General features: G+C 35.2%; 2 protein-coding genes and 1 long non-coding RNA gene across 9 annotated transcripts; all 3 read left to right on the plus strand.

The window, feature by feature from the left end:
* Positions 1 to 737: 737 nt before the first annotated feature.
* On the plus strand, positions 738 to 2318 carry LOC130472412 (uncharacterized). Its single transcript, XR_008932625.1, has 3 exons — positions 738 to 865; positions 937 to 1089; positions 2055 to 2318. It is a non-coding gene; the product is annotated as an uncharacterized lncRNA (long non-coding RNA).
* A 25687-nt stretch (positions 2319 to 28005) lies between these two features.
* Positions 28006 to 29655, plus strand: LOC110798829 (uncharacterized). Of its 2 annotated transcripts, none has more exons than XM_022004029.2 (2): positions 28006 to 28167; positions 28971 to 29655. In XM_022004029.2, the coding sequence occupies exons 1-2, from the start codon at positions 28095 to 28097 to the stop codon at positions 29282 to 29284; spliced, it is 387 nt and encodes a 128-aa protein (XP_021859721.1). In that variant the 5' UTR covers positions 28006 to 28094; the 3' UTR covers positions 29285 to 29655. The 2 variants fall into 2 exon arrangements, with proteins under 2 accessions (XP_021859721.1, XP_021859720.1); XM_022004028.2 differs by having other exon boundaries at positions 28008 to 28167; positions 28965 to 29655.
* Positions 29656 to 36849: 7194 nt separating this feature from the next.
* Positions 36850 to 39346, plus strand: LOC130459464 (vacuolar protein sorting-associated protein 35B-like). 6 transcript variants are annotated; one of them, XR_008918859.1, is made up of 7 exons: positions 36850 to 37015; positions 37113 to 37335; positions 37981 to 38070; positions 38267 to 38326; positions 38436 to 38516; positions 38625 to 38826; positions 38924 to 39346. XR_008918859.1 is itself a non-coding variant. In XM_056826837.1 (6 exons), exons 3-6 carry the CDS (start codon positions 38017 to 38019, stop codon positions 38938 to 38940), a joined length of 333 nt encoding a protein of 110 aa, XP_056682815.1. In that variant the 5' UTR covers positions 36850 to 37015; positions 37113 to 37335; positions 37981 to 38016; the 3' UTR covers positions 38941 to 39346. The 6 variants fall into 6 exon arrangements, 2 of the variants coding, with proteins under 2 accessions (XP_056682815.1, XP_056682816.1); XR_008918860.1 differs by having other exon boundaries at positions 38647 to 38826; XR_008918861.1 differs by having other exon boundaries at positions 38705 to 38826.
* The last annotated feature ends 32743 nt before the right edge of the window (positions 39347 to 72089 follow it).

Genomic DNA, 72089 nt, shown 5'->3' on the forward strand with positions numbered 1-72089 from the left:
TACCCTCCGGTGCTTATCTGAGGTAATACTGATGTTTGATTTTCTTAAGGTTTTTAAGTGTCCTCTGTATATGCTCCTATATCATTGTATATGTAGTTTAATTAATCGTACATCATAAGTGTTTTCGAAGGGGCAAGCTGCAGTTTCTAGGTTTTCGATTTCAGAATGTTGTTCTCTATCAATCGAATTGCTTTTTATTTTTTAGATGAAATTTTGTTGTTGAATTGTTTTCTGTAATCATAGTGCGCTGATTATTGCCATAGACTTTTTGCTGTTGAATTGTTGTTATTGTTGTTGTATTGTGGTCATGCACCTTTGAGACTTCCAGAAGCTTTATGTAATTGAGTTATAAGGGTTTCATTTTCAGACTTTCCAAACCATTCAAGTTTTCAATTGATTTTGTTTGTTTTTTAGATTTTTAATCGTATTTAATTTATGCAGGGGTGATTAGTAATGATAGGAGGTCCATTGTTGAAACTACTATAGAAGGAAATTCATTATCGGTTTTGACTGCCAAGAGCACTTACAGAAGGGACTCACTTAATCTTTTCAATCGTACACTGGTAATTGGAATCATCGAATAAACATTACTGGGCTGTTAGTATTGTTTGACTTTCTTCCCTTTTCTTTTTCTAGGTATTTGAAGTTGGGATTTTTAAAATTTTGTAACTTTTTGGGTTTTAAGTTGGGATTTTTGCTATTTTTTTGAGATTTTCTTGGCATTAATTTTTAACTTAGGAGGGTGGATCAATAGATCTGGTGCAAAATGGAGACATCATAGTAATTGACGGCTGAGGAGATGGAGGAGCGAAGGAGAAAGTAGACCCCACCTGCATACAAAGCTAACAGAGGAGCAATGTGCAAGGTATATATGATCTTGCATTTCCTTGCGCCCTTTTTGTAATTATGCTAATAATTGTGCTCCTTCGTTTTCAGTTTATCAAGAACGTGCAGTCGGCTTCAAGGGGTTTTGTAACTGATGAGTAGCCAAATACCCAAATGAGAAAGCATTTGATTAATCTGAAGCAAAAAAAGCTCTTCACTTTTCCAATGCATTTCAAGATTTGGGCTCTTCTCCTTCCCTCCCAGGTTTGTACACTCATGAAAAGTAAAAATCAACAATAATAAGACTATCACCAGCATATTATAGTTCATCAACAAGGTGTTGAGCCTAATGGATCTCTATCATTTTAGGATTTAATGTCTTCTTCCATTGCTTTGCTTACACAATATGATGTTTGTGCCTGAAAATACAAAAAAAAGAAAAAGAAATACACATTAGTCCTATTCCATATTAAAAAATACTCCCCGGTTTCTGAAATTACAAAAATTAATTTTAACAAAGGGTTCAAAAAAGGGGAAATTGAATAATACCTGAAAAGAGAATTTTACAGGGGATAGTGGTTGATTCTTTTGATCTGAGATGATGAGGATTTTCCTAGAAATTGACAACTCAAATCTGGAAAATTTTGGGTGGTTTTCAAGTCATGAAGAAATTGAGGATTTTGTTGTGTGGTTTTGGGTTTAACAATAGTTTTGATAAACCAGGTTTCAATGAACAAGAATAAGATGCCATATTTTGTGGCTTTTTGAAGTTTTCAAGAAAATAATTTGTGCTACTTTATGGGATTTTATGGTATTCAAGGTTAGACCCACTTGAACTTTTGGATCAAAAAGTTCAATAATGGAACAAATTAAAGCTCTCCTAATTTTTGCAACCTAAATCAAATCACGAATACTGAGCAAAGCATACAAAAAGCTCACCATTTCAGGAAAGCAAGTTAGCTGCTCCACCTTAGTAACAGACACGCCAGTGGTTAAACATCAGTGTGTATATTCCACTTTGAATATATGGTTTTCAAAACTTCAGTAAAAAGGGTACAGTCTTGCAAAGTTGGTTTTTGAGTGGCTGACATTTATATGTGCTTGAATCAGTGTGATATTTCAACTGAATGCTTTGGAAATATGTAGTTTCTTCCTTCTTATATGCTTAAATTCTATTTTACACAATTGTTTTATCACCAATATAATTCCAACTTCTTCTTTGTCTGTAGATATAGGAGCGGTTAGAGAGTTTTCTAGGAGTTAAGTATGATTTGAGAGATGTATTTTCATGGACTCTACTTCGACGGTCCGACCCTAAAGCAGATCATGTTACCTTGGAACCCCAAAAGATTAAAACAATTCAAAATTGGCGGTGACTCTCTCTGTTATGGAGGAATGTTTTTTGCCTATCATTGACCCCAGAAGTAGTGTCAATTTGATATGTCACATCATCTATAGCTGTGGGTAAGATCTTGTTCGTGCAAGATATTTACGTGTGGATTTTTTGATATGAATAATATACTATGTATGTTATATCAAAAATGGGCTTAGGTTTTTTATCTTAATCTTTATTTTAGTAGATACTTGAATGGATGGGTCAATTGATGTCAAAGTAGGAGGGATTGAGTTTGGTCAGGGTCTATGAAACAAAGTAAAACAGATGGCAGCATTTTCTCAAAGTTTGATAAAGTGTGCTGGAAGTGATGATTTATTGGATAAGGTAACAGTAATACAAGCAGATACATTAAGCATGGTGCATGGCGGTTTACTGCTGGAAGCACTACTTCTGAGTCAAGATGTGAGGATCTGCTGCAATACATTGGTTGAAATATTAACCCCTCTGAAGGAAAGTCTACAAGAGCAAATGGGATCTGTTAACCGGAGACGCTTATTTTTTAGGTAAGTACTTGTTCAAGTCCCCCAATGATATCACCAGACACACTAAAAAAATCTTCTTTTTTCCGGTTGAATATGAGTAGGGATTGTTATTACTTAGGGTCAATATTGATTAACCATTGCGATGCCTCAGAATGATCTCATTTGCCGTTTATATCTCTGATTTCATTGTTCCACTACCAATGTCTTCATTTGTTCGTCTTTTGGTAAAATCGTACAGTGATTTGAACGGTGTATTAAATTAAAATATGCAGTCTAGAAATTAGAAGTAGCATACTGGGAAGGGGTCTATATATTCTACTTATTTGGCTTTTAGAGGAACATAGAAACGGTTATACACTTATAAAGTTCCTTTTCGTTAATCTTCCTTATGAGCCCATTAATTAAGTTAAAATAGTTCAACATTATATGTTTGATAGTGATGTAGACAACTTTTTTTATGCTCACAATTTACAATATATAGAGTACGTTTAACCCCGATGCTCGGGATTTTTTGGAAACTGATTATGATGTTTTAGAATACTTGATTGTATAGTTTGATCATAAATCATAAATACTTATCTCGCGATTTTTGGTTGGTTGGCCTGATAATTTTTTTTTTCTAATTTATTTTATTGTCTTACTGCAGAAATAGTTTTTTGTTTTTGGCAAAGTGAAGAATTGCAGTGTGCAGACTTGACATGGTAGTCAAGCAGTTTGCAGACTTGATATGGTGATCAAGAAGCGCTGGTCTTTTTCTGGTTTTTTTTATCTTCTGTTTTATGTAATTTAATGTGTTATGTGAAGTTCTAATTGTAATAGATTTTTTTTAATGAAAGCTAATTGTATTGATAGTAAGATCTCGTTCGTTCTTTTGCAATGAAAGTTAAAGCTACTTGCAGTGGAACATTAATGAAGTATTTGTTGTCATCTTATTATGGATATTGTTTATGATGGTTGTATAATTCTTACTTGCAGTGGAACATTAATGAAGTGTTTGTTGTCATCTTATTATGGATATTGTTTATGATGGTTGTATAATTCTTAGTGCATTTCAATAAACAAATGGCTAAATTAGTCTGAATAACAGTTCTGAAGATAAGCACGTGACGAACCATATGCATAATAATACTCGTAAGTAAGACGCGAAGGGTGAGGAAGAGGTAGAGGAAGAGGTAGTAGTAGTTTTTAGTTTTACTCAACATCCTTCTATTTTAAGGATTGATTAAGTACTTGTTATTGAGTTCTAGCCCTTCAACAGAAAGGCTTTGCTTCTATCCGTGAAAATATAATACGGAACGTAAGTAGTGTGTTTTCCAAGAGTAGCTAACTAAAACTGGAGCTTATTGCGGCAAAGTTAATGACTATATATTTCTTAGAATTTAGTTATTATTTATATACCTCTTATGTTTGAACAATATTACTTTAACTTTATCATTTCGAATCCTCGTGAGTTAGAATTAAGTGTTGAACAAGATAACATATGCAATCTCGACAAATACAAGTGTTAGTAGTTCCTAAGCTATATGTTTTTTTCTCCAAACAAACATTTGTTAACCATATTTGAGATACTTTACTAAAATAATTACACTACTAATTTTTGACTACCTTGGGGGACGGCGCGCGATAGCGCGTCGGCCAACAACTAGTAAGTATAAGTTTTAGAACATCATGATTTTTTTCATAAAATCAGGAAATATATTTTGAAAATTTCACAAATTAATTCAAAAAAAAAATCAGAAGTTAATCACCCAAAAATTCAAAAATTCAAAAACTAATCACAGATAAATTCAGAAAACATGAATAATTAATCACAAGAATTCAGAACAAACTGATTCTGATTTCAGAAAATAATCAGAAAAACTGAGAACAAACTGATTCCAAATTCATATAAAATAAAACAACAAATACAACATCAAATAATACAATTCGAACATTCAACCAACTCAATTTCTTACGAATTTTTTTGTAGTTTTCAATTCAGAAGTAGTGTTTTCCTCTTCATTCTCGCGCACTTCATCCTCACTTCGAATATGAACCTTTTTCCTTAAAATTAAAAATAAAGAAAATTAACACAAATCAATGATTAAAAACTTGTAGTATAGTTCGTATTTTTTGTAGGAATTCTTACCTTTTTCTTATATATATATATATATGTATATGTATATGTATATGTATATGTATGTATATGTATATATATATATATATATGTATATATATATATGTATATGTATATATATATAGTATTCAAAAATCAGAATACGACCTCTTACCTACCTTGGTCATCGCTCATTTCCCCCCTTTTCTTAAAAAATCCTTATTATTTTAGTATAAAAATCTATACCTAGTAATCATCATTTCAATGACACATAAACAATCCCATCTTGAAGACACATGTCCAAACTTTATTAGTCTTTCTATTTACTTTTTGTTATAAAAAAAATAATGGTCATTCATTATTCCACTTTATTGCTATTAGTTTTCATGTAGAATACTACTAATCCCCGTCTCTTTAATTTATTAGAAATAGTCTTTGTGCCCGTGTAATGCACGGACTTTTTTGTGTGAATGGTTATTATTTTTTCGTGGTATACACAATTAAAGATAATTATAGAGTATCAAATAGCATTTTCCACCAAATTATAATTATCATTTTTTAAAGCAACCAACTAAATCAATATTATTCGTGATGCTAAAATCTGTTGCATACACACGTCACTTTCTCCGAGCATTATTTTTAGTATTTGTAAAGCTTTCTTTGCTGCTTTACCTCTTTCATTTCCTTAAGAAAAAATAATGCTTCTTTAAGGTTATCTTCCCTGCCAAAGAAGTTAATCAAAGTACGAAGTATCAAACTTTGTAAGTTAAACCGCTAGGTACAATCTAATCTTCTAAGATCATCTATTTAAAGTGATCGAGTGCTTCTTTTAGTCTTTTACTCTGACGTACTATTTTAGAAAATAGCTACAATTTCACTCTATATTCCAAAACTATATGTATACCTAAATATTATTCTGTATTTCTTAACAACCTGCCAAGTGCTTCATGTTTTTATTTCAATGTCTAATTTTTGGCAATCCAAAAAAGACCATCTAACCTGCCTTTTACAATGCCATGAAGAAGTTTATGAAGTAAATTGAGTAATATTGTGCTATTTTCCTCAAAGTTCAATTAGAAACTGTCAATCCCTCCAATTTTTCTAATCTCATGCGAAGTGTAATTAACCAATCTCAAATTTCTCAAATTTCTCAAATTTCATATAATTAACCACATTAATTGCATAAAACCCCAAATCTTCCAAAAAAAATTCGAATAATCTGGTTAAGATAATGCTTGTTTTTGTAGCAACTCCAGTTGTATGTTTTTTGTAATCGTCACTAACTAATTAATTAACCTTAAATTCAATTAAAAACACTCAATTTAAACAATTAATCAATCAGATGAATAAGATAGAAAAGGAAGTTAACATGAATTCACATAATTATAAAAGTTACAGAAACAGTGAACACGAATTCACACAATTATCATGAACTAAAGATTAAAATTTTAAAAAACAAAAAAATAGAACTTTACTGCGTACATAAAAACTCCCATAAACTCCCCATTCTAGTAGCCACACAAATCAAACAAATATATAGAGTAGCTACCTCATATTTATTTATGACGGTCATGTGATTACAAAAGAGAAACCCAAATATTTTGGATTAAATTCTCTATTAATTAATAGATTAAATGATTCATGAATAAATAAAAGGCTAACATTAATTTATTTCGTACAAAACAAATGAATACCACAATTGAAGAGGGGAGGAGTAAATTAAGGTTTTAATTTTAAGTGTAAATTAAATGGATTAAATGAGAGAGTAAAGGCTGGAGATGAATGGAAGGGGGATATGGAAAGACTAATGACTCAAACGGTTAGGGGTGAAACCGAAAAGGGAAGATAGGTAGTAAAAAGAGAAGACATGTGGCAGGTAGAAGAATAAGATAATAACAACAAAGTGACATGCGGTATATATGGTTTTAGTTTTTAAATACTAGGTATAGATTATACTCCCTATGTCCCATATTATACCCCCGTTGACTAAAGACACGAGTTTTAAGGAAAATGGAATATAGTACACGAAAAATTGGAATATAATCCATTGATAATTGATTTGTATGAGAAAGTGCAATATATTACATAGAAAAGGGAATATAGTACATAAAGAATTGAAATATATATAGTACATGGGGAAGTTTTGTTGGGTTTTCAATGCATATTAAATTAATATAGTACATGGGAAAATGGAAAAGTTAATGGCCAAAAATAGAAACATGACTATAATTTTGGGACTCTCGAAATAGAAACAAAATTATAAAATGGGACGGAGGGATCGAGTACCAAAAATTAGGATCAACACTCAACTTGATTATGCCTAATAACCGTCACCTACTTCATCTTCCCCATTCTTCGACTTCCCATTAACTCTCCAACCTTAATTATTTTCCATGTCAATTTATTTCAATCCCCAAATCTTCTACCCTTCTCCTGTGGCATTCATTCAAAAGTTAACCTCCCACTAATAGACTTTTTGACTGGTCCGTTTTAAAACGGTAGGAGATTATAGTGTGTTTTAATTCAACATTTCAATTGTTTATTTTCATGCATGCAATTCAAGTTGTAGTACCACCCCACCCCCCTCCCCCCTCCCCCCAAACCCCCCTCTCTAAGCACATTTTTCTTGATTTTTCTTAATTATGGGACACTCGAAATAGAAATAAGACTATAGAAATGAGACAGAGGGAGTACCAAAAATTAGGATCGATACTCAACTTAATTATGCCTAAACAACCGTCCCGTTCTTCATCTTCCCATTCACTCTCCAACCTAAATTAGTTTAAATGTCAATTTAATTCAATCCCCAAATCTTCTCTCTTTCTCCCGTAGAGTTCATTCAAAATTTAACCTCCCACTAATAGGACTTTGACTGATCCTTTTTGAAACGGTAGGACGTTATAGGGTGTTTTAATTCAACATTTTGATTGTTTAATTTCTTAATCATATTGGAAGTATGTTGTTTATTTTTCTTGCTTAATTAGTTGCAATTCATTTTGCAGAGAAGGAGAATCTTATACTGTATGGTTTCCATGCAAATGATTAAAGGTGGGTAAATCGTCTTCAACATTTTGAGCCTTTTAGGTGGTTTATTTGTATATGTTTGTTGTTAGGTAACTTAAATTTAGTTTTAATTCTCCTATACAAATTTTTTTGTCAATATAGTTCAATAGATAAAATTTGTTAAGCATTTCCCTTAATTGGATATCATGAGTATTTTCGTACACTGTAACAATTTTGTTTGATTTTTGTACAAATGATATGTTATTGGTGGTAATAGGTGATTGAAAGTGGATCTATTTTTTCAGGGGACATGAACATAAGTAGAAAAATGTAATGATTAAAAAGACAAGAGTTCACAGCCCCGTAAAGTTTTATTATTGTCATTTGGTTTAAACACCTTCTAACACCCGCTTAAAAACAACATAAATTCTAAACTCCATTACACTACCAACATATAACCAGCCCGTTCATCGAACGGGTCCAAAAACTAATATAGAATGAAAAGCTTTTGTATTATTGGTGAGGCCATCACATGATGAAGACATTTTAGCGGACGATAATTGAGGATTGTTACTAGTACTACAAATGTACGTATACTTGGCATTATACGTGTGGTTGATAGTGGGCCTTTTAACCAAATTGGTTAAAAAAGTAGATCTAGAGCGACAAATCGGTAAAAAAAAAAGTGTCTCAGGCGACAATTTGGTAAATTTAAATTATAACGGCGACCAATAAGTCACAAAATCGGTCGGAATTTAGAAACCCTAATCGCATAACTCATACACTCCTAATATTGTTTTTTTCGATTTTTTTTCTTCATTTTCCTGCAATTTAATTTTATGATTAATGTTTCAAACTACTAAATTCATTTGTATATTCCTTCCCTATTCTTCTCCTCCTCCATTTTCCTACCATCGCCAAGATCGGGGTTTCAGGTTTAAAGCTCCCATCCTAACTTCTTTCACAGATGAAAATCCTGGAAGAAGGTTCATGAAATGTGGGAAAGTTAAAAATGTTTGATGCAAATTATTTCTGTATTTTTAATTTCCCCATTTGGGTAGGAGTTGTTTGATGATTGACACTCCTGTTTGTCATGTTGGAAGTCAATTATTTTGCTTGATGAGAGATGATTTAATGTAGTTGGAACCAGACAAGCATAATTATAAAACCCTATTTTTTAACCCCAATTTTAACAATCAAGTATTCAAAATCTTAAATCCTGAATTTTCGATTACAAGCGAGTAATTTTCATAACCAATCAGTCATAATCAAACATTAGGAGCGTGTGAGTCACGCGATTAAGTTTTCTAAATACCAAACCACTTTTATGACCTATCCGTCGCTGTTATGATTTAAATTTACCAAATTGTCGCCTGAGACACTTTTTTTACCAATTTGTCGCTTATTGTTTTTTTTTTTACCAATTTGGTTAAAAGGCCGTTGATAGTGTCACAAAGTATTTTAAGGTTTTCGGATCGATATGGACATCCTCGGACCTCTCACTCAATTTCTATTCTTTCTAAAGGTGTTTTTTTTTTTCAACTCAAAAATTTGTACCTTTTATGACAACCTAATATCGACGGGTAAAAATTCCGTCTTTTGCGACGGGATAAACAACTCAACAAATACGGGAATAACCGACGCAAATGTCTTTTAGGATGGGTTAATGACGGCCCCCTTTTATGACGGGTTCGCGATGGAAATTTCTATCGTTAATCAACAATTATTGGCCTTTAGCGACGGGATTCCCCGTCATTAATAGTATAATTTCTTATAGTGTTGCTTTTACTAATTCCACCTGTTCCATTTAAAAATAGTACACTGTAGTCCGTACTCTATATAATTTTCTTTTACCAATAATTCTACTTGCTCCATATAAAAATAGTTTGATTTTAGTATGTTTGATGTGTATGATTATTTTTTTCCTTAACTTAAATAATGGTGTTGACAACAAGTTAACGTATAGGTGCTAAGTTATCGATCTTTTTTTTTGACAGGAAGTTATCAATCATTGATAAATGAAGAGGTTAAATTAAAATGGTAAACGTTTTTTAACTATAGTTCTGAAGAGACGGTTTTGAAAGTTTTTTTTTAAAACAACAGATTTAATAGTTTGTATAGTTATCTTGTCTGTGTAGAGGTGCCTTTTTTGACTTTTACCTATAATAATTCTACCTACTCCGATCCATTCAAAAATAGTTTAATTTAATTTCTTTTACTAACAATTCTACTTGCTCTATTAAAAAATATTTTGATTATAGCAGGTTTGATATACAAATTATACTTTTACTTAAGTAATAATCCTGTTTGGGGAACCAGGAACGACAACCGAAAGAATTCTCGCATTGTAATCTCCGAAATGCTAAAAGCCTCAACTGCCAAAAAAAAAAAAAAAGTACAGTTGTCACTTGACAAAGTCAAACAAAAGATTATTTCATTGTGAGGGGAATCTGAACCCGGTATCTCTGGGATATAGTCACAATGCCTTAACCAATGCTCCAGCTCAGTTTTTGTGTATAATAAGCAGACTATTTACACTATATACAATTTTAAAATTTACGGGCCCTGTTCCGTCGCTCACCCCGCTCCACTCCAAAACCGGCCCTGACTTAACTAGTTGTTGGACCGTGCGCCCCAAGGGATAAAAACAAATGTCATAAAAGTCGTACGGAGAAAGCCGGTGACATATGATAAGTTTTTATTATTAGGAGCGTGTGAGTCACGCGATTAAGTTTTCTAAATTCCGACCAGTTTTATGACTTATTCGTCGCTGTTGAGATTTAAATTTACCAAATTGTCGCCTGAGACACTTTTTTGTACCAATTTGTCGCTTAACGTTCACTTTTTTTTTTTACCAATTTGGTTAAAAGCCCGTTGATAGTGTCACAAAGTATTTTAAGGTTTTCGGATCAATATGGACCTCTCACTCAATTTCTATTCTTTCTAAAGGTTTTTTTTTTCAACTCAAAAATTTGTATCTTTTATGACAACCTAATAACGACGGGTAAAAATTCCGTCGCAAAAGGACTTTTGCGACGGGATAAACAAACCAACAAATACGGGAATAACCGACGCAAATGTCTTTTATGACGAGTTAACGACGGCCCCCTTTTATGACGGGTTCACGATGAAAATTCCTGTAGTTAATCAACAATTATTGGCCTTTAGCGACGGAATTTTCGGTCATTAATAGTATAATTTCTTGTAGTGTTGCTTTTACTAATTCCACCTGTTCTATTTAAAAATAGTACTCTGTAGTCCGTACTCTATATAATTTTCTTTTACCAATAATTCTACTTGCTCCATATAAAAATAGTTTGATTTTAGTATGTTTGATGTGTATGATTATTTTTTTACTTAATTTAAAAAATAACGGATTTTTCTTGAAATGACCCCGAGGTTTGCGTTAATGCACCAAGTACCCCTAATGTTTCCCGAATGCACCAAATACCCTTGGCGTTTGAGAAAATACACCAAAGTACCCTTTTTGATCCTTTTTTATCGACGGCGTTAACTCTCCGTTAACTTTTTTTTACTCCCTCTTAATTTTCTTTTTCCCCCTTTTCTTTCTTTCTCTTTTCTTTTCTCTCTCCCCTTTCCATCCAGTTAGCAATGGAGCAAAAGCAAGCAAGGAACCCAAAATAATCCGACCACCAAATTCAATAGCGCCGCCACCACCTAAAACGAACCCAAATTCAATTGCTCCGCCTCCACCACCACCAAACCTGCAGCCGCCGCAATCAACCACCAATTTGACGAATCGCAATCAACTATTACTTGCCCAAAATCAAGCTCAAATCCAAGAACTCGAATAATTGGTTGCCCAAAAAATCCGACCACCAAATTCAATAGCGCCGCCACCACCCAAAACGAACACAAATTCAATTGCGCCGCCTCCACACCACCAAACCCCAGCCACCGCAATCACCACCAATTTGACGAATCGCAATCAATTATTACTTGCCCAAAATCAAGCTCAAATCCAAGAATTCGAATAATTGGTTGTGTTATGTTACTCGAATAATTGCCGCAGATCACAATTAAAAGACCCACCAAACGTACTTCAATATGATGGTGAGGAAGATGAGAGATAAGGTTTGGGTTTTAATGGTGAAGAAGAAAAAGAAGTGTAGCAGAAGGAAGAAGAAGAAGAAACAGCGTAGCAGAAGGAAGAAAAAGATGAAATTTTGGGTTTAATGATGAAGAAGAAGAAGAAGTGTAGCAGAGGGAAGATGAAGAAGAAGAAACAACGTAGCATAAGGAAGAAGAAGAAGAAAAAAAATTGGGTTTTAATTAGGGAAGAGCCCAAACAAAGAGTTTTGATTTTAAAAAAAAAATAATAGTAGTTAATTAATTTTTTTGGGGGCTTAATTAATATAATTAAGTGTTAATATTAGGATTAGTAGAGAAAATGGTTGAGTAAGGGCCAAAAAATAAATTCACGCTAACGTAAAGTTAACGGAATGGACGGAAAATGCACTTCAAGGGTATTTTGTGTTATTTTTTAAAACGTCAGGGGTATTTGGTGCATTCAGGAAACGTTAGGGGTATTTGGTGCATTAATGCAAAACTCGAGGTCATTTCATGAAAAATCCGTTTAAATAATGGTGTCGACAACAAGTTAACGTGATTATAGGTGCTAAGTTATCGATCTTTTGTTTTTTGACAGGAAATTATCGATCATTGATAAATGAAGAAGTTAAATTAAAATGGTAAACGTTTTTTTTTTTTTTGGTGCAAATGAGCCACAAGGGCAATATAAATTACAAATGGGGACGGGGGGATTTGAACCTGAGACCTATTGTACACAGGCCCTCAGTCTTAACCACTAGGCCAAGACATCATTGGTGTAAACGTTTTTTAACTATAGTTCTGAAACGGTTGTGAAAGTTTTTTTTATTAAAAACAACAGATTTAATAGTTTGTATAGTTACCTTGTATAGTTATCTTGTGTACGTAGAGGTGTCTTTTTTGACTTTTACCTATAATAATTCTACCTACTCCGATCCATTCAAAAATAGTTTAATTTAATTTCTTTTATGTTATGAAATTAGGGAGAAAGGGGGAGAGAGGAAGAGAGAAACTGGCGGTCATGATCTTATTCCCATCAATATAATATGTACATATACATGTATTATATAGGATAAGGATGTCAGGGGTATAATGGGCATCCACAATACAATATATTTATAACACTCCCCCTTGGATGTCCATTATCTAAAATAATACAATGGCCCTGTAATATATACATGAGGTGAAGCCTCATTAAAAACCTTTCTAGGAAAACCATATGGGATAAAAACCTAGTGAAGGAAAATAGTACAACCCTCATCATAATACGCTTGGGATGTTGCCTCGTTAAAAACCTTACCAGGAAAACCCAATGGGACAAAACCATGATTAAGGGAAAAAGAGTGCAACGCGTATTTTCTCCCCCTGATGAATATATCACTTGAGATCTTCTAATTCAATGAATCTAATACCGTTGATAACTTTCCAAATGTAGCAACATGAAGCTTCTTGGAAGTTGATTCTCCACAGTTTGAGTTGAATTTTCAAATCTTCACTTGTACTCGCTAGATGAGTATTTATATCACTAGACTTTTAAAAATAATACCTGAAATAAATATATTTTCTTGTACATAATATTACAAAATGTATCCTTAAATATTGGACATATATAAACCTTCTTCTGGAGGTCATAAATAGTATTAATCATCAATGTTGATCAAAATTTCTCTAGTCATACTTTCATGACAATACATGATAAATAATAATATCACTGTCCAACTTAGAGTATAATGTGATTTATGGTTCTTCTGGACCATAAAATAAAACTCAATGTAAGGACACTACATACTCTTATCTTATAATTTTGAATCAACTCATATTTCTATAAGAATTCTTCCGTGAATAAACTAATATGTATATTTCATAATTCTCAAGTACTCAAACTACTGGTTGAGAGGACATTTCAAAACCACTATTCAAGAATTTAGATAATATTTGATCAATGTTATGACATTCATATGTAAAACTTAAAGGGTTAGATGTTTAAGAACATCATGTATAAGTTCTTCAGGAACTTTTCTTATTTGCATGATTCATAACATGTTATTAAATCAACATTATATATATACTTCTTCCGCAACTATTCGTCCATTGGAGTAAGAAACTCCTCTTATAATATTCATAAAGTTGCAAATCCGTCTTACCATTCTTTGGATGCATATTCATATACGACATCATAATTGTTTTGAAACATGTAATATGAAATTATAACGGGATAATCTACATCATACCATGATAAAACATAAAAACAAACTAAATGTATGATGAATGATGCATTTACCTATTAACTACACATATATATGAATGCAAGACCCAAATGCAAAACATTGTACATCGTGGATATTTTAAATCCATAACTTGTTGGACTTCAGGTCCATGAGCTCATTTGATCATTATAATGATGTCTACATCGTAATAGACATAGATTTACGATCCCTTATTCAAAATCCATTATTTCTCGCATATGCATTATATTTCGGTTCCATCATCTACCGGTATCATCAGAATTATTCAACATATACATTGCATGCTATTCATCAATGATATCTGAATACTTATTCAATAGGTACCATTCATCTTTTCTCATGGGCCATCTATTATAGTTCAGATATCTATACCACTTCAAGGGTATTTCATACACTATATATTAATGATTTTTCTTTATTTTCAATAATATCATCAACTACATTATCTTGCCCTTTTCATATAAATAAATCTATATCTCAGCATTGTGTTGGAACCGGTTATATAATCTATACTTCAGGTGCAGAGATTTAAATAAATATTGGCAAGATCATTATAGTAACATCGAGCACTATGACCATTATACACATTTATGTATCTGAACATGTAACAATTTAACATAATCAAGTCATAGATATTTATGTCCAAACATACCTCGAGGACATACAGTTGGCATTTACACTTATTCATACGGGGATCGATATATTATCTTTCAATTTTCCCAACTTATTCTAGCTTGTCTCCCCCTAAGTTGGGAAAATATTTTCAATATATTATGGGGCATAAAATCTTTCACCAACTAATAATACACTTTTCAGCGTGTATTTTTAATAAATGTTTCATACTTTCGTTCTCTTCTGGAGATTAACATTGATCATGGGGAGTAGATACACTGTGCAGTTGTATATTTTTCATATTTTCTCATTTCGTGCTGACATATGATTGCCCCAATCAAGAGATTTACGATATTTAAATCAATCACAAAACACTTGTAAACTTCTTGGTGATCTACAATACTATCATTTTTGGTGAACTTCGGGTCACTTACTATCATTGTGAACTTCAAGTCACCTATCATATCATTATACAAGTTTTCAAAGTAATTAATATCACTTGTATTTATTTTCTCAATCGATTCATTATAATCATTTGATTGAAATACAACTCAACCTTATCATTATGTCTTGCCTTTGAATATATACAACATATGAGAGAGTGTCAGCACACAAACTTTTATTTGACAAGAATTTTCAAATTCTCATGACGGGGACCAGGATGACCTAAATTATCACATCATACGTATATAATATCATATAAAATTTTTCATTCGATAACTGCTGGTTATCTTCCCTAAGTGATCACTTACTTTAATTAAAAAATACTATAATTTGGACATGTTTTGATGTGATGTAACGACACAAACTGGTGTCTCATTTCTAATAGCAAGATAATTTAACAAAACTTGTGGAAAGATAGCGTGTACTCTTCTGGAGTATACATTGTAAATGTGGTACATATCAATTTCAATAAACATATACATCTTTCTTCATCTTCGGGATGATATCAATATCATAAACTCATACTCGTATTCATAAAAGGAGTCATTGATTTATGAACAAAAACTAGTACCACATTTAACATCCATGTATCATTTTAATCCATATACCACTATTTTGTAAACTAAAAAGCTATCTCCCACTGATCTTTACATATATTATATTCTTAACTATTGTAAGAAATATTGTTTTCCCCACTAAATACATCTCTTCATAATTATTCTCATTGATGTATGAGGGGCATTGTAAGACTTTAATAACCAATTATTTCCTTCAGAAGTGGTGATCAAGAAATCAACCATGTTCAAATGGTTGGCTAAAACCAATTTCTCCAAATTCACAAACAAGACTTTTCATAATATAAATCACCCAAAATAGTACAATATCTAAAGCATGTATAATGCTATAAATTCATAATAAATCATAAGCTTCACAGCATAAAATTTTACAGTTCAAAATAAATAATATATAATATGAAATCCGAAACAATATGGAATCATACTTTCATGTCACTAAATGGTAGTAGTTTACCGCAAATTGGATGGTACAGGCGTGTGCACGTAGCTCTAGGTGCACCGGGATCAAAACGACCAACATTAAACATAAAACGCGCGTTTTTATTAAATTCCCAGAAAAAAGAACAATGCCCTTGAACAAAAAAACAATTCTCCTAAACAAAAGAACATTAAAGGCTCTGTTCTTTTCAGCTATGTTTATCGCGTTTTTATTTGATTCGTTGTTATTTTTGCGATATATATTCTTCTGGGTTTTATATTTTGAATTCAAACTATGAAGAGGAGAGAGAAAGTGTGAACTAGGTTTTCTTAAATGGGTTTTAGAGAGAGAAAGTAATGAAAATCCCCAAAAATTCGTTGATTTTTCTGCTTCAACATCAAATTAAATTGATTTTTCTTCTTCAAACCTGAATTCTGCAGCTGGTAATCTGATTTTGGGAGGTAATTTTTCAATTTTCTAATAATAAATGGTATGTATTGATGATTTTGATTTTGTAATAATTGTGTTTTTGATGATTTTGACTATGTTGATGATTTTGATTGTGTAATAATCGTGTTTTGATGAATTTGATGATTTTAATGAATCAAATTATGTAATAACACGCTGATTTTGTTGAAATCGTTGATTTTGAAGATTTTGATTACGTAATTACGATTTTTTTCCCAGAAAAGAACATTTTTACCTATTAAAGGAACATATGTTCGTATTAAAAGAACAGTTTCATTATGCTCGTATTAAAAGAACAGTTTCATTATAGTAGAAAAATAGACCATTTGCGTTTCATAATTTGTTCTTTTATTTTACTGTGTTCTTCTTTTTTATTATTTTCAATTTTATTTGCGTTTCATAACTTGTTCTTTTTATTTTATTGTGTTATTTTTCTTGTTACTTTTTATTTATCCTTTGTTTCTTTGATTGCGTTCTTTTTCTTGTTTTTATACATGTTAACCTATTATTTTTTTCAGATATTAAGAATAATGTGCTTGATAATTCATAACAGAATGATGAAAATGATGATTCCGAATCATATGTTATTGTGGGACAAAGTACTTGACTTGTTCCTTTCAGTCTCTATATTTGTTCTTTTAGTCTTTTCATTTGTTCTTTTTATAATACTCTGTTAAAATAACAAAATAAAAACACGTGCACAGTTCTCATTATGCACTCTTTAACAATTTTTCCTTTCTCCTTCTTTGTTCTTCAATTATTTGATTCTACTTCCTATTTGTTCATTTTCTATTTTTCAGCAACTATATATATAATAATTGTACTTATGAGTCATAACCATTAGTCATTTTATAAATACATTTTAGAGAGAGAAAGAGAAGATGATTTATATTATATTCTCTCAACATAAGAGAGATTTTTTGAAAGAGAAAGAGTTAGATGGTGAGTGATAGAGTAAAAAAAACATTTTCTCCTTATTCTCTCTCTAAAATTCCTTCTGAATGTTTCTTGTTTGTTGAAAATGAGTGAATTAAGAAAAAACACTAGTTCAATTTGGTTAGCTTTCGAAGCAAGAGAATCTCTGGAGAGCGTGATATTTTCCGAGAATTGAGATCAGTTTTTTAAGATTTATTAAAAGATATTGATGTTCCTGATACATGTTGATCAAGTGATTAAGGTACGTTTCCTTGTTCTTTCCTCTAATGTTCTTTTTCAAGTTGTTATGTTCTTTTCACAACTTTACTTTTACTGTGTCATCAACATAGTTTGTTCTTTTAAATCAACATAGTTTGTTCTTTTATATCAACATACATAGATTGTTAAAAAAGAACATATAATGGTTTGAAAAGAACAAATTAATAACACTTAAAAAAGAACATAGTCCGATTTGTGGTAAAAGAACAAAAAAACTTTTTAAAAAAATATAGATTTAGTTTTAAGTGCATCAAAAAATCTTCGTTTCGTCTTTTTAATTAGAACATAAAATCGTTTGAATAGAACAAATAACACTTAATAAAAGAACATAGTTCTGATGCGTGGGATAAGAACAAAAATACATTTAAATAAAAATATAGATCTAGTTTTAAGTGCATCAAAATATCGTCGTTTTCGTCTTTTTAATTAGAACACTAAGTGGTTTGAAAAGAACAAATACAACTAATAAAAGAACATAGATTTGTTGTTCTTTTCGTCCCTTTCATTCTGTTCTTTTGTTTGATAAGGAAAAAGAAAATGTTGTTCTTTTCCATGTGTTTTGTTCTTTTTTCTTCTGTTTTGTAAAAAAGTTGTTGTTCTTTTTTTAATTATTTTGTGTTCTTTTTAACTTATTTATGTTTTTTAATATTTAATAACATTATCGATAATATTTTTTTTTTGTTTTTCTGTTGTATTTTTCACACGATGTTCTTTTTGAAAAATAATTGTTCTTTTTATAGTTTATCAGGAGAGAGAATATGTTATTTTCATTTTTGTATATTTTCTTTAGTTTTTTAGCATTAGTGTTCTTTTCAGGTTTTAGTTAATGTTCTTTTCGTTTACTTTATTATGTTCTTTCTGTTTAGTTTGTTATGTTCTTTTTCGTTTTCTTTTAATGTTTTTGCGTTTTGGTGCAGGTGCACGTAGATCTACGTGCAGGCCCCTGCACCATCCGCGCGTTGGTAGTTTACGGTTACAATTAAATCAATCAACCGCATGAAAGCAATAAAAAAAGAAAAAAAGATAAACCGCATGAAAGTAACATGAAAGTAGTTTTACTTTCATTTAGGAACAAATTAGAAATCATTACTATGACAATGAAAGTAGAAATCATTAGAAATCATTACATGAAAGTAGAAATCGTTACTATGACGATGACGGATGATAAACCGCATGCATCAGTAGAATTCCAAGATAAACCGCATGCATCAGTATATATGCGTACAAGATACAATAATAATGACGATTCTCAAATATTATCAAAATATGTGTATAAGAAATATGCATCATGTTATGAGGAATTTTCGGCAAAATACAACAATTGCAATTCAACGAAAAAGGTAGCATTGTAACGTACAAATATTTAACTAACCGCAAATTAATTAAAATCAAATTCATTTAGAATGGAACAAATCAACAAATATAATCATCATACATGCCCATGAAATCAATTAATATTAACTTACATCGATAGTGATGATTCTCTTTGGTATCTTCCCCTTGTTGAGTCTCTTTGATTTCCGTCAGCGGTTTACAATGGTGCTGATAACGTGTTATGAAATTAGGGAGAAAGGGGAGAGAGGAAGAGAGAAACTAGCGGTTATGATCTTATTCCCATCAATATAATATGTACATATACATGTATTATATAGGATAAGGATGTCAGGGGTATAATGGGCATCCACAATACAATATATTTATAACATTTTACTAATAATTCTACTTGCTCTATTAAAAAAATAGTTTGATTTTAGCAGGTTTGATATACAAATTATACTTTTACTTAATTTAAGGAATGGCGTTGACATAGAAGTTAACGTGATTATGGGTGCTAGGTTATCGATCATTAATCGATGAATATGAATGAAGAGGTGTCAAATGGTAAAAAAAAAAAATTAACCATAATTCTGAAAGGGTTGTGAAAGATTTTTTTAGGGGCTTACTATTTACCGCCCCACATTACTCAAAACCGCCCTAATATTTTACTTGTATAATCCTCTTTATTTACCCCTTTATTTTTAACATTTACCATTATCATTTTTTTTTTTACCGTTTCCCCCACCGTCGGAACATCACTGTCGGAGCACCACCGCCGGACCACCGCAGCCGGAGCGCCGCCACCGGAGCACCACCGCCGCCACCGGAGCACCACCGTCGCCGCCGGAGCACCGCCGCCGGAGCACCGCCGCCGGAACCCACTTCCAACACCACGCCGACCACCACAATGCGAAACAACTTTTACATGGCCGAGACTACCGGAGGAACTTCAAATTCACAAGAGGTATTTTTTTTTTCCGGAAAAAAATTTAATGGACTTATGCAATTCTAGCTCCGACCATGGTACAGACTTATGAGTTTTAAGTCTGTACCATGGTACAGACTTATGCAATTCCAGCTCCAACTATGGTACAGACTTATGCAATTCTAGCTCCAACCATGGACGGAGCTAAAACTTCATAAGTCTATACCATGGTTGGAACTAGAAATTCATAAGTTCGTTAAATTTTAAGTTTTTTATTTGTTGTTTAATTTGGTTAAATTTTTCCGAAAAAAACATTACTGACTTATGCATTTTAAGTTTGTACCATGGTACAGACTTATGAATTTTAAGCTCGTACCATGGCAGGGGCTTACAATGCATAAGTTTACACCATGGTGTGGGCTTACGATACACAAGTCTGTTAATTCACAAGATTTAAAAAAAAAAAAATTGTGTACTTAAAACAATTCATAAACTTATGCAATTCTAGCTCCGACCATGGTACAGACTTATGCATTTTAAGTTTGTACCATGGGACAGACTTATGTGTTTTAAGCTCATACCATGGCAGAAACTTAAACTGCATAAGTCTACACCATGGTGTGAGCTTAAAATGCATAAGTCTTTACCATGGTATGAGCTTAAACTGCATAAGTTTGTGTCATAAAAATAAAATTAGTATTTTTCTTATATATTGAATATAAAAATTACTTTGTTTAAAGAATTTATTTTTTAAAATGGGCAGGTTCTGTTGCTAGATTTTGGAAGCGAGCTGGTGATGGAACGAAGAGGGGTGGGGGAACGAAGTGGGTGCCGGTGAAAGGGGGACAACGCCGACGAGGGGAACGAAGTGGGTGCCGGTGAAAGCGCCGGTGAAAGGGGTGCCGGTGAAAGGGGACGGTGAAGGGTGTGGTGGTGGTCCGTTTTTTACACTGCCGGTGAAGGGAGTTTCTCTCTCCTAAGAGAGAGGGAGGGTTGAAAAATAAAAAGTTACTTTAAATTAAATAAGGGTATTGATGTAAAAGAATATGGCGGTTTTGAGTATATTGGGACGGCTTTTAGCGCTCCACTTTTTTTAATATATAAAAAATTAGATTTTATTATTATTAGTTTTATTTTTTTGACAAACAAGGAATTGAAGTATTATTACCAAAAGGATAAAATTACAAAAAATAAAAATAAAAATAATCCACAAATCAACAAAACACCTTGGCTGAAAGTGGAGCAGAATCCTCCCACCTTCTAGGAAGGGCTGAGGAAACACTAGCAGCCACTACTGAAGCAACACAGCACTCATTTCATCATTGCATCTACCAGCTACATGAAATAGAATTCTATCAACTATAACACTGCAACTATCCAACCTATTATTGGAGATCGGATAAATTCGATTTGTGTCGTTTAGAAATCAAAACTATTTACCAAGAATATCATCACTATTAACCCAAAAGCCAAGAGGCATGATTAATATTTAGAAAGATGTAACTATTAACCAAATAACCAAAAAATTGTAACTATTACCCAATAGAGCCGTAACTTAATCGAAATTTTTACTTTTACTTGCGCATTGATTTTACTCACTTAAGGGTTGGCCAAAAAAGCTTATTTGTGTATAAGTTTAACTTTCATTAATTAAAAATTAAATATAAGGTGTACAACTAAAATATACTTTCAAATATTATCTTTAAGCAATCACGTTATGCTGATTATTTAACAGCTTGGATCACTCTTAAAATATACGAGTAGTTATTTATATAAGTGAAGGACCTTTTGAGCTTGAATGTTGATTTGTATGACAAATTTAATTTTGGAATAATGAGAAGAAATAAATGAACAAATAAAAACACACACAATGATTTAAGGTGGTTCACTCTTCAATGAGCTACATCCACCACGGGGGAGGGTTTTGAGCTTGTATTACTCTTCAATGGAGAAAGGATTACAAAGAGGAATTCTCAAATGTGAAGAGGAGAGAATTCTATGTATGCTTAGATCTAGGGTTACAACCTCACTTGTGTTTCTCTCTCTTAATTCTAAAAATCTCATTACATTTGGTATTTATAGTGTTAGACATCAAACCAATCTAAGGGACAAGAAAAGGCCACGTCGATTGAACCTTGCGGAGAAGAAAACAGTTTACCCGCAGAGTTCGGTCGAACCTTTAAAGGGTTCGGCCGAACCAAGGTCAGGTTCAGCCGAACTTACCCAAAGTTCGGGCGAACCTCCAAAATCACAGTTCCTGGCTCTCTTCAGGTTCGGACGAACTATCTAAGAGTTCGGCCGAACTTCCAGCAGGTTCGGCCGAACTTCCCTGCTGTATGACAGCTTCTCGTAAAATAGTCATAACTCCCTCATTTCTCATTTAAAATGAGTTTATGACCAGGCGTTGGAAAGCTATTGAGGCAAGCTTTCACTTCCAACTTGAATCAACTCAATCTAATGAGTAGATCATGAGATATGTCCATTTAAAGTAAGACCTTCCACTATAACACCCTAACATCCTTCAAGGAAGATTCGAGGCACACATAACAGTTATTTAAGTGGCGAGATTCGTGTTAATCCAAGAGGCAATTCGATCTTATGCATCGACTCCGGTGTGTTGTATATATGCATCGATGGCATCGTCCTAATTACGTTACTGTAATAATAATACTTGAATTTGTATCTTTAACGACAACTTACTTACAACGGGTCAAAAATTCCGTCGTAAAAGCCTTTTGCGACGGACCTAACAACCAAACAAAGACAGGAACAACCGTCGCAAATGTCTTTTACGACGGGTTAACGGCGGAATTTTCCATTAACGATGACCCCCTTTTATGACGGGTTCGCGACAGGAAATCGCATCATTAATCAATGATTATTGGCCTTTAGCGACGGGATTTCCCGTCGTTAATGGTAGAATTTTTTGTAGTATAAAGTTTAGAGAAACTATCATGATATTGCGGAAACGATACAACATTGTAGTAGTGAAATGAATAATCTATGCACGTACCTTTCCTTTACTCCGTACGAAGCTAGGCCTAAAATCTGCACACACAGATAATTTCAAACCAGTACTAGATTAGATTTCGTGCACGCACGATTAACTAAAATTATTACTGTATTTTTTTAAATAAAAAATTGATACATTTCTCCTCAAAAAGCAAATGCGCTCATAATTAATAAATCTTGAACATACTTATTTAATTATTTCATATGCAATTTTCTTCTTATACGTATGACATATTTTATATACTTAATATGATAGTTTTTCCATTTGATGTATCTATTTGACTAAAATGTTAAACTCGGAGAAGATTAGGAGAAAACGGCTTAGCCTTTCGTATATTATTATTTATGTATATATAATACACGGTTACACAACCCTAACACCACATAAACTTCTAAAACATAAACCTATTAATAATCTATTACTATATACTAAAAGAGACACCAGGAATGACATGTGTCATTTCCTGGTGCGATTTTTTTCCGCCAAAATGTTTTTAATTATTTTACTTTAAAATAAGTAAATTACATTACGTTTTTTAGGAAACTAAGATAAAAATATATTTTAATTACCATAGATGTGTACATCATAATATATTATTAGAGGAAATCTACATCAATATTATTTTTTCCTTTATGATATAATTTTATTTATGTATCATTATAACTTTTTAATCTGATAAGAAATGTAAAAAAATATTGATAAATGAACTTCTAATGTTAGTCTACTATTAATAATATAATACATGGTAACTGATAAGTAAAAATGTTAATTAAAATAATAATACATGGTGAGTAGACTAACTCGGTTTATTTATCAAGATTTTACTCAATTCAAAATATGTTGTATTTGACTAAATCAGTTATGCTCGGGTCTTTTTGAAAATTAGTCTTGAGTCATTCGGGTTCGGTTAACGTTGTTAGATCGTTCTACATACAGGTAAACGACTATAATTTTTAACTTTGTATAGTAATATGCAAATTTAGTTCATTTGAATATTTTTTTTACACAACTTTGAATTTATACTTTTTCATATATCCTTTTTACTTTCATGTTTTCCTAATATCACAAGTCTTTTAGTTACTATTAAAATAATAAATTGTTTTAGTAATAGCCGTGCGTTGCACGGGCCCTAAACTAGTAAGAAACTATATATAACACTAGGAATTCTATATACATTATAATTCCTAATACTCCCCCTCAAGTTGGAGCATGTAGATCACGAATGCCCAACTTACGCATCAGAAACCCAAACTAACAGTCTTCCAAGCGCTTTAGTCAAAATGTCCGCTAAGTGATTACCTGTAGGAATATACGACGTAGAAAGATTACCCTTCAAAATTTCATCACGTACAAAATGACAGTCAACCTCAATATGCTTAGTACGATCAGGAAACACTGGATTCTTAGCAATATGGAGGGCAGACTGACTATCACAAAATAATCTCATAGGCTTGGAATGCATGACACCAAGGGAGGACTATAACGACTTTAACCATTTCAACTCACAAGTAGCTACAGCCATAGAACGATACTCTACTTCAGCAGACGAACGAGACACTGTAGGTTGTTTCTTTGTTTTCCAGGACACAGGAGAACCCCCCAAAAATATAAAATAACATGTCAGCGAACGTCGAGTCAACGGACAAGCGGCCCAATCACTATCATAAAATGCTGTCAAACTCATATCTGACATAGGGCGTAACAAAATCCCTTGCCCCAGACTACCCTTTAGGTATCGTAGGCACGAAGGGCGGCATCCCAATGTGGAACTTGCGTACAAGTCAAAAATTGAGCAAGAACATGTACAGAATAACTAAACTCAGGACGAGTAACTGACAGGTACACCAGACTAACAACCAACCGACGATACTGGTCTGGATGCTCAAAAGGTTTGTCAGACGCCTGTGCAAGACAGTGATTTTTCTCCATAGGGGTATCAATAGGCTTACAACCCAATATTCCGGCTTCCGTCAAAATATTCAGGGAGTACTTACGTTGACATAAAAAATATCTTCAGGGCTACGAGCAACTTCGATACCCAAAAAATATTTTAATACTCCATTATCTTTCATGTAAAAACATGTGCTCAAATAAGTTTTAAAACGCACAATCACTTCATTAGATGGGCCTGCAATAATTAGATCGTCAACGTAAGCAAGAACATGCAAAGAGACACCTTCTTGGACATAACTAAACAATGAGTAGTCTGCGTATGACGGTTTAAAACGAAATGCCCTTAAAGCACTTGATAACTTTGCAAACCACTGTCTCGAAGCCTGTTTTAAGCCATATAATGATTAAACAATGAGTAAATTGAAGCTACGATTTTCTCTTAATCAGAATTTGCGGAAAGGGCTGTGTTTTAGGCAAAAGATCGAAAAAGAAATCTCTAATCTTAGATAGGCTGTGATACCATGTTAAACTCATAGAAGATTAGGAGAAAACGGCTTAACCTTTCGTAAATTATTATTGACGTATATATAATACACGGTTACACAACCTTAACACCACATCTATTACTATTACTATATACTAAAAGAGACACCAGGAATGACACGTGTCAATTCTTGGTGCGATTTTTTCCCGCCAAAAACCACTTTCCCAAAAAGTGTATCTGTTTTATTTTATTTTTATTCTCTACCCTTTTTTTTTATAAACTATTTATGTATGGAAACAAATTTTAGTTTATAAATTATGGCAATAATAGATACGACGTAATAATAATTATTCTAAGTTGGTAATATTTTAGTCAAATCGCAATATTAATAATGGAAAATATATCACTCAGTATTTTGGTCAAATTGTCATGTTAACATTTGTATTAGATGAATAAATTTAAACGAGTATGTTAAAAATGTTATAACTACGCAGTAGTTTGGGAGATATTCAGTTAAATATTTTGTGAAAAAAATATCAAAATCCGTGCGTGCACGGGATCTAATCCAGTAAACTCCTAAAACATAAACCTATTAATAATTGGAAACTATATATAACACTAGGAATTCTATATACATTATAATTTCTAATATAAAATATTACCAAGATCATTTTAACCAAATTACTATTACGTGGTACTACCTCCGTTTCTGAAAATTCTTTACACTTTGAATAATGTGTCCAAAGTATGAAAACTTTGACCGTAAATTCTCATTATTATATACATCAAAACGTTACATGTATGATCTTGTTAGATTGGTCTCGGTATGTATTTTCATAATATCAATTTTTTTATAACTTTTTCACATACAAAATTGGATATATAAGTAGTTAAATATTGCATTCAAGTCCGTGTAAATAGTAATTGTAAAGAACTTTAAGAAACGGAGTATTCGAATATTGTTTTTCACACATAAACGGTTTACAAAAAAGGATAGAAAATAAAACATAAATATATATATATATATATATATATATATATATATATATATATATATATATATATATATATATATATATATATATATATATATATATATATATATATATATATAAGGATAGAATAACATTTTTTGCAAGAAAATTTTGCATCAGGAAGTGACACGTGTCACTCCAAATATCTGTTTTAATATAACTAGCTTTTGAGCCCGTTCAAATAACGGACTGTTGTATAGTGGATATTTAGTGTATCTTTTTAAGTACTAATTTTATTGAGCTTGTGATTTTAAAGAGAATATATGATTTAAATAGTGGTAAAGTTTGAAAGTTGAAAGAATATATATAAATTAAATAGTGTATTAATTAATATTGAGTGTTAATCGGGAAGATGAAGTGGAAGATGTAGAATTAATAGATTGGTAAATTGATGTTATATGAGGAAGATGAAGAGAAAGAGGTGTTTGGAGTTGCATAATATATCAAACAAAAAAGAAAAAATAAAATAAAAACCTAATTGATGTAGGAAAAATGGATGACATGTGTCATCTAATCAAATGTGGTGACACATGTCATCTAATCAAATGTGATTTTGCTTTTTAAATACTAGGTATAGATGTACGTAATAAATACCACCCTTCACCGAGTTACAACAACCACACTAGACCTTGTAATTACGTCATTCAGATCGGGTCAATTCGATTTGAGGCGTTTAGAAATCATAACTATTTACCAAGAACATCATAACTATTAACCCAAAAGCCAAAAGCCTTGATTATTATTTAGAAAGATGTAACAATTAACTACAAAATTGTAACTATTACCCAAGAGAGCCGTAACTATTAATTGAAATTTTTATGTACTTTCACTATAAGAATTTGTATTTTTAACGACAACTTATTTACGACGGGTCAAAAATTCCGTCGCAAAATTCTTTTGCGACGGGGCTAACAACCAAACAAATATGGGAACAACCGTCGTAAATGTCTTTTATGATTGGTTAACGACGGGATTTTCCATTAACGACGACCCCTTTTTATGACGGGTTCAAGATAGGAAATCCCGTCATTAATCAACGATTATTGGCCTTTAACGACGGGCTTTTTCCGTTGTTAATGATACAATTTTTTTTTGTAGTGTTTCACTTGCCGCAGTGATCTTATTCACTTAAGGGTTGCTAGCTAAAAAAAACTAGTAATTTGTGTATTAGCTTAAACTTTCAGTAATTAATAGCTAAATATGTTTTTTGTTTGGTGAGAAATTAATAATAAATAAGGAGCATGAATGTATGATTTTTTTTGGTGCGAATGAGCCCATAAGGGCGGGGATGAGAATAGATCTCAGGATCACTCGGAACTGGGATGGAAGCTCTAACCAACTGAGCTATCCATCACTCTCGGAGTATGAATGTATGATGATTGTAGCGTTACGACTGTACGTAGTATAAACTATTCCTCGTGGCCTCGTGCGACGCATGGTAGGATCTTAAGTCGATCAATTTTTTAATATTTTTTTAGATTAGCTTAATAATACTCCGTATTATAAATAGGAAGCTAAAGGGGTTATGTGAAGGAAATTGTAGAGCAACAAAAGCAATAAAGCATAAACACTTAACAGAAAGCCAAGGAATTGAAGAGAATGGGGAGAGTGTCAATCAACCTTGTTTCTATTGCTGTTTTAGCAATAATGTTCCTACTCTGTGCTGCAACAGGTTTTTCTCCCTTCTTTTTGTTCAAATGTGTCGGTCGATTTCACTATTAATTACGTAGTACTACTTACTCTACTAGTGTACATGCGTTGTGAAGTGTAGAAACATAGTCTTCACAAACAACACATGTAAGTGCCCTATATTAATAAAGAACGAAAATGATAAAGGTCGCAACACACGACCTTTCAGCCGTGTCACATTGATGACATATCATGCTTATGTGTCATGATTTAAAGTGGAAACTAAAATATTTAACTTATATATCATACTATACATGTTAAAAAAAAGGTATAATATTAATATTCTAATTTGTTTTCTTCTTTATATCGACTACCTTATTTACATATTTTCTAGTAAAAATATTGTATTGATGGTAAAAATATTATGATTACGCATAGCATACATGACGCTTATATGTACCAATTAAACTCCAACACGTAAGATTATCACCCGATCTTTATCATCATCCAATAAAGAACGAGAGAGTTAATCACTTAATAGCGTTAATGGGCAACTCGATCCCCTTATTGCCATATGGTTTAAGGGGTCTTGTTAAGTTAACTCTACCTCTTGAGTCTTGTTTTAATATTTTCGCCCTCCTTGTTTTAATATTTTCGCCCTTGTTGCTCTTTATTTTTGTAGTGTATCGTAATAGAAGAACACAAACTCATATTTTTATTTTATATATTCATGAACATGCATGCATGGTTGTTCACTTGTATATATATATTTTCTTCAGAAAGTAGTTAATTAATTAATTATATATACACTAATTACAATTAATTCATATGAATGACAAGATGCAGCTCCTGTGCTTGGAAGGGTGGCAACAACTTCTTCTGAAGAAAAGCAATTGCCAGTGCAAGTGGAATATAAACTCATGTTAGAAGAAAGGGCGGCAATAAGGAAGGCCCAACAAGATATATATCAAAACCAGAAAATAAAGATGATGAATTCACTACCAAATAACATTCTTGACGTCTTTGAATCGTCTAAGGAGGAAGCTTTGCAGTGCGTGGGGCAAGGCAGTTACTGTAACTTTGTGTTTGGACCGCAATGTTGTTCTACTGATTTTGCATGTTTACCACCGGGTATTTTTGGTGGTGTTTGTGTGGCTTAAACCAATTCAAGAACAAGTACCTAGCTAGCTAGCTAGCTTAGTGGCTAGCCGGGTAGCTAGAGGTCGGTCAGGTCGGGTCAATTCCAACGTCGTCTAATTTTCAATATTATGTTTGTCTATCATATCGATCGATCCATGTTTACTAGCTTTACAAGTTAGCAGAACTAAACTCGACAATATTCATTATGAATAAGGTCGATAGTTAAGGATCGATGTAATAAAAATTAAGTATGTCAGTATGTGTCATGTGTAGTACTTGCGTTCGTGTGTACTAGTTTGGTTGATGAATGAATAATGATGTATTCCTATATATATGTATGAATTATATGATCGATGACTATGAGACTCAAAGTCATCCGATCCTTTGTGTATACGTATATATTTCTAGCTAATTCAATCACATGCATGCATAACCCTCGTAACTTCGTAAGACTAGCTAACTTCACCAATTAACCAATGAAATGTTATTGATCCCAAACACGGAACGCAATAACCCGATTTCGACAAAGTTGACCGAGCAATACAAGTCTATTTAGAAGACTTTCAAGAGATCGCTGCTCCACATAAATTGAATACATATATATCCACTAGTAGAACTTACCTCATCATTGTCAGATATCCAGTTTGCATCACAAGGAAATCTAATATAATGCAAACCCCAATCCGTAGTACCCTAAGGTACTCCAACAAACGCCTAAGAGCATCCCAATGATCTCTACTAGGATTATGGGTATACCGACTAAGCCTACTAACTGCATAGGCTATGTCAGGCCGAGTGTAGTCATAAGAAACATTAAACTCTCAATTATTTTAGCACATATTCAAATTGAAACACACCATTACCTTTGTTCTTTTTCCAGTGTATGCTGGAATCATAAGGAGTTTTAAATTTAAACTGGCACAACAACAAAACTGTTAAATTTGTTTAACACTTTCTCTATATAGTGAGATTGAGACAAAGAGAAACCTTTACAAGTTTTAGGGAGAGTGTGCTTTGGTCAGAAATATTGTGCCTTTGCTTTTTGGTACTCCAACAAACGCCTAAGAGCATTCCAATGATCTCTACTAGGATTATGGGTATACCGACTAAGCCTACTAACTGCATAGGCTATGTCAGGCCGAGTGTAGTCTATAAGAAACATTAAACTCTCAATTAGTTTAGCACATATTCAGATTGAAACACACCATTACCTTTGTTCTTTTTCCAGTGTATGCTGGAATCATAAGGAGTTTTAAGTTTAAACTGGCACAACAACAAAACTGTTAAATTTGTTTAACACTTTCTCTATATAGTGAGATTGAGACAAAGAGAAACCTTTACAAGTTTTAGGGAGAGTGTGCTTTGGTCAGAAATATTGTGCCTTGTATCTTTGCTTTTTGGTAATGCCAACAGGGGAAATTAAAGAGGGTGCAAACTTTGAAATTCGATCAAGCCAACTCAACCAAAAGATTAAACTGATGGTTAAAGGCTCAAGATTAGTTTTATATTCTATTACGCCCCCTTACATGAAATCCCTTTGGGCTTGAAATGAGGATGTAGTATGGGTCTCCCAATACCCAACGCTAATATTCCACTTTAAAAGGAGGGGTGAATGAGATTGAACATATGACCTCTGTGTCACGTTGGCTCAGATATCATGTCAAATGACCAACTTAACCACTTTAAGCTGATGAATGAAGCCCTAATATTAGTTTTATACTCTATCAAGTTCCCAGTCTCACAAAGCTTAGTGTTCTGTTGTTCTTCATGTAAGCTCTGTTTATATTTCCCGTTTCTTTGGCATCATCAACGGGGGACGGAGGCCAATGAGGGCGGATATGTTGTCTGGTGGAGGAGAGAGAATGAGGGTGTCGGGGAGGAGGAAGGAGGAAAGAGGGAGGTGGGGTTAGGTGTTGCGTGTTAGCCATGAAGGCAGGACGGAAAAAAAAAAAAACAATCCCGAAGGAAGATTTTTTTTTTAAAAAAAAAACTTATAACAAAAGGATTGCTTGACACGTGTACATGTTACCTGTTGTATTGGGTTGATGATCGATAGGGTGCAATAAAAGTTAACGAGGTGCAAATGTTGGATTATTAGATAATAATCCAAAAGTTAGATCATCAACTATAAACCGCTAGTCGAAATGTTGGATTATTTAAAGTAATGTTTCTTAAATTTTTTTAATAATAAAAATCAATCTTTAATTACTACATCCGTTCCTGAAAGTTCTTTACGCTTTCCATTTTAGTCCGTTAATGAAAGTTCTTTACATTCTACATTATTCCATTTTTAGCATATAAATTTTATATTTATATCCTCATTTGGCCCAATATACAATTTGCAATACTTTAATATTAATGTTCTTCTACTAACATTGTTGGACTATTTATAGCTACTCATTTTTCCATTTGTTACCCCACCATAACATGTGACCAAATTAAAATTCCTTAATAACAGTTAAAATAGTAAACGTAAAGAACATTTAGAAACGGTATAACCTTTGTTCGAGCTAAGAATGCAAGTCACCGCGGCAGTTCAAAATTCCGAATTTGAGTAATGAAACCGGGAAATTTACTAAACTGAAATCTAAGTCCGTCATTTTTCTGGTCTAATTATCTCTAGGCTAAAATCAAACCGGAAAACAAATAACTTCTAATTTTAACTTATACACTCTTAACCCATCGACAGAAGAAAAAATCGAAAAAAAAGTAGAAAACCCAAGAGTTTTAACATCGATCTCTAGATACCATGATCAATATTGCCCAAGGACATGTTCGAATCAAGTGCATTATTTGTACTTTGACACTCTCTTTACACACAAAAATAAAAATGAAAAGAAAAAGAAACTCATGAACTTGAAATTGAAATAGTATTTGTCGTATGATCACTATCAGTTTCCAATTTTTGGTTTTAAATTTTTTTAAGATATATATATTGTATATATATATATATATGTATATATATATATATATATATATATATATATATATATATATATATTGGATGGAAGGGTGCGAACCAGAGGCGGATGTATGGTGCACACCGGGTAGACATTTGCCTGCCCAGTTTTTTAATTGAAAAAATATTTTAATAGGCTGAGTATTTTAAAAAATAGAAAATGAAAACACAAATTTGTTCAATGTAGGAGTCGAACCCATGATCAATGGGGACAATGACATAACTAAATTTCCTGCCTTCATGTTTTTTTTGTTGCAGAATAAATAATAAACCTTTTTTTAGTTTGCCAAGTATTTAAAATTCTAGTTCTTTTTTTTTCCGGGGTGGTACGTGCCCCCTTGACCCTTAGATGGGTCCGCCATTGCGTACAACTACTTAATTTGTTGAGTCTCATATTCTCATCTGATTTTTATTTTCTACTTCGTATATTTTTAAAGTTTTGTTGTTATTTGCTTTTATAATACGGAGTACTCCGTATACATTTACCTTTTATAATCTTTAAAATCTTAGAATTTATAAAATAACGGTGAACAGTGAAATTGGAAATTTTATGTAAACATTGTAATCAGTACTCCACAAATTGTCATTTTCATTGTATCTTTTTAAAAAAAAATTGAAGTTCTTATTTATTTTAAAAGTGTCTACCATGTTCACAAATCCTGAATACGCCACTAGTGCGAACAACAACTTCTGATGAATTACCAGGGGAATATAAAATTATAATAGAAAAAGTGATGATAATTGAACCAAACGTAGAGAGCGGAAACGATGACGAGAAAACAAAGATGATTGCGATGCCATAAGGGAATACTGATCAACCTATAAGGGGCCGTTTGTTTCACAAGGGGTAAAGGGAACGGAATCAACAAAGGGTTTGAAAAGGAATGGAAAGGAAATCCCTAGATTATCACAAGTTGTTTGGTTTACAAAAATCAAAAGGAAACCGTACCGATTCTTCCCACCACCCCTTCCCTCAATCTACAACCACCACTCTACCGCCACCCCTCTCAACCGCCGCCCCACTCTACCGCCTCCCCACCCACCCATTACGCCCATTACGAGTACCACCCTCCCCACCCCATGCGTCGGCGTTTCCCCCTTTCTCTCTCCTCTATTTTCTAGATCTAGTTTTTTCGGTGAGATTAGGGTTTGTTTTAGGTAGTTTTTTAGATGATTTCGGTTGTATTAGTTGTTGTATAGTGGTTTCGGTGGCTGTAGCGGGTTGTTTGGTACGTGGTGTTATGGTGGTTTCGGTGGTTTCGTGGGTGGTAGTACGGTGGTTGTTCAGGGGGTTTTGGAGGGGCGACGCAGGTGATTGGGTGGTAGTGTGGTTGTTCAACGGTGCAGGTGGCAGCGGCGCAGGTGGTGGTGTGGTGGTGTGGTTGTTCAATGTGTTTTGGGGGGGAGAGGGGCAGGTGGTTGGATGGTGGTGTGGTGGTCAAGGTTGGTCAAAGGGGTAGTTAAGTTGGTTGGGTGAAGAGGAATTTGAGGGTTAGGGTGATTCCTTGGGGGGGGGGGTTGGGGAATCATGGTAGAGGGATGTTGGGGAATCAAGGGGTTAAAGAGAATGATTGAAATGGTCAAACAAACAACAAGAAAGGGAATCATGACAGTTGATTCTCTTTCCCTTTCCTGAAGACCCCCAACCAAACGCCCCTAAAGGTATTAGCTGCAATAACTGGGGAGAATGCTCTGGAATGCGCAGGAAAAGGTGGATATTGTAACATATGTTTTGGACACTCTTGTTGCTCTGAACACCCATGTATTACTCTTGCTGGTATTGCTGGTTGCTTTTGCTCTGGATAAACTAGCAACCAACATTACAAGTCGCCACTATCTTTATGCAAACCTTATTGTCGTCTACGCTTGTATGATTGCTTGCTTTCTGCATGTGTGCGTGCGTGTGTGAGCGCGTGGGTGTTATTTTTCAATTTCATTTCTAATAAAAGATGTAATTGTGTGTTCGTGCGCACAACGTACTACTCTCTCCGTTCCCAAAAGTTCTTCCTGTTTTCTCTTTTGGCATTCCTAGCTAAAAGTTCTTATAATTTCTATTTTTGGACATGACTTTATACCATAAATTTCACCACCGTCCATGATTTAATTCATTCACATTTCTCCATTCAATCACCCAACCCCACTTTTATGATTTTTTATTACTTTAAAAAAAAAATCTCTCTCCTTCATTTCTTTATTACTTTTATTCATTTCTTTATTACTTTCTCTTACACCCAATCATTACAAGATTTCATTTTCTTAATTTTCCCCCAAATCCCAAATAGGAACAACTTAAAGGAACAAAGGGAGTAGTATATATGTTTGATGACATCATATTTCTATGTTTGGTAATTGGTTAATTTACAAGTTACTCCCTCTGCACCAATTGAGGTTGACATGAGTGGTTAAAGGCCTCTTGCTCCTTAACTAAGGTATCGGGTTCGAGCCTTGGTATGGAAAAAATCTCAACTGGGAGGCATGCTGCCCTTTGAGGTACCCATGCAAACTCCCGCGGGATATTAGTCCACTCGTCGAAGGCGGTGGGAACTTCTCGTAGTAGAACAAAAAAAAAAAAAACAGGTTACTCCATCTGTCTCGGAATATTGCACCGCTTGCTTTATAAAGTCGTCACGGAATACTTGCACCGTTTCTATAAATGACAATTTTTTTTCTAATTTTTTCTCTCACTTATTTAAGGTCCCACTTGTATTTCTAACATCTAAAAAAATTAAAAAATCACCCCATCCTCCACCACCCTCAAAAAGTTGACACATTTTCGACTAAGTATATTAACAACTTAACTAATATTAACTACCACATAATTAAATTGTCATAAACTATGTGTCGGTCAAACCGACGCGAGTATTCCAGAACGGAGGGAGTATTATTTGTAAGTGGTATAATTTCTTTGATTTATCAAATTTTGTTTTTGTTTATTCAGCCCGTCTCTTGTGTAACCGGTCACACCATCAACTTGATGGTGTGATACATTCACATTGAAGATTTGCTAATTTCATATCAGTAGTTGTAAGCTTCTTCTCCAGTATTAACTTGGCATCGCACTCACATCTTTAAACTCCATATTATTGGTGTTGATGTGTTGACGCAATAATTCCAACACTTGATCATCTGAATGACGACGATCTTGTTCTGTTTTTAATTTCTTGGGGATGGAACGTCTGGGATTATAAAAAGAAGTAACTGAAATAATAAAAAGAAGTAATCACTCTACTAATATTTTCTAAAGCTATTAAAGTAATTACTACTATTATTACTATAAAAAAAAGTAACAGATCTAAACTATAGAAGTAACATACCTAAACTAAAAAAGTATCTCCTCTAAAACTACGCCGTATAAAAAAAGCAACATGTCTAAACTATAGAAGTAGCATACCTAAACTAAAAAAGTAACATGTCTAAACTATAGAATTAACATAGCTAAACTAAAAAAAGTACCTCTTCTAACATTATAAAAAAAATAAGATGTCTAAACTATAGAAGTAACATACCTAAACTAAAAAAGTAACATGTCTAAACTATAAAATTAACATACCTAAACTAAAAAAGTATCTTTTCTAAAATTATAAAAAAAGTGTCATATCTAAACTATAGAAGTAACATACCTAAACTTAAAAGGTATCTCCCCTAAAACTACTCTGTATAAAAAAGTAACATGTCTAAACTATAAAAGTAACATACCTAAACTAAAAAAAGCACTCCTTTAAAATTATAAAAAAAAGTAACATGTCTAAACTATAGAAGTAACATACCTAAACTAAAAAGGTACTTCCTCTAAAACTACCCCGTATAAAAAAAAGTAACATGTCTAAACTATAGAAGTAACATACCTAAACTAAAAAGGTACCTCCTCTAAAACTAACTCGTATAAAAAAAAGTAACATGTCTAAACTATAGAAGTAACATACCTAAACTAAAAAGGTACCTCCTCTAAAATTTTAAAAAAAGTAACATGTCTAAACTATAGAAGTAACATACCTAAACTAAAAAGGTTCATCCCCTAAAACTACTATCGTATAAAAAAAGTAACACGTCTAAACTATAGAAGTAACATACTTGAACAAAAAAAGTACCTCCTCTAAAATTATATAAAAACGTAACATGTCTAAACTATAGAAGTAACATACCTAATTAAACTTAAAAGGTACCTCCCCTAAAACTACTCCGTATAAAAAAAGTAACATATCTAAACTATAGAAGTAACATACCCAAACTAAAAAAGTACCTCCCCTAAAACTATTCCGTATAAAAAAAGTAACATGTCCACTTCTTTCACTAGTGGAAAAACAATCATTTGCATCACCACATTTGCCTCGCACATTTAAACATGTGACGCAATTGACAGTTTTAAGCATTAAAATTAGTCATTTGCGTCGCAGAATTACTAATCTGCGACGCAGATGACTCTAAGATGATCTTAGAGTCATTTGCGTCGCAGATTAGTAATAATGCGACGCAAAATATTACCTCATTTGCGTCGCAGATTTACTAATCTGCGACGCAGATGACTCTAAGAGTCATCTGCGTCGCAGATTAGTAATTCTGCGACGCAAATGAGGTAAAAAAAATTCGGACGTGTCAATGGGTTTCTACCTCTCTCCTCAAACACACTCTCTCCTAATTCTACCTCTCTCCTCAAATACTCTCTCTCTCCTAAACTCCCTGCTTCTTCCTCTCTCCTCAAACCCGATCCAGTTTCTGCCTCTCTCTCCTCAACCTCACCGCTCAAATTTTCCTCCGGCAAGGTTCTTGCAAAAAAATTCGGTTTGTAAATGAGGTAAGTCTTCCATCTCTTTCCTCCTTTCTTCAATTCTTTTAGGTTTTAGAACTTTCACTTTTGTTTAAGTTTTTGATTCTTCAATTCTTTATGATAGGTTTCGACAACGGAAGAGGGAGAATCGGGGTCGTAGAAGAGGTGGAGGAGGGTGTCGGAGGTGGAAGCGTCATTGAAACCGCCGGCGTCGCACCCTTGCTACTGTCGCAATCGAAGCATCTATTTCGAAATCCTTGGAAAGGGAAGCTTGACGGCGGAGGTTTCTGGAGAAACTAAATTGACGGCGGCGAGGTGGAGGAAGGAGGCGGGACTGTTAGTCGGAGGTGAGAATTTTGTAATGCTTCCATCTGTCTCCTTCATTCTTCATTTAGTTAGGGTTTTGAACTTCAGTTTATGTAATTTTGGATTTTCGATTGAATTCTATTGAGTTTGCTCATTTTACTTTTTGATTAATGTTCTTGATTCTGTTTTATTGTGATTGAACTTGACTTTGAGTGGAAATTGAACTGGATTTATGATGAATGGTTGACGATTGTGTCTCCATTTTCGTTCTTAAGACTAAATAGCTTGATTTATGTAAACATGGTGGAAGTTTGATTGGTGTTCCTGTTTCTGTGGAAAAATTGATTTTTCTAGGGGTTATTTTGAGCTGAGGTCCAACCTTATGAGATATGAGATACCAGACATCCAATTTATGTTATTTCTTTAATAATCGTCTGCCATGGCATGTATATCCTGATGATTGTAGTTTCTTAGTTGGAATGATTTGCTTGCTTTATATGGAAATTTCCATACAAGCACTTTGTCTTGCTGAATTGCAGTTTGTCTTGCTGCTTTATACTTCAGCACCCATGTAACTTGATGATCATTAGATTTTGACTTGCGTTTATGTAAAATTCCCAACAACATATATCAGATGATTGATTGTTTTTCCATTTAACTTGTGATTGTATTGATGGAGGTGGCAGTTCTCCTTGTTTGGATCATTGGCTAATGTGGGAGCAATGGTTGGTGCAATTGCTAGTGGTCAGATTTCTAAATACATTGGGCGCAAAGGGGTATGAAATTTTATCCCTTTCCTGCAATTTATTGATGGTTTTTAACATATAGAATTTGTGTCATTGTCACCCATTGTTGTCTCTTAAAAAGGGTCCTACTTGATATGAACATTAACAGATGTTCATAAGTCATAACAATGTCTGTTGTACTGTATTTTTTTTTTAATTATGATTTCCTGTTTTTAATTAATTGCAGTCACTGATGATTGCTTCAATCCCAAATATCATTGGATGGTTGGTCGTATCATTTTCGAGAGTAAGTGAGCTATATAAACGAGCATTGTGCTATTTGTTTATCTTCAATCCCAAATATTATTGATTGGTTGGCTGGTCGTATCATTTCTGTATTGTTGAACCATCTATAGGATACCTCATTTCTGTACATGGGGCGATTGGTTGGTTGGTTTTGGTGGTTTAGTTATGCTGTTCATTGAAATCATCAATAAGTAAGCTCTCTACTTGCTAGAAAAGTTTGTTTTCTGACCGTGTTGGATGTTTGAATTTCCATGATAATTCACAGCATATTTAAGTTTGGAGTTTGCCATCATATTTAGGTATCTCTATTTTTTTGAGAAGGGAAACAACCAAATCACCGTCAATACAATCCAGGATCTAATGGAATTAATTACTACAGAGATGCAAAGTGATAATGCGGCAACAGATTCTGCTGCTGAAGCTTTCTTTGCAAGCACATTGCGGTACATCCAATTCCAGAAACAAAAAGGTGGCGCAGTTAGTGAGAAATATGAACCTAATGTTAGTTTTTTTGTTGATCTGGGTAGGTTTGAATCATTTCTTGAGACTGAAAACAAGCTGTTCAGATAATTAATGAATTTCTAAATTTTTATTGTAGGAGAACTGAAAAGTTAAAACTTGAGAAAGGGAAACAAACTCGGTAACAATTGCTCTTCAATCCGCTAAACTTGTGAGAATTGTCGCCTTTGATCTTGCTCTTGGGACTCTTGAATGGTTCCCTCATTTGTCTTTGAATACGCTGACGCTGACGCTGCGTGCTACGTGTGTCATGGGAAGTTGCTTATCCAAGCATGATCTCAACTCTCAAATTGATTTGGTAATTGAAATTTTGAAGCGTCCAGGAGAAGTCCTCCCTGTTTGTCTTAGTGTCGCACGAACGCTGTAAATTCATAATTTAGTGTGCTTCAATTTTAATTTCTCGGCTTTTTTTTTCTCGGTTCAAATTTTTATTTTTATTTCATATTGTAATTTGTTTGATTTTGGTCTGACAATGGAGTTTTTTTCATCTGCTTGAATGATATCTTGGGCCTCATTCGTTTATGGTTCACTTAAACTTTTATGTTAAAAGTGTAGTTAGGTTATCAACATGTTGGGTGATCTATGGTGAATTTGCCTTTTATTGGGTTGTAACTAAAATATTAAAAAACGAATTTTTTTTTAAAAAAAAAAGTCATTTGCAACGCACATTTAGCTAATGTGCGTGGCAAATGACTTTTTTTTTTTCGCCTAAAAGTCATTTGCGTCGCACATTTAGCTAATGTGCGTTGCAAATGACTTTTTAGGCATGGTGCTGAAAAGTCATTTGCGTCGCACATTTAGCTAATGTGCGTTGCAAATAACTTTTCAGGCATGGTGCTGAAAAGTCATTTGCAACGCACATTTGCTAAATGTGCGACGCAAATAAGGTTCATTTGCGTCGCACAAATGTGCGACGCAAATGACTTTTAGTCATTTGCGTCGAGAGCTTTTGCCACGCACGATGTGCGACGCAAATGTGCTTAAAAGTGCGATGCAAATGACCCTTTTTCCACTAGTGTTTCTTTTTTTATAAGTATAGTAAACATATTGTTTCTAATTTCCTATTCATTATCTCTTTATTGCTTAATTTACCTTGGTGAGTCCAGTGACATATTAGCTAGAAAATAATCCAACGTAACCAGATTATTATGTGTTTCAATAAGAACATTTGAAGCTAGATCCAGAAAGGAGTCGGTTTAATTAATGCAGAGTATATAAGAGTAGAATTTCAAATGTCCTTTCCAGGAGAAGATGCATGGTGATATAGAAGGGATGGGTGACAGTTTGGTACTCTTGGTCACCTTTCGGGTTGTTTTAATAACCAAGATCAACACATATAGTATTAACACACGTCACGCCATCAACTTGATGGTGTGGACGGTCTCATAAAAGACTTAAGGTTGTTTTTTATGTGTCACTTTCTAAAATCTAATACCTTAAAAAAAATTATTTTGAACATTATCAACTTTTTTATTAATCTTTAAAAATTACTACTCCCTCCGTTTTCCTCAGTTTTCCTTGCGCAATATCTTAATGGTACGATAATATGTTATTAATGTCGAACCAACCATATTGAGTAATTCTATTACGTACATTATACTAAAACAGATATTAGAAGTGATATGTGTCACTTCCTAGTGTAAAATTTTCTCGCCAAAAACGTTTTTCTAAAAATATATATCAATTTATTTATGTTTGATTTTCTATCCTTTTTTGTAAATTGTTTATGTATGACAAAAAAATATGAAAATATAAAATATGAAAATTAACTGATACCACGTAATAATAATTTGGTTAAAATGATCTTGGTGATATTATATACTCCGTATATATATAGGGGAGGGATCCGGTATGAACACCTCCTTATGTAAGAACACTTCTATCAATAAGAACACCTTCTAATCTGTTGGATTAGATGTGATTTAACGGTGGAGATTAACCGCATGACTGACCCCTTTTATGACGAGTTCGCGACAGGAAATTCAACCACTATTGGCCTTTAATGACGAAATTTTCCGTCATTATTGGTACAATTTCGTGTAGTGAATCTCTCTGTTTTCACTATTCTTTTCTCTTTTGTATTGTCCCACCCAATTTAGGTTGTATTCTATTGGTGGCTCATTAAGAGAAGAAAGCAATTAAAACATTAATTAAGTTTATATTTTAGTTCAACATGAGATTTCTGAAGAAAATTTTGTTGAACTTTGAAAGTCACTCATTTACGGAAATCCCCAATTTACATATGAATCTTAATTAAGTAAAAATTTCAAAATTGATGAAAAATTAGTCTTCAATAATAAGAATTGCGACCATATTTTAGTGCAATATGAACCTAATTAGTAATTACTACGTAGTACAATTTATGCTCAATTTCAATAATTTATTCAATTCATGCAATAACCAAATTTTTGTATGAACCCTAATTAACTATGTAGTTAATTATAAATCAGAATATAACATTTTTAGTAGCTAAATTCCCTAAGAATGAACACTAATTAGATCTAAAATACAAATATTTCTCTATAACAAATTAATTTCCAATAATAAAAAAAATGGCCGAAAATTCGCCAGAATATGAGTTTTTATTTTGATTTTTTGGTGAAAAAAAAAACAGTTAAGGTAGTTACTTTTAGCGAGCTGTTAAACTTAAGATCATATATATATATATATATATATATATATATATATATATATATATATATATATATATATATATATATATATATATATATATATGGTTCCCCTACAATGAGAAGATCCTTATAATGAGAAGAATGAGAAGCAATCTAAACCGTCCAAACAACTTAAATCAATGGCCCACGATCTACCCGATCAATGAAAATATTAAGGGTAAATTAGTAATTCTCGGCGTTGAATGACTTCCCTCACCCCGTTCATTTTTCAGATTTCTTTTACCCTCTTCCTTCGATTTTCTCTCTCCTTCTGTGAATCCTCAGAGGCTCTGCTAATGCATCTTCATCTTCTTCAACTTACTCGATTCTCCTTGCATATCTCTTTAGCTTCTTTGCGATCTTCTTTCAATTCTCCAGGGTACGTTTTTTATTTTTTGTTTTTCTTAGTTTTTGCTGCTTTAATTTTTCTCTCTTCATTCAATTAGTCTGTAGTTGTTTTTCGATTTTTCTGATTATTTTGCGGTTGTTTTCGAAATTACAAATTGGATTGCGAAATTGACTTGATTAGTAAATTTTGATTTCGAAATATATTGAATTGATTAGTAAATTCTGACTGCGAAATTATGTCAATTATTAACACCTTTTTTAGGTTTGATATGCTCATATTTTTTTGTTGGGGGTTTGATTTGCTCATGTGCAAGTTTCTGGATATCAGTCATATCTAAGGCTGTGAAAAAAATCCGGAAAACCGAAACCGAATTCGAAAACCGAAAAAACCGAATCGAAAAGGCGAGTGACCGAACCGAAATAATAGGGTTAGGGTCGGATTTTTTTATTTAAAGAAAAATCCGAACCGAACATGCGGGTTACCGACCCGAAAAGCGGGTAACCGAACCGACTGAAATTATAAATTTAACTAAAAAAATTAATAATAAATAATTTTACCCATTTTTTCCAATCAATTTTAGTTTACAGTATTGAAAGTTTTAGTTTTTCCCCTTAAATTTGCTAATCTACCGTTGTATATTATGATGTTGAGTCTACTAATGTTGGAAGTTTCTACTGCCGAGTACGTTTATTTACACATGCTGCAAGTCTCGCTTTAACTATGCTTTCTGCCAGCTTTTTCCTGCGTGTAAATTAGGGATCCCGTCATTATTTCTTACAAAAAGCATCCCTAAAGGCAAAGCAACAACATATAGCATAGCAGCCTTGTACATATAGCTAACCCAATGTTTGATTTTGTTCTTATTGAAGGAAATAATGCCCTTTATCCAAGTATGCATATAATGTTAAGTCTAATAAATGCGGTTCAGTATTAATTAACAAGTTAACAATTCAGTGAGATCAAGTGAGCTGAATGCCTAGCTAGAGGCCGCTTCAGTTCAAGTGGAATTAATGATATTAATCCACAACTTACTCTTGACTGAACTCGTAGGGTCACATAAATAGTACGTAAACGGATCAAGTATTTAATGGAATTAAATACTCCATCTATGGATATTCGGAATCGACGGATCTTGGTTTCAGTGGGAGCTGAGATCGTCAAAGGCAAGAAATGAATACTCCGAAAACGATGATATTGCCGGAAACGGAAATATGGATCGTATCGGAAATATAAATATTATCTGAGTCGTAGATGTTGCCGGAAACGGAAACATGGTACGTATCGGAAAATATTATTGGAAATGGAAATATTGCCGGAATCGGAAATATTACCGGAAACGGAAATATTGTCAGAATCGGAAATATTATCGAAATCGGAAAATAATTCCGGAAACGGAAATATTAAATATTTGTTCGAAACGGAAATTTATTCCGGAATCGGAAATATTAAATATTGTTCGTATCGGAAATAAATTCCGGAATCGGGAATTTAATCGGAAGCTTATCGTACGAATTAGCATCGGACGAGGCCTGCCAGACGAAGGCCCAGCACGAAGCCGGGCCATCGCCCAGCAAGCCATACGCACCACACGCAATAGCCGAGCCACGCCAGGCCCAGCGCAAAGGCCAGGCCTAGCAGCGGCCTCGGCACGCGGGGCTGCGGCATGGGCTTCGTCGAGAAGGGCTGGTGCTGTGCGTGGGCCGCAAGGCCTGCGTACGGTGCTAGCGTATCACTCAAAGTGTGTTTCTCGAATCCTAAGGCTACCGGGATTCGTCATATGATTAAATCCTAATCCTAATAAAGATAGAATTTGTTTAATAGAGTTTTAATAAGATTCTAATTAAATAAATTAGTATCCTAATAGGATTCCAAGTCCTTTTCCATAACTCTATAAATAGGTGCCTAGGGTCACATATTTACATCAGGGATTTCAAGTATTCAAACTAAAAAAAGCTAAGATTTTTAAGTAGAAAAATCAGCCATATTCTTGCCCTATTTAGCCGAAATTTATAGTACCTTAAGGGCGATTCTAGTTGGTCAATCTTAAGGCGGATCTGGACGTGCTGTGGACTATCTACGGAGGGACGACACTTGGAGTCCTAAAGACTTGTTCTTGTTCGGTTCGGGCGCAGCTAGGGAGGGCACGCTACAAAGTGTATGCATCTGAATTATGCTAAATGATTATGATTAAATAATATGTTTCCTGGCTTTATGGTTTTTCCGCATGATTTATGTTTATTCATATGTATCATAACCTAACAGTGGTATCACGAGCCTCTTATTATTTTCATAATCTAAATTGCATGAACAAGGTTAAATATTACAAATTTGCAAAGAATTAAAGGGGTGACTAATTTTCGTAATTAATTGCAAATTGCGTTTATTTAATTATATGTACGCAGTTTTTCGGCAGTTTCTTCGTTACTCATCCAAATCGAGTGATTTTTGTGTCAATTCCGAACCCAGAATTCTCAAATTCGAAGCCTAACTATGACTTTTCGGAGGTTTTAGTTTTTCGAACGCAAAAGTTTGTAAATTTAAGATGTTAAATTAAGTATTTGCGATTCTTGTTGATAAATTTTGAGTTTTTGATTGACCTACAGTATATGTTTAACAATTATGAATGCCTAGACTTGTTAATTATACAACCTAATTTTTAATTATGATTAATTTGTTGAAATTCGAATAATTTAGAATTGATTTGTTTTTCATAATTAATTAATAATTTAATTAGGTACCCATGATTAAAATCCACCATAAAAATTGTTAATTTATGTTAAATTTTTAATTTTTATGACCTAGATTTGAATCCATGTTAATCGGAAATTAATAGATTAATAAATTTTCGACTTTTCGCCCTAAAATTATGAAATTAATATGATTTATTAATTTGTCATTAATTTGAATTAATTTGAATTAAAAATTTTAAATTTTTTATAACACGCCCATAAATCTTGCACGCACAAAGAAATGGACGCTACGTGTTACCCTTAAGGGGTGTTGTATAGTGCGGGCATGCGACGACGAGCAAGGGAGCTCGTCGCCCATGCGGTACAATGCAGCGAGCAAGAGCCATGGCACACGAGCACAAGGCAGCACGTTGCCCTTGTGTCGAGTGTTGTGCGCACAATGGGCGAGTAGGCGAGGGAGATGGGCCAAGGCGCAAGCCAGAGGGAAGACGCGTATGGCCAGCAAGCGTGCTGCGCCACAGCGCGCGCTGCCTCGCCCAGCGAAGCAAGCAGACGCGAAGCAACAGGCGCGACGAGTGAGCGGGCTGTGCGCAGCGTGGCCTGTGCTTGCTGCGTTGCGTGTGGCCTACTTGCGTGGTGCTGTACGATCGGTCGAGGGGCGTTAAGCCTCGTGCACTCGACGGGGCTTGGGCGCAAGCCCAAGTGCTCGTTGTGTTACGATTGAGTCGTTTAGAATTTTAATTTGAAATTTTTTGTTCGGAAATAATTTTAATTAATTTTAAAATTAATAATTTAAATTGTTTTCTAGGATTTTAATTTTGAATATTATAATTATTATAAATTTTTATTTATACTAATTATTTTACTAAAATTAAACCTTGAATTAATTTAAATTCATTTAATTCAACTGAAAATAAATTAAAGAGAATGGATTCAATTATAAATTTATATGAGCTTTTAATTTTAATTAAATTTGTATGTTTCCGGTTAGACTAGAAATACATTTTTTATGTTTAAGATTAGTAAAGCATATGAATTTATTGGTTTAAGTGGGAGCAATTTTAGTCATAAACTCTTGATTAGGTCTACAAATCCTTTAAGGTTAAACAACTTGATTAGAATTAATAAGGACTGAATAATTGGTAGATTATTGGTGCCCTTAATTAATTGTTGCAAATATTTATGTGATGCATACAATGTGTTTTCACTAACCAATTATGTGGGCCATTCATGATAATGAACGGGTGAATGGTATATCACTACTACAAAAATGTCCAAAGAGACCTAAAAAAACAGATCCATTAGAGTACTTAACGGGTCTCTTTACTTAATAAGACCTCATAATACAAATCAGAGGTCTCTTATGTTATCTGGGCGCAAAAAAGAGACCCGTTAGCTTAGAAAGGAGATTTCTCGTAGAGGCGGGGTCCACTAATAAAAAATGAAGAGACCCGTTATCTCCTATAACATGTCTGCTCCTCAATTAAATTATTATTAGAAGGTCAGAAATCATAACCCCTACTTCTCTCTCCCTTCCCTGTACAGCGAAAATAAAACCCCAAATACCTCAATTTCAGATCTGATTGAATTCGCAGAGAATTCATTCATCTCTCAAACTTCTCACTCCGTTATTCTCAATCAAAATCCCCAATTTATATTCTTGCAGATCACCAATTTCTGCAGCTCATCGAAATTGAATAAAAGAACCCTAATTTTCGAAATCTAAATTTCAATTTCCGACTTTAATTCTGATAGGCTGTCGTACACCCGTCAAAAATAAAATCCTAACGAATCCTCCTAACAATGTAGTAGGGTAAGTAGGGTCGAATCCACAGAGAGATGGCTATTTAAATCTAGCTTTCAAAGTACGGTGAAACTAACGATGTCACGAAATTTAGGATTGAAGGTTTAAACTAAAATAAAAAGAAAAAAAAAAATTAAAAGATCTAGGGCAATGGTTCACCATGTTTATAGTTCAAAATCAATCAAAACATCATCAACAACTCAAATATTCAAATTATCTAGAGCACAAGTTAATCCTACGGTCGGGTCTTAACACTCTCAATTCAACATATGCAGTACGATCGCTAACATAATCAGAATTGCTAGTTGTAGGTAAGCCTCTAAAATTCGATCTTTCGATTCTAAATCCTATTAGCATGATTTAATCAAACAATTGATCAGATTGCAAAGATTAACAATATAAACCTAATCAACTAGAAATATCAATGAATAATCAAACCATCAACAATAATAATAAGGATTCATAATATAAACATGGATTCCCAAACCCTAGAAAAGAAACTACTCAATCATGAAACGAACAATGAAAATCAAATCTAAGAATGAAAACATAATTAAAAGCAATAAATAAAATAAAAACGAAAATCAATAATACCTCAAAGAATTACATTAATGGAGTTTGTAGAAAAACTATGGTTCATGAAAAAGAAAAGAGAGAAAAAAAACGTGAGAGAGGAGTTCCAAGAGAATTCAAACCTAAAGGAAATAAAAGCATGACCTTGAAGTATTTATATGCTTCTCAAATTCTAAACAAAATAGGAAAAGATAACAATTACATAAGCTAAGATTTAATTGGACGATCACCAAGGCGAAAGCATGAACCCGCGTGTGGAAGTAGTTGGGCGGAGAAACCAGCGGGCCCGCTGGTGGGTCGCTGGTTTTCGCGCCCAAGGGGAAGATTGGGCCATCGTTTTGGGCTTCGGGCGAATCGGATAGTCGAGCCATCTTGTTTATGTCATAACTCTTGTTCTACAATGCCTATAAGGACGTGTGACCTGTCGTTGGAAAGCTCTTGAAGTCTACTTTCTAGCCCAATCAAATTCGTCTCATTCCGACATGTAGAACTTGAGATATCATCAAAAGAGTGAACGCTTGTCCATTTTGATGCTTAGAAAAATAGCGTTTAGCTTCGTTGTTGACTCAAAATTATCCCTAGAGACATGCAATGATCCTCGAGTCAACATTCCATCCGTTCATCATCCAAATCAACTCATAACACTCCGAAAGCATCCAAATGACCGTAAAATCACCTGAAACATTAAGAAAACACAAACGGGGCGTAATAGAGTACGACAACGATAACTTATGCAAATGTGATCCTAAATGCAACTAAAATGATATAAATGCCTATTAATGCAACCTAAATGCGCCTAAAATACCCTATACAAATATGACTCATCAAATTCCCCCAAGCTAGACTGTTGCTTGTCCCAAGCAACACTAAACCAAAGGTAGAGAAACAAGACGCACATGACTTTCACAAAACCATGGTAAGACCAACCCAACTCTCGAGCAAACAATCAAACAGAGTTATTGAGACAGAAATCTAGCTCGGATACAAATAGAACCACAAAGCATCGTGATCCACAATCGAAACAACCAAGCTTAGCCACAAACTATTCTCAATCAAGCTAGTCGTCGCCGCATACCTTGTAGAATATAAATATATGATGCAACATGGGGTAAGATGACAATAGCAAGAAACGATTTTCATTCAATCACAAAACAAACATGCCGATCAAGAGGTCTTTATAATAAGCTTGTAATGGGGATAGGTAAAAACAAAGGGTAGGGTATAATTTGGGAAAAAGTGAGAGTAAGGTCCAACTTGGGGAGCAAAGGTGAACTACATGCGTCGGCGTGATAATGCCGCAAATCCAACTCCATCGAACCATGAAACCCGAACAATCAACCAAGTTATAACCAAGGGAAAAACATAATATAATGTCAATGATCTTTCTTCATTCCCCTTTCCCAGCTTTCAGACTACATACAAAAACGAAACATTTTTTTTTTTTTTTGATTTTTCTCTCTTTTTTTTTTCTTTTTTTTTTCTATTTTTTTCTTCTTTTTTTTTTTCTTTTTTTTCTTTTTTATTTATTTATTTTGGTATGAAAATGAAACTAGATAATGAAATCGAAAGTACATAATAAATCTAATGCTAACTGTTACAAGCTTGGGTGCCAACAATAATATACACCATTTCCGAACCACAAATCCAAACATAGCCTCGAACCACGAACTATTGGCTTAGTGTGCCAATCAATCAACATCAATGAAACCATTACGAACACCGAAGCTCCCCCAAGCTAGACTCGGGACAAGTAACCAACGGGGCTAATAGGGCTCAATTTTGTGGAGTTAAAACAATAAACGGACAAGGCTACAACATGGGTATGAAAGGCAGGAACTGATGTTTCTAAGTTCGTCTGAAGGCTTCCTAAGAGAATGGCCTCTGTCATACGCGGCATGCGTGAGTTGCAACTAAACTACTAATGAATCTCAAGCCAAAATCATACGATAACAAGTCACATCAATCACACAAACACATAGTAAGGTGACCTACAAGATAATTGGCTAGCTATTCTTGACACGAGACCAACATCTTACCGCATACCATTCAATTGGTTCACACAATGCCAAGCAGTTATCAATGTATAGCATGACCGACTGAATTTCAGAATCATAACTAAGTTCAAAAGAAGCTCAAGAGAGTCAAATAAAGCCCGAACATAGTTTGAAAGTCAATTGCACAATGCAGGGTATAAAGACATATGAATGCAAGTAAGAATGCAAGTAAGAGTGCAACTAAATTGAACAATAACACTAGGAAAGCAGTACATTTTTTTCGTTGCACGTAAACTCCCACCCCTAATGGACAGTACAAAGCGTACAACACCTAAACAAAACAATAAAACTATACTAGAAAGCAACAAAGATAGATATCCCTCCCCCAAGCTAAACAAAACACAGTGCCCTCACTGTGAAAATAGCAACAATATAACTCGAACAAGGGAGAGAGATGGAAAGTGCTCACTCGTGATGAGCCTCGTCGGCCGAGTAAGACTCGGTAGAACGGTCGACAGTAGAAGCGGTGTGGCCAGAAGCTTCAAACTGACGACGCAAAGAGCCAATCTCCATAGATGCAACAATCACAATTTAGAATACTTTATTCAACCAAGACGGTGCATGCTTCAAGATTCAACGATCAATCCCAACGAATAGTTCATGCAATCATCAATAATTTCCCAATGCTACCAATCTGAACTCAACAATCAACAAACATTAAACAATCTCAACAAGCAATTCAGATAATATTCGCCAATGCTAATAGTTCAAACTCAAACCAACAAGCGTTAACCAAGCTCAACAAATAATTCATATAATATTCACAACAACGACAACCATTTAAATTCAAAAACCAATATTGTCATAAAAATTCCAATTTTCTTTTCAAAATATGATTCAAGTGAATAAACGTTAGAAAAATTGAAATTTTAATATCTTTTGTGCTTCACAAAGACCAGAATTTGGTTGCAAATTCTCATGAATTTCGGAAACGAGCACCAATACTACAATTTGCCAATGCCCAAATAAATTAAAAACCCCCAAATTGATTTCAAAAGTTAGGGTTTTAAATTCATGAATAAATAAAATAATGGTGAAGGTGGAAGTTGGAGAGTTGGAGAGGAGGGAAAGGTGGCGTGGTGGTGGAAGGCTGACGCGCCGACCACCGTGGTGCAGGGGCCGGCGGCGGATGCTTCTAGTGGACGGCGTAGAGTGGGAGAGGTTGGAGGATGGGCTGGGTGGCGAACTCCGGTGAGGTGGGAGTTGATGCCGGCGAGTAACGAGGGAGAATTGAGAGGTAAAGAAGGGGGTGGGCATGGTGAGCTGGTTGTGCGGTGGTTCGTCGACCACCATGTTGCAGGTGGCCGGAGGCAGTTGTTTGTTGTGGGCGTCGTAGGGTGAGAGTTCCAACTTTCGAAGGGGTGGTTGGACGGCTGGGCGGCTGCACGTGGTGCAGGTGACGGTTCGGCGCAGGCGTAACGCCGGTGAGGTGATGGCCGACTGTAGGTTGGTGCGAAAGAGAGGGAGGTCGAAGGTTGGGCGGCTGCGGTTTTTGAATCAAGGGGAAGGCGGGATTTCCAGCGGTAGCGCTGGTTCGCCAGCAGGCAAGGCAGAATGTTTCGAATTTGGATGCTTACAGGCCAGCGGGCCCGCTGCGCCATCGCTGGGACATGCGCGCATAATGAACTCCCTCGCTGGGCGCGAGACGCTTGCTCGCTGCATTATTGTGGCTTGCAAAACTTGTCGATGCATCGAATTTTCGAAATGGACTTGATCTTGCACCTTAATTCTGGAAAAAAAAAAATTAAATAAAAAATTCAAACACCACTAAACTCAAAGTTAGAATCGTTAGTGAAAATTAAACACACAAAATAATAAATAAAAATAAATAAATAAATAAATAAATACGATTAACGAAAAACTAATCTAAAAATGAAATAAAAATATGAATTCAAGCGAACTCAAAGGGGAAAAAAATCATTAATTAGTAAAATCAAACGCAAAATAAATAAATAAATAAATAAATATGATTAACGAAAACTAATCTAAAAATAAAATAAAATTATGAATTCAAGTGAACTCAAAAGAAAATATTTTTGTGCTTTTGTTGTTTTTAAATTTTTTTTTTTCAATAAATTAAGCAAATAGAAATAAAATACTAAATTAAAATGGAAATAAATGAAGAAAATTGAAATGAGGGAAAGTTAGGAATCAGGTTGCCTCCCGATAAGCGCTCGTTTTAAGTCTTTAGCTTGACTCTACTCAAGTTGTTAATCAGAAGAATCCAACGCCTTGAGTAATTTATCAAATGCCCCTGCAAACATGTCATTGAGCACTACGTATGGCTTGAGTAAAACCACATTCATCCTCGCAAATAGGGTATTAGATAGATAAGCAGAAAAAATAAAACCAAAAGAAAAAGAATCAGAAGTAGAAGAAAAATCAAAAGAAAAAGAAAAAAGAGAATATTTACAACTTCCCTCTAATTGCTCCTCGGGCAATGTAAACGTTTTAGAATGAGCATCAAGGTCGGCAAGGTCAAATGTATCATGGAATGGATACCTATTGATAAAGTGCGAAAGACTTAACATGGGGGATGTAGGAAAAAGATCAAGCCTCCGCGAGAACGGGACGTAGGCGGGAGGAGATATAGGCTCAACATTAATGCTTTTACCTATAATTCCACCCTCGTGAATAAACTTGTCACTAAAATCTTCAACCAAAAGTTTCGCAACCAATGGTTTCTCAATCATCGATTCTACAAACATTAGTGATTCTTTATCCTGCAAAGTCTCCGTTATATCCAACTTTTCCTCATCAGTATGGAGAGTCAAATGATAACCTTCCTCTAATGAACTAACATTCTCAACAAATCCACCATCATTATCATCATCATTATAAAGGATTTTCATGTCACAATAAGATGGTTTGAGTTGGAAATTTTGCATATCAAATCGAAGGAAAGGGTTGACAGTACTAACATATGACTCGTTATAGGGACAAAGAGAAGTATCATGGTCATGACAATGACAATAAGAACAATAATATGGGGGAGGGGTGTGAGTTTGAGGAATAGGAAAAGCGAAATTTTGCAGAGTAGGTTCAACAAACATTGTCATTTCCCACTCATATGTATCCCTAGCTAATTGCTCAATCAAATCCCAACACTCTTCTGGAGTCTTCTCCACAAATATATAACTACTCATGGAATCCAACACCAATCTTGTATCTTCATTCAATCCCTCATAAATCACCATACATAGTTCCCATTGTTCAAAAAGATGATTTGGACCAAGAAAATCTCCGAGCCTATAATAATACCTCCAAAACACTTCATTCTCGAATTGAGGAAAACAAATAGAAGCCATGTGTATTTTTTTTTTAAAAAAAAAGGAATTCTATACACAAACCAAAAAACTATATACAATGTAGCCTCACCAAAAATAAAAGCTAAAAAGAAAAATAAAACCGTCTCCCCGGCAACGGCGCCAAAATTTGATAGGCTGTCGTACACCCGTCAAAAATAAAATCCTAACGAATCCTCCTAACAATGTAGTAGGGTAAGTAGGGTCGAATCCACAGAGAGATGGCTATTTAAATCTAGCTTTCAAAGTACGGTGAAACTAACGATGTCACGAAATTTAGGATTGAAGGTTTAAACTAAAATAAAAAGAAAAAAAAAATTAAAAGATCTAGGGCAATGGTTCACCATGTTTATAGTTCAAAATCAATCAAAACATCATCAACAACTCAAATATTCAAATTATCTAGAGCACAAGTTAATCCTACGGTCGGGTCTTAACACTCTCAATTCAACATATGCAGTACGATCGCTAACATAATCAGAATTGCTAGTTGTAGGTAAGCCTCTAAAATTCGATCTTTCGATTCTAAATCCTATTAGCATGATTTAATCAAACAATTGATCAGATTGCAAAGATTAACAATATAAACCTAATCAACTAGAAATATCAATGAATAATCAAACCATCAACAATAATAATAAGGATTCATAATATAAACATGGATTCCCAAACCCTAGAAAAGAAACTACTCAATCATGAAACGAACAATGAAAATCAAATCTAAGAATGAAAACATAATTAAAAGCAATAAATAAAATAAAAACGAAAATCAATAATACCTCAAAGAATTACATTAATGGAGTTTGTAGAAAAACTATGGTTCATGAAAAAGAAAAGAGAGAAAAAAAACGTGAGAGAGGAGTTCCAAGAGAATTCAAACCTAAAGGAAATAAAAGCATGACCTTGAAGTATTTATATGCTTCTCAAATTCTAAACAAAATAGGAAAAGATAACAATTACATAAGCTAAGATTTAATTGGACGATCACCAAGGCGAAAGCATGAACCCGCGTGTGGAAGTAGTTGGGCGGAGAAACCAGCGGGCCCGCTGGTGGGTCGCTGGTTTTCGCGCCCAAGGGGAAGATTGGGCCATCGTTTTGGGCTTCGGGCGAATCGGATAGTCGAGCCATCTTGTTTATGTCATAACTCTTGTTCTACAATGCCTATAAGGACGTGTGACCTGTCGTTGGAAAGCTCTTGAAGTCTACTTTCTAGCCCAATCAAATTCGTCTCATTCCGACATGTAGAACTTGAGATATCATCAAAAGAGTGAACGCTTGTCCATTTTGATGCTTAGAAAAATAGCGTTTAGCTTCGTTGTTGACTCAAAATTATCCCTAGAGACATGCAATGATCCTCGAGTCAACATTCCATCCGTTCATCATCCAAATCAACTCATAACACTCCGAAAGCATCCAAATGACCGTAAAATCACCTGAAACATTAAGAAAACACAAACGGGGCGTAATAGAGTACGACAACGATAACTTATGCAAATGTGATCCTAAATGCAACTAAAATGATATAAATGCCTATTAATGCAACCTAAATGCGCCTAAAATACCCTATACAAATATGACTCATCAAATTCATACAATAGTTTCCAATTTTTCCATTGTAAAGTTTATCAACCTTGGAGGTTTCGTATGGTGAGTAAGTAGCGGAGCTCAAACAACAACTAACAGAGCAAGGTATATCTGCACTTTATTTTTCATGTTTTTTTTTCCGCCATGAATTTGATTTGGTTTCTAAGGTTTTTTACATATATTATTTAGTAATTAGTTTGTTCTTGAACGTGTTTGCTTGATAAACTGATTTTTATACAGGCGTATGAAATTTGGTTGATTGGTAGCTATTGTACAGACATGTTAATTTGATTTGGAAGTTTGAAGTGAGGTAAAAATTAGATATTTTTTCGTATAATTTGGTATCATTGAAGATTGTAAATTTGTATATTTTTAATTGGATTTGATATTGACTTTGTATGGTAGGGTTTTTGTTTTGGTTTTTGTTCATGACGATACTTATGATAAGATTACGAATGATGTTCTTGCTTGATTTTGTGTGTTAAAATGGTTTTGGTACAATCAGCCCAAGTTGTGCAGCTTCTAAAGACTTGAGATTAGTCAGAATTCTTTGTTACTTGAGTCTCATATGATAGAGATTATTCGGGCATAATTAAAATCTCTTAGACTTCAGCGCGTCCCTTCTGTTTACACCAGTATATAACATTCTCATAATTAACAGAAATTAGTTTACTTTCTTTTTGTATCTTTTTTTTAAAAGTGAAAAAGTTAATGAGCAATAAAAATAAACCTTATGTTGAGCAGATTGGTGTTCAGTTTTAGTTTTCAGGAACCAGGTATAATCAAGTTGAAATAGCTGAATTGGGCAGAATGATGTTCAGTTTTAGTTTTCAGGAAACAGGTATAATCAAGCTGAAATTTGATCAGTTTCAGTAAAAATAACATCACAAGTAGACATTCCCATAAAGTGGCTGTAACTCAGAGCCTTACAGCCGCAGGCATTTGTTTTTTCATGAATTTTTTACGAGTATTTGATTATGCCTTGTTTGGAAAATTACATTGTTAATGTCACCATTACTAATGGCGTACTTGAATGCCAAAATTTTGTTAGAGAAGGAGCTTCCCTTAACATCAGAAATTGTAGTTGCCTAGTTGGCATTCATCTTGGTCTTTCTTTCTTGAGCATTGGTGTAACAAGGAATTCATCAATTGAACAATATCACAACTGCGGAGTGCAGAACCTGTTGTTGATATATATTTATAAGAAGTCTTATTAGTTACTTCAATTCATTGGTATTGAGTTTTGCTCCTAGAATAGTCTTATTCTTAAGAACTTTATAACTTTCTAGGCCTTGAGTCAAAGTAAATCTATGTTGCTTTCAGTTGTTTAGACTTTAGAGGGCTTAGTTTATGCTGGGGTTTGTTTTGTGTGGTTTTTTCCTGCGTTTATTCTTTATTCAGTACACGAATGAATGTAGAGTCTTGGGTTTCTGTCAACAACTATGTGTTTGGAACTGGTTCTGTTGGTGGTAGTGTATAGGTCTGATTGCTTGAGGTGTTAGCACTTAGCAGCAGTTTTGTGCATTGCGCCTTAGAAGTAGAAGTATCCTTTTATGGCAATAATGGTTCTGACTCTTATTTGGTCTACTTTCTTCATGAAAGCGATGCATGTCATTTAGAATTTTAGAAATAACTTCAATTTGGCAAGACTGAAGGAACAATTCTGCATTGTGAAGGATTGTGGACCACTGGACCTTGACATATCTCATTAGCTTGCATGGATCAATGGATCAACATACTTTCGAGGTAATTATATACTCTCCATTGGAACGATATATAGCCTCGAACCTGGTATGCAAAGTCCTGATTTGAAGTTCTGGTTTGAAGAGCTTACTGGGAGTCTAAGGCTGATAGCTTGATGTCTGCTTTGCTACTTTATGTTGTGAACTTGTGATCACTGTTTTTGTACAAAAAACTGATGGTTCATCGCTTGTTATCATCATAAGTTCCTGCTTGATTCACTGTGGTTGTTGATATTCATGAGATCATAATTTTGAACAATCGTGTTAAGGGTTCAGACAGAAATTGTCTTTCATAAGTTGTAACTTTGATTATCTGGATAAAATTTGGTGGAAATAAAATGAAGTTTTGTTCGTTAATTTTCTGTATTTACTGTGCTGTCTGAAATTTAATCTTCTGAAATTTAAGTCCTGCAAGATATATCTGCTATTCAGAGTAAATTCTGTGGTGGTCAAAATAGTGTTGGTTCTTGCTGATTTGCCGTTCATGGGCACTTTTGTGCTTATCAGCTTGTCTTGTTTTGCGTTCTTAATCCGAGTTTCTTCATGTTGTTTTGCACAACTTTGACTTGTGAATTAGTGATATTATGCTTTGTGATTATGACTTGTAAAGTTGTTATCCTTGGGCTCTCTCTCACGTGCTTTAGTTGTCTTGTAGTTATTTCTTCGAGCTCCCGGTGCCTACTCCAACTAATATTGATGAGATCAAGGGCGTGATGTGGATTTGACACATATGTTGGAGCGTGTTACGTTAGAATCATGCTTTGGGTGATTTTTTTTTTGAGGGGATGCTTTGGGTGATATTTCACGGAGCATAAAGACACAACTTAGAAAAATGTAGGTGGTCGTATGAAATGGTTTAATGCTATAGTTGTAGCAGGACTTAATTTTATATGTGTTTAGTTCTAAATTTTTGTTGTAAAATATTGTATATAATACTAATTATTATGGTAATTTTGTTTTGATGCTTCCCTTTTGGTGTGTGTGTGCGCTACTGTTTTTTTTTTTTATTTAAAATATAGCTGAAAAGAGACCCGTTATCTATAAGCATAGGTCTTTCGATTTTCAAAATAAAAAAAATGTTTAAATGTCAAAGAGACCCCCTTTCTTGAATATAGGGTTTGAATTTTTCTAACAAAGAGACCCCATTTCTCTGATGGTGGGTCTTTTTTATTTATCAAAGAGACCCCATTTCTTTAATGATGGGTCTGTTCTTCTATTAAATTATTTTTAGAGTTGCTAGGAAAACAGATCCCCTTTCTCTGATAAAGGGTCTTTTCTTTATTAATAAGAGACCCCCTTTAATGAGGGGGTCTCTTTATCAAAGAGACCTCTGAGATAGAGACCTGTCCAGAGGAGGTCTCTTATGTATACTTGGACGGGTCTCTTTGCCTATTTTTGTAGTAGTGTATATTGTATATGTACTGTTTTGCAGGTTATGAAGTGACTAGTATGGCCCAAATAGGATAGAAAATATGGTCTGCATACCATTAATTTGAATGTAATTGGTCTAAAGCACCAAATTTGTTTTTCAATTCAAATATGGTCTGCGTACCATCAAATAGTTGTAATTAATTTAATTATAGCTTATCCTATTTGAAGAAAATGGCGCCTCCCACAGTGAAATTCAAGACGATGTTTCCAATCCATTTTCAAGACGGACTTTGAAGTTGAAGCTTCAAGATGAAGTCGGGCCATACTAGATCACAGTTATCTTATGCATTCTTTAAGTTATTTATTGCTTTTAATTATGTCTTAAATATGCATGAGATTGTGGCTTGATTATGTTGCATGATTAAGGATTTTAGTTCACTTAAAATCTAACCAACATAGTAAGAGCCTTAAGTTCCAAACTTAAAAAATTGAGTTAAAAGGTGTCATGCCAAAATAACACTTACTTGGATATCCTTTACATCGATCTTAGTAATAGTTTTCCGCCATAGCGAGGTGTTACTTATCGATACTAAATGGGTAAGGTATACAATAATTGTGAGTACATGTTAGTTTTGGTGAAACTCAACGGTATAAGTAAGGAGTCCTTTTATGTCGTGGCAAAATCGATAGATTTACCTAATAAGTTCTTAGACGTACCTATCAACCAAGGGTAGTTTCTAGACTATTAGCAAAAGGCTTTTGCTTACCTAAAAGATATTAGAATTGAGTCTAAATACATAATGTGCTTAATTCTTCAATGGGTTTTAGGATCTTGGAATCATTTTATTCACACCTGCCGGAACACATAACTTGAATAAAATGCTTAATGAACATTGAATTATGCATGTATGCTAGAATTTAAGTTTATTAAGAGAAACCGTGAATGATTATTTATTTGCTTATTCTTTTTCAATTGTAGTTTTAATTATGGCAAACAACAATTCATTCAACATTCGATCAATTCTCGGAAAGGAGAAGTTGAACGGGAAAAACTTCCTTGACTGGCAAAGGAACTTACAAATAGTTCTTATGCAGGAAGAAAAGGAGTATGTCCTGGAAGAGGCGATGCCCGAAGCCGCGGGCGAAGGGGTCACTCAGGCAGCCCTCAATCGTTGGATTGATGCCAACAAGGATGTGAAATGTCTAATGTTTGCAACCATGAGTGCAGATCTACAGAAAACGTTCATCAACTCAGATGCTTTCACGATCATCAGTGAGTTAAAGAACATATTCCAAGATCTGGCTCGGGTCGAAAGATTCGAGACTCATAGGCAAATTCTTGAGACCAAGCTTAAGAAAGGCGAGCCCGTAAGTCCACATGTTCTCAAAATGATTGGACTCATTGAGAATATGAGTCGGCTGGATCAGCAGTTCTCTCAGGAAATGGCTGTAGACACCATCCTCCATTCTCTTCATAACGGGTATGATCAGTTCAAGCTGAACTACAGTATGAATAGTCTGGACAAAACGCTCACTGAGCTTCACGGTATGCTGAAGACCGCTGAAAAGACGCTCAAAAGTGATACGCAAGATGTGCTTATGGTGCGTGGGGGCAAGTTCAAGAAATCTGGAAAGAAGAGGAATGCTAAGAAAGGTGGCAACAAGGCCAACCCAACTAAGCAAACTGGCGCCAAGTCTAAAAAGAGGAACGTCAGTCAACCCACTTCTGAATCCGAATGCTTCTATTGCAAGAAGAAGGGGCATTGAAAGAGAGATTGCTTGAAGCTAAAGGAAGATCAGAAGAACGAAACAGTCGTTCCATCTTCAGGTATTTTCGTTATAGACTGTATACTTGCTAATTCAACTTCTTGGGTATTAGATACAGGTTGTGGCTCACACTTATGTTCCAATTCACAGGGACTAAGAAGAAGTAGAAAGTTAAGCAAGGGTGAAGTCGACCTACGAGTGGGAAATGGAGCACGGATTGCTGCATTAGCTGTAGGAACTTATTATTTGTCGTTGCCCTCTGGGCTAGTTTTGGAACTGGAAGGGTGTTTTCATGTTCCAAGTCTTACTAAAAACATCATTTCAGTTTCTTGCTTAGATGCTAAGGGATTTTCCTTTTTAATAAAAGACAATAGTTGTTCGTTTTATTTTAAAGAGATGTTTTATGGATCTGCTAGATTAGTCAATGGACTTTATTTATTAGATCACGACAAACAAGTATATAACATAAATACCAAAAAGGACAAAAAGGATGATTCAGATCTCACCTATCTGTGGCATTGTCGATTAGGCCATATAAACTTGAAACGCTTAGAAAGACTTCAAAAGGAAGGAATTCTAGAACCATTTGACTTAGAGGATTATGGTAAATGCGAATCATGTTTACTTGGCAAAATGACAAAGCAACCTTTCTCTAAAGTTGGAGAAAGAGCAAATGAACTATTGGGTTTAATCCATACAGATGTATGTGGACCAATGAGTACAAATGCTAGGGGTGGTTTCAGCTACTTTATCACTTTCACTGATGACTTCAGTAGTATGGTTATGTCTACCTAATGAAGCATAAGTCTGAATCCTTTGACAAATTCAAGGAATTTCAAAGTGAAGTAGAGAATCAATTAGGCAAAAATATTAAGGCACTGCGGTCTGATAGAGGCGGTGATATGAATTTGATGACCATCTGAAAGAATGTGGAATTCTATCAGAATTGACTCCTCCTGGAACACCACAATGGAACGGTGTGTCGGAACGGAGGAACAGAACCTTGCTAGACATGGTTAGATCAATGATGGGTCAGGCCGAACTTCCAATAGAATTTTGGGGATATGCACTAAATACAGCCGCATTCACTATAAATAGAGCTCCGTCTAAAGCTGTTGAAAAGACTCCATATGAGTTATGGTTTGGAAAGCCTCCAAAAGTGTCTTTTCTTAAGATTTGGGGGTGTGAAGTATACGTCAAACGATTAATTTCAGACAAACTTCATCCAAAATCTGACAAATGTATACTTGTGGGCTATCCAAAGGAAACAAAGGGGTATTACTTCTGCAATACATCTAAGAACAAGGTGTTTGTTGCTCGAGATGGTATCTTTTTGGAAAAGAATCGCATTTCCAAAATGACAAGTGGGAGAAAAGTAGACCTCGAAGAAATTTGAGAACAAACTCTAGAGAATGCTCAAGATGACATTCAGAATGAAACTCAAAGATCTTTAGAAGTTTCTGGTGAGAATCATGGACAATCTAGTGATGTAACCCCGCGTAGATCGCAGAGATATAGATCTCAACCAGAAAGGTACTTAGGTATTTTGACGAACGAGAGCTATGATGTTCTATTACTTGAAAGTGATGAACCTGCGACTTACAAACAAGCTATGACGAGCCCTAGCTCCAAGCAATGGCAAGAAGCCATGCAATCTGAATTAGACTCCATGTCTGAAAACCAAGTTTGGGATTTGGTCGATTTGCCAGATGGCTACCAAGCCATTGGAAGCAAATGGGTTTTCAAACTGAAAAAGGACAAGGATGGGAAACTTGGAGTTTTCAAAGCTAGATTGGTTGCAAAAGGTTACAGGCAAGTCCACCGTGTGGATTACGATGAAACCTTTTCACCAGTTACAATGCTAAAGTCTATTCGAATAATGTTAGCAATCGCTGCATATTACGATTACGAAATATGGCAGATGGATGTCAAAACCGCTTTCTTAAACGGCATTTTAACAGAAACTGTGTTTATGACACATCCTGAGGGTTTCGAGGATCCAAAGAATGCTAAAAAGGTATGCAAGCTAAAGAAATCAATCTACGGATTGAAGCAGGCATCCAGGAGCTGGAATATACGTTTTGATGAAGCAGTCAGTGACTTTGGTTTCATCAAGAACGCAGGCGAATCTTGTATATACAAGAAGGTCAGTGGGAGCAAAATTGCTTTTCTAGTATTATATGTCGACGACATATTACTTATCGGAAATGACATTCCTATGTTGAACTCTGTCAAGATTTGGCTTGGGAAATGTTTTTCGATGAAGGATATAGGAGAAGCACAGTACATATTGGGCATCAAGATTTACAGAGATAGATTTAAAAATATGATTGGACTTAGTCAAAGCACTTATATCAATAAGATGCTTGATAGGTTCAAGATGGCAGACTCCAAGCGAGGCTACCTACCCATGTCTCATGGAATGACTCTAAGCAAGACTCAGTGCCCAAAAACACTTGATGAACGTAGACGAATGAATGGGATTCCATATGCATCATTGATTGGTTCAATAATGTATGCTATGATATGTACACCCCGGATGTTGCGTACCCACTCAGTGCTACGAGCAGATACTAGTCAGACCCAGGAGAGGCACATTGGACTGCTGCCAAGAATATTCTGAAGTACCTGAAAAGGCACAAAGATGACTTCCTGGTCTATGGTGGAGATGATGAATTAATTGTTAAAGGCTATACGGACGCAAGTTTCCAAACCGACAAACATGAATTCAGATCACAGTCTGGGTTTGTCTTCTGCCTCAACGGAGGAGCAGTAAGCTGGAAAAGTGCTAAGCAAAGCACCATTGCGGATTCTACAACTGAAGCGGAGTACATTGCTGCACATGAAGCAGCAAAGGAAGCTATATGGCTAAGGAAGTTCATAGGTGAACTTGGTGTAGTCCCCTCCATTAAAGGACCAATAGCCCTAGCTAGAGGCCGCTTCAGTTCAAGTGGAATTAATGATATTAATCCACAGCTTACTCTTGACTGAACCCGTAGGGTCACACAAATAGTACGTAAACGGATCAAGTATTTAATGGAATTAAATACTCCATCTATGGATATTCGAAATCTACGGATCTTGGTTTCAGTGGGAGCTGAGATCGTCAAAGGCAAGAAATGAATACTCCGGAAATGATGATATTGCCGGAAACGGAAATATAGATCGTATCGGAAATATAAATATTATCTGAGTCGTAGATGTTGCCGGAAACGGAAACATGGTACGTATCGGAAAATATTATTGGAAATGGAAATATTGCCGGAATCGGAAATATTACCGGAAACGGAAATATTGTCAGAATCGGAAATATTATCGAAATCGGAAAATAATTCCGGAAACGGAAATATTAAATATTTGTTCGAAACGGAAATTTATTCCGGAATCGGAAATATTAAATATTGTTCGTATCGGAAATAAATTCCGGAATCGGGAATTTAATCGAAAGCGTATCGTACCAATTAGCATCGGACGAGGCCTGCCAGACGAAGGCCCAGCACGAAGCCGGGCCATCGCCCAGCAAGCCACACACACCACACGCAACAGCCGAGCCACGCTAGGCCCAGCGCAAAGGCTAGGCCCAGCAGCGGCCTCGGCACGCGGGGCTGCGGCATGGGCTTCGTCGAGAAGGGCTGGTGTTGTGCGTGGGCCGCAAGGCCTGCGTACGGTGCTAGCGTATCACTCAAAGTGTGTTACTCGAATCCTAAGGCTACCGGGATTCGTCATATGATTAAATCCTAATCCTAATAAAAATAGAATTTGTTTAATAAAGTTTTAATAAGATTCTAATTAAATAAATTAGTATCCTAATAGGATTCCAAGTCCTTTTCCATAACTCTATAAATAGGTGCCTAGGGTCACATATTTACATCGAGGATTTCAAGTATTCAAACAATAAAAAGCTAAGATTTTAAGTAGAAAAATCAGCCATATTCTTGCCCTATTTAGCCGAAATTTATAGTACCTTAAGGGCGATTCTAGTTGGTCAATCTTAAGGCGGATCCGGACGTGCTGTGGACTATCTACGGAGGAACGACACTTGGATTCCTAAAGACTTGTTCTTGTTCGGTTCGGGCGCAGCTAGGGAGGGCACGCTACAAAGTGTATGCATCTGAATTATGCTAAATGATTATGTGTAAATAATATGTTTCCTGGCTTTATGGTTTTTCCGCATGATTTATGTTTATTCATATGTATCATAACCTAACACTTATGTTATTGACTTTGTTATTGTATAAATCATATATTAATGTGAATCATTTGTTATCTGAATAAGTAATTGGAACGACTTAACTGGATGTTGCGTAATACGAACTGAAACGATTGTCGTGCAGTGGATGTTGCGTAATTCCGCGCTACCTCCGATGCAGTAGAACGCTTGCGGTTGCCCTCCAGGGTTTACACGATACCGAGAATTATGTGCACTCACAATCCCCGATTGGAGACCAGAATATTTGCCCAGAAAGAGAGGAATTTGAGAGAGAGATTGATTGTTAGTTTCTGTATCTTTTGTGGAAATAAACGATGAATTTATAATGAGGCTTTGGGAAACTGCAACAGCAAAAAACGGCTAGTGGAGAAGTTACGGGAGTAATGGGGAACTGCAACAGTCATAAAACGGCTAGTGGGGAGTAATGACGTGATTAATGGAGCAGTTTCCAAAGTTAGTGGGTTGATTAAGTCTTCTGACTTAATCAAACCGCCCTTGACCAAAAAGAATAACCCGGCCCACGCCCGCGAACCGCATTCGCCAAGTACCAAGTACCAAGTACCAAGTACCAAGTACCAAGTACCAAGTACCAAGGCCCAAGGCCCAAGGCCCAAGGCTTAAGGCCCAAGGCCCAAGGCCCATGGCCCAAGGCCCAAGGCCCACGGTCCTCGCCCGAGCCCGGCCCGGCGCGCGCGCGCGCATGTGTGTGTTGTGACCACCCATGCCACTCATATGCTTTCTTAAACAAATGTTTCCCTCAAACCCCCAAATATAAACATTGAATATGGTTTGTGTTTTTTCCCATGTGGGACTTTTCATATTCCCACATTTTCCCACTCATTTTCTTTTGTTTTCTCACTAGGATTTCCAACAATCCCCCACAGGTCCGAAGATGATAAGAAAAAGAAAGAAGTAAAAGAATTGAATTTCTGGGCAAAACAAACAATTGAATAGGTGTCAATGTCTTGCGACTTGAATTGACACTTAGTGTCATTCAAGCTAGAATCTCTTTCCTACCAAGTGACTTTCGTATTGAACTTAATAGGGGGTTAGAAACTCATTACTCAAAGCACATAATTGAACATGTATGATATTCTGAATCTCCGCCAATAAAAGTGACGCATTATACTGGCCATACGTCCATAACCTGGATGCTCATAGGTGCTCTAGAGAATAGCCCATGCAATTCTCATAGGAAGCGGCCTCACTTCCACACCTAAGTAGGTGAATCCCATCAAGTGTGAGCTACATCACACCACCAAAAATATGGATATGGGTTCATTAAGAGCCGTATGCTCAACCTTGTTCAATAATAGCAAGCACATCATAAACATCTAAGGGATGGACAGAAAATAAAATTTGTGCTTCTGAATTATTACATAATGTTCCCCTTTGAACTCATGGTGAGTAGGAGTTCATTACCTTACAATTCATCCAATGGGCCTCAAGCCCATCCCCTCCGACGTTTCCAAAACTAGTTTCTTACATAGGCCTTTCGTTAACGGATCCGCGATGTTCTTTTCGGACTTGACATAGTCCAGTGATATCACTCCACTTGACAGCAATTCTTTGATAGCCTTGTGCCTCAAACGAATGTGTCTTTTCTTTCCATTGTAGGCTTGGTTGTTTGCCACGGCAATAGCAGATTGCGAATCACAATGAAGTGCAACTGAAGGAGCTGGCTTCCCCCACAGTGGAATATCTGCAAGCACGTTCCTCAACCATTCTGCCTCATGACCTGCCAATTCAAGAGCAATAAACTCAGATTCCATAGTAGACATTGCAGTACAAGATTGCTTACAGGATTTCCAAGAGACAGCTCCACCCCCTAGGGTGAAGACATAACCACTAGTGGAGTTGACTTCATCATTTCCGGATACCCAGTTGGCATTACAATAACCCTCCAATGTGTTAGGTTATGATACATATGACAATTCATAAATCATGCGGAAACAACCATTAAGCCAGGAATACATATTATTTACACATAATCATTTAGCATAGTTTAGATGCATACTCTTTGTTGCGTGCCTTCCCTAGCTGCGCCCGAACCGAACAAGAACAAGTCTTTAGGACTCCAAGTGTCGTCCCTCCGTAGATAGTCCACAGCACGTCCGGATCCGCCTTAAGATTGACCAACTAGAATCGCCCTTAAGGTACTATTAATTTTCGGCACTTTTAGGCAAATGTGTGACTGAATTTTTCTCTCAAAAACTCACTTTGAATACTTGAAAACTCATTATAAATTGTGAACCCAGGCCACATATTTATAGGGGTATGGAAAGAGAATTGGAATCCTACTAGGATACGAATTAATTAAATTATAATCCTAGTGGAACTCTTATTTAATTAATTTATCTTTTAGGATTAGGAATTTAATCATTAAACGAACTCTATACGCTTTAGGATTCGAGTAACACACTTCGAGTAATACGCTAGCACCGCACGCAGGCCTTGCGGCCCACGCACAGCGCCAGCCCACTCGTCGCAGCCCCGCGCGCGCGCCCATGCTTCGGCTGGGCCTGGCTTTTGCGCTGGGCCTGGTCGCATGCTTGGCATGTGGTTGTTGCGCTTGGCTTGCTGGGCGATGGCCCCGGCTTTGTGCTGGGCCTTCGTCTGGCAGGCCTCGTCCGATGCTAATTCGTACGATGCGCTTCCGATTAAATTCTCGATTCCGGAATTCATTTCCGATACGAACAATATTTAATATTTCCGATTCCGGAATTAATTTCCGTTTCGAACAAATATTTAATATTTCCGTTTCCGGAATTATTTTCCGATTCCGATAATATTTCCGATTCTGACAATATTTCCGTTTCCGGCAATATTTCCGATTCCGGCAATATTTCCATTTCCGATAATATTTTCCGATATGTACCATGTTTCCGTTTCCGGCAACATCTACGACTTGGATAATATTTATATTTCCGATACGATCCATATTTCCGTTTCCGGCAATATCATCGTTTCCGGAGTATTCATTTCTTGCCTGTGACGATCTCAGCTCCCACTGAAACCAAGATCCGTCGATTCCGAATATCCATAGATGGAGTATTTAATGCCATTAAATACTTGATCCGTTTACGTACTATTTGTGTGACCCTACGGGTTCAGTCAAGAGTAAGCTGTGGATTAATATCATTAATTCCACTTGAACTGAAGCGGCCTTTAGCTAGGCATTCAGGTCACTTGATCTCACTGAATTATTAACTTGTTAATTAATACTGAACCGCATTTATTAGACTTAACATTGAATGCATACTTGGACCAAGGGCATTATTTCCTTCAGTCTCCCACTTGTCCTTAGGGACAAGTGTGCATTTCCTAATTCCTTTGTCGCTCGATGCTTGCTCTTGAACATAAGGTAAGAGTTGTCATCCTTATTATGTCCAGAGGTGTTCCTCGGTTTCAGAGTTCAACTGATCAAATAAACAGATAATCATAGCCTATGATTCATCCGAGCACGGCCATGCATTTCACAGTTTCTAGTTCTCCGAGTGGCTTTGTACAACTTTTAAGCATCTCATCCCGATTTATGGGAGGACAATCCCAATCTTGCGATCTTGAGATTAGACTTCGTTCTATAGGTGATTACCTGAGCGTTGCCTTTATAGCCTCCTTTTACGGTGCGACGGTTGGTCAACGTCAAAGCAACCAGTTCTCAAACAAGTAATCTCAAATCACTCAGGTATTGAGGATTTAGTGTCTAATAATTTTAATGAAATTTACTTATGACAGATTTTCATCTCTTACAGTAAAGTTTCATAGGTCTTGTCCGATACTAGTCTTCCCAAAGTAAGTATCTATGCAAATGATTATGACATTGCCATGTCCACATAGTTCAAGAAACAGAACTACTAGTCATCTTGCATTCTAATCGTCTAACGTTTTCTATGCGTCCAATTTTATAGAAAACTCCGACTAGGGACCATTTTCAACCTTTGACATTCAAGTTCACTTGATAGACAATTCTTAGTCACAGGACTGGTCCTGACAGTCTATCTTGAATATATTGTCAAATTGAATGGACTCATCATTTAATACTAAACCACAAATTAAATGGAAAAATGAATTCTTTTCATTTATTGTGAATGATTAACCAATAATGTTTTACAAAGATTTAAACTCTAAAACTTTAAAACATTAAACAGAGACATCAAAACCATTCTCCAATATGCTTGATTCCCATAGCTGCAGTGTGCGAGTTGTGCTTCGCCTGCGGCAGAGGTTTAGTCAATGGATCTGATATGTTGTCATCAGTTCCAATCTTGTTTATCTCGACTTCTTTTCTTTCAACGAACTCTCGTAGAAGGTGAAATCTACGAAGTACATGCTTGACTCTCTGGTGGTGTCTAGGCTCCTTTGCCTGTGCAATAGCTCCGTTATTATCACAATACAGGGCTATTGGTCCTTTAATGGAGGGGACTACACCAAGTTCACCTATGAACTTCCTTAGCCATATAGCTTCCTTTGCTGCTTCATGTGCAGCAATGTACTCCGCTTCAGTTGTAGAATCCCCAATGGTGCTTTGCTTAGCACTTTTCCAGCTTACTGCTCCTCCGTTGAGGCAGAAGACAAACCCAGACTGTGATCTGAAATCATCTTCGTCGGTTTGGAAACTTGCGTCCGTATAGCCTTTAACAATTAATTCATCATCTCCACCATAGACCAGGAAGTCATCTTTGTGCCTTTTCAGGTACTTCAGAATATTCTTGGCAGCAGTCCAATGCGCCTCTCCTGGGTCTGACTGGTATCTGCTCGTAGCACTGAGTGCGTACGCAACATCCGGGCGTGTACATATCATAGCATACATTATTGAACCAATCAATGATGCATATGGAATCCCATTCATTCGTCTACGCTCATCAAGTGTTTTTGGGCACTGAGTCTTGCTTAGAGTCATTCCATGAGACATGGGTAGGTAGCCTCGCTTGGAGTCCGCCATCTTGAACCTATCAAGCATCTTATTGATATAAGTGCTTTGACTAAGTCCAATCATCCTTTTAGATCTATCTCTGTAAATCTTGATGCCCAATATGTACTGTGCTTCTCCTAGATCTTTCATCGAAAAACATTTCCCAAGCCAAATCTTGACAGAGTTCAACATAGGAATGTCATTTCCGATAAGTAATATGTCGTCGACATATAATACTAGGAAAGAAATTTTGCTCCCACTGACCTTCTTGTATACACAAGATTCGTCTGCGTTCTTGATGAAACCAAAGTCACTGACTGCTTCATCAAAACGTATATTCCAGCTCCTGGATGCCTGCTTCAATCCGTAGATTGACTTCTTTAGCTTGCATACCTTTTTAGCATTCTTTGGATCCTCAAAACCTTCAGGCTGTGTCATAAACACAGTTTCTGTTAAAACGCCGTTTAAGAAAGCAGTTTTGACATCCATCTGCCATATTTCGTAATCGTAATATGCAGCGATTGCTATCATTATCCGAATAGACTTTAGCATTGCAACTGGTGAAAAGGTTTCATCGTAATCCACACCGTGGACTTGCCTGTAACCTTTTGCAACCAATCTAGCTTTGAAAACTTCAAGTTTCCCATCCTTGTCCTTTTTCAGTTTGAAAACCCATTTGCTTCCAATGGCTTGGTAGCCATCTGGCAAATCGACCAAATCCCATACTTGGTTTTCAGACATGGAGTCTAATTCAGATTGCATGGCTTCTTGCCATTGCTTGGAGCTAGGGCTCGTCATAGCTTGTTTGTAAGTCGCAAGTTCATCACTTTCAAGTAATAGAACGTCATAGCTCTCGTTCGTCAAAATACCTAAGTACCTTTCCGGTTGAGATCTATATCTTTGCGATCTACGCGGGGTAACATTTCTAGATTGACCATGATTCTCACCAGATTCTTCTAAAGATCTCTGAGTTTCATCCTGAATGTCATCTTGAGCATTCTCTAGAGTTTGTTGTTCGACTCGAATTTCTTCGAGGTCTACTTTTCTCCCACTTGTCATTTTGGAAATGTGATCTTTCTCCAAAAAGACACCATCTCGAGCAACAAACACTTTGTTCTCAGATGTATTGTAGAAGTAATACCCCTTTGTTTCCTTTGGATAGCCCACAAGGATACATTTGTCAGATTTTGGATGAAGTTTGTCTGAAATCGATCGTTTGACGTATGCTTCACATCCCCAAATCTTCAGAAAAGACACATTTGGAGGCTTTCCAAACCATAATTCGTATGGAGTCTTTTCGACAGCTTTAGACGGAGCTCTATTTATAGTGAGTGCAGCTGTATTTAGTGCATGTCCCCAAAATTCTAATGGAAGTTTGGCCTGACCCATCATTGACCTGACCATGTCTAGCAAGGTTCTGTTCCTCCGTTCCGACACACCGTTCCATTGTGGTGTTCCAGGAGGAGTCAATTCTGATAGAATTCCACATTCTTTCAGATGGTCATCAAATTCATAGCTCAGATATTCACCGCCTCTATCAGACCGCAGTGCCTTAATCTTCTTACCTAATTGATTCTCTACTTCACTCTGAAATTCCTTGAATTTGTCAAAGGATTCAGACTTATGCTTCATTAGGTAGACATAACCATACCTACTGAAGTCATCAGTGAAAGTGATAAAGTAGCTGAAACCACCTCTAGCATTTGTACTCATTGGTCCACATACATCTGTATGGATTAAACCCAATAGTTCATTTGCTCTTTCTCCAACTTTAGAGAAAGGTTGCTTTGTCATTTTGCCAAGTAAACATGATTCGCATTTACCATAATCCTCTAAGTCAAATGGTTCTAGAATTCCTTCCTTTTGAAGTCTTTCTAAGCGTTTCAAGTTTATATGGCCTAATCGACAATGCCACAGATAGGTGAGATCTGAATCATCCTTTTTGTCCTTTTTGGTATTTATGTTATATACTTGTTTGTCGTGATCTAATAAATAAAGTCCATTGACTAATCTAGCAGATCCATAAAACATCTCTTTAAAATAAAACGAACAACTATTGTCTTTTATTAAAAAGGAAAATCCCTTAGCATCTAAGCAAGAAACTGAAATGATGTTTTTAGTAAGACTTGGAACATGGAAACATTCTTCCAGTTCCAAAACTAGCCCGGAGGGCAACGACAAATAGTAAGTTCCTACAGCTAATGCAGCAATCCGTGCTCCATTTCCCACTCGTAGGTCGACTTCACCCTTGCTTAACTTTCTACTTCTTCTTAGTCCCTGTGGATTGGAACATAAGTGTGAGCCACAACCTGTATCTAATACCCAAGAAGTTGAATTAGCAAGTATACAGTCTATAACGAAAATACCTGAAGATGGAACGACTGTTCCGTTCTTCTGATCTTCCTTTAGCTTCAAGCAATCTCTCTTCCAATGCCCCTTCTTCTTGCAGTAGAAGCATTCGGATTCAGAAGTGGGTTGACTGACCTTCCTCTTTACAGATTTAGCGCCAGTTTGCTTAGTTGGGCTGGCCTTGCTGCCACCTTTCTTAGCATTCCTCTTCTTTCCAGATTTCTTGAACTTGCCCCCACGCACCATAAGCACATCCTGCTTATCACTTTTGAGCGTCTTTTCAGCGGTCTTCAGCATACCGTGAAGCTCAGTGAGCGTTTTTTCCAGACTATTCATACTGTAGTTCAGTTTGAACTGATCATACCCGCTATGAAGAGAATGGAGGATGGTGTCTATAGCCATTTCCTGAGAAAATTGCTGATCCAGCCGACTCATATTCTCAATGAGTCCAATCATTTTGAGAACATGTGGACTTACGGGCTCGCCTTTCTTAAGCTTGGTCTCAAGAATTTGCCTATGAGTCTCGAATCTTTCGACTCGAGCCAGATCTTGGAATATGTTCTTCAACTCACTGATGATTGTGAAAGCATCTGAGTTGATGAACGTTTTCTGCAGATCCGCACTCATGGTGGCGAGCATTAGACATTTCACATCCTTGTTGGCATCAATCCAACGATTGAGGGCTGCCTGAGTGACCCCGTCGCCTGCGGCTTCGGGCATCGCCTCTTCTAGGACATACTCCTTTTCTTCCTGCATAAGAACTATTTGCAAGTTCCTTTGCCATTCAAGGAAGTTTTTCCCGTTCAACTTCTCCTTTTCGAGAATTGATCGAATGTTGAATGAATTGTTGTTTGCCATATTAAAAACTACAATTGAAAAGAATAAACAAATAAATAACCATTCACAGTTTCTCTTAATAAACTTAAATTCTAGCATACATGCATGATTCAATGTTTATTAAGCATTTTATTCAAGTTATGTGTTCCGGCAGGTGTGAATAAAATGATTCCAAGATCCTAAAATCATTGAAGAACTAAGCACAGTTTGTCGACTTAATCCTAAAACATCTTAGGTAAGCAAAAGCCTTTTGCTAATAGTCTAGAAACTATTCTTGGTTGATAGGTACGTCTAAGAACTTATTAGGTAAACCTATCGATTTTGCCACGACATAAAAGGACTCCTTACTTATATCGTTGAGTTTCACCAAAACTAACATGTACTCACAATTATTTGTGTACCTTGCCCCTTTAGGACCAATAAGTAACACCTCGCTGAGCGAAAACTATTACTAGATTGATGTAAAGGATATCCAAGCAAGTGTATATTTTGGCATGGCACCTTTTTAACTCAATTTTTAAGTTTGGAACTTAAGGCTCTTACTATGTTGGTTAGATTTTAAGTGAACTAAAATCCTTAATCATGCAACATAATCAAGCTTTTGATCTCATGCATTTTAAGACATATTTAAAAGCAATAAATAACTTAAAACATGCATAAGATAAATGTGATCTAGTATGGCCCGACTTCATCTTGAAGCTTCAACTTCAAAGTCCGTCTCGAAAATCTCCGTGGGAGGCACCATTTTCTTCAAATAGGATAAGCTATAATTAAAACTAATTACAACTATTTGATGGTACGCAGACCATATTTGAATTGAAAAACGACTTTGGTACTTTAGACCAATTACATTCAAATTAATGGTACGCAGACCATATTTTCTATCCTATTTGGGCCATACTAGTCACTTCATAACCTGCAAAACAGTACATATACAATATACACCATTCACCCATTCATTATCATGAATGGCCCACATAGTTGGTTAGTAAAACACATTATGCATCACGTAAACATTTGCA

Source organism: Spinacia oleracea, chromosome 4, assembly GCF_020520425.1.
Source record: "Spinacia oleracea cultivar Varoflay chromosome 4, BTI_SOV_V1, whole genome shotgun sequence".
NCBI classification, from domain to species: Eukaryota; Viridiplantae; Streptophyta; class Magnoliopsida; order Caryophyllales; family Amaranthaceae; genus Spinacia; species Spinacia oleracea.

Bases quoted from the DNA above. Each gene is read 5' to 3' on its own strand.
- LOC110798829 (XM_022004028.2), top strand. From the start codon at position 28,095: ATGGGGAGAGTGTCAATCAACCTTGTTTCTATTGCTGTTTTAGCAATA. The intron at 28,168-28,964 runs GTTTTTCTCCCT...ATGAATGACAAG, and splicing joins CCTACTCTGTGCTGCAACAG to ATGCAGCTCCTGTGCTTGGA.
- LOC130459464 (XM_056826837.1), top strand. From the start codon at position 38,017: ATGGTTGGTGCAATTGCTAGTGGTCAGATTTCTAAATACATTGGGCGC. The intron at 38,071-38,266 runs GTATGAAATTTT...AATTAATTGCAG, and splicing joins AATACATTGGGCGCAAAGGG to TCACTGATGATTGCTTCAAT. The intron at 38,327-38,646 runs GTAAGTGAGCTA...TTTTTTGAGAAG, and splicing joins TGGTCGTATCATTTTCGAGA to GGAAACAACCAAATCACCGT.